This window comes from Puma concolor, chromosome A1, assembly GCF_028749965.1.
Source record: "Puma concolor isolate L17-30 chromosome A1, mPumCon1.1.hap2, whole genome shotgun sequence".
In the NCBI taxonomy this organism is placed as follows: Eukaryota; Metazoa; Chordata; class Mammalia; order Carnivora; family Felidae; genus Puma; species Puma concolor.
Window position 1 is genome coordinate 224,067,989 of NC_141667.1, and position 72,089 is coordinate 224,140,077.

General features: G+C 42.4%; 3 long non-coding RNA genes across 3 annotated transcripts; 1 reads left to right on the top strand and 2 right to left on the bottom strand.

The window, feature by feature from the left end:
* Nucleotides 1-17,465: 17,465 nt before the first annotated feature.
* On the bottom strand, nucleotides 17,466-20,068 carry LOC147584806 (uncharacterized). Its single transcript, XR_015255972.1, has 2 exons — nucleotides 19,661-20,068; nucleotides 17,466-17,942 (listed from the first exon to the last, which is right to left on the bottom strand). It is a non-coding gene; the product is annotated as an uncharacterized LOC147584806 (long non-coding RNA).
* A 13,224-nt stretch (nucleotides 20,069-33,292) lies between these two features.
* On the bottom strand, nucleotides 33,293-44,290 carry LOC147584807 (uncharacterized). The gene is made up of 2 exons (XR_015253543.1): nucleotides 43,455-44,290; nucleotides 33,293-34,458 (listed from the first exon to the last, which is right to left on the bottom strand). It is a non-coding gene; the product is annotated as an uncharacterized LOC147584807 (long non-coding RNA).
* Nucleotides 44,291-44,453: 163 nt separating this feature from the next.
* Nucleotides 44,454-50,261, top strand: LOC147584808 (uncharacterized). The gene is made up of 5 exons (XR_015253542.1): nucleotides 44,454-45,048; nucleotides 46,060-46,128; nucleotides 47,355-47,673; nucleotides 48,488-48,780; nucleotides 48,897-50,261. It is a non-coding gene; the product is annotated as an uncharacterized LOC147584808 (long non-coding RNA).
* Nucleotides 50,262-72,089: the final 21,828 nt, after the last annotated feature.

A 72,089-nucleotide genomic window follows, 5' to 3' on the forward strand; every position in this document is an offset into this window, starting at 1 on the left:
TTTCAACTCTCAGGAATTTATTAACTTCTAGGGCAGCAATTTTCATCCGGTCGTTATTGTTTAACCAATGCAACACTTAAAAAAAACAACAACCTTAATTGAAACCACAACATGTAAAAAGATAAAAAAAACAAAACATTTTTAGTTGAATGGAAAATCAGGAGCCTTGCAAACACACTGATAATAGGGACCTTTGCTTTTGACCAAGGCAATTCCAAGGATTTTCTGAAACCCTATGGCTTTGCAAAACACAATCTTTATTAGTTATGTGATCAACAGACGTGTGTCACGGGTCCTTGAAAAGAAGGAAAATTATCTTTCCTTACATATTGATACATTATTAATTGAAGGTTATCAATAATGATTCAAGTCATCTATGTACTTAGTTAACTGTCAGAATGCTTATATTAAATGTCAGAATCAGAAAGTTTTTCTGTGTCCTCTATGTTTGTTTTATTTGCCATCATTATTTTTTGTCTCTTTTCATTTCCCCAGAAACATTGGGAGAACTTTTCAAGCTTATCCTCTGTGTTATTGATTAGCTTTTCTGTCACGAATTCTGATTTTTTACCACTTCCAATGAAGATTTGAATTTTACTGTTGCATTTTAGTTTGATATGTGCTGAAGACTGTTGGAATTACTTTCATTTTGCAAAAAGTCAAGGAAACAGGTATTATTTTAATCCCCACTATCTAGACAGGAAACTAAGGCTCAACAAGGTCAAGTGACTTGCCCAAGCTCATGCAGCTAAGAAGCTAGGTTTTGAAGGATGTGGTTCCAGAGTTCTCATGAACTACACTTTCTCAGACATAGTTTATAAGAAATCTATCGTAAATCATTTTCACATTGCTCTATTATTTGCATTTCTTCAGGAGCTTATTCTCTTGTTGTTTTTATTGTTTATATTTCTTCTTTAAAAAATGTTTTTAACGTTTATTTATTTTTGCGAGACAGAGAGAGACAAAGCAGCGGATGGGCACAGAGAGAGAAACACAGAATCTGAAGCAGGCTGCAGGCTCTGAGCTGTCAGCACAGAGCCCGACGCGGGGCTTGAACCCATGAACCATGAGACCATGACCTGAGCTGAAGTCGGATGCTTAACCAACTGAGCCACCAGGCACCCCATATTGTTTATGTTTCTTAATAGCTGTTTTATCTCGTTCTCTCTCTCTCTCTCTCTCTCTCTGTCTCACACACACACACACACACACACACACACACTCATACACACACACACACACATACACACACGCACGCACACGCACACACACTCTCCCTTCCATATCTAGCAGTATAACCAGACCCAGGTTTTGGACTGGGCTTAGATTTCTTTCCATAATGAGATTGGGGAACATTGGAGATCCAGCCCCGGAGCCTGTGGCAACTGGCCCAATGCCTGGCTCCCTACTTACAGCCCTCGTAAGTAGATTTATGCAAGCCAACGCTCCCAGCAGCAGTTGTAACTTTTTCCACTTCCTTTTAGGGTTGGGGTGTACCCCCCCTGCTCCAACAAGCCAGGATTCAGGCAGGGGGCTAGCTCTGTACTGCTGACACATATGGGCACTCTGTGTTTCCAATATCCTAAAGGAATCAGCCCCCAGTGGCCTTGATCTATTCTAGCACGAGGCCTCAAGCATCTCCTGCCTGCTTCTTCATTTTCTGGTCCACAGAGATATGCATCTCTGTGTGGCAACAACCATGTCTTTTCAATTTTTTAAAATATTGTTTTTCTTTCCTGCTATGTTATTGTAACAGTGTGTGTAAAATGTGAAATCTTGTTACCACCTTCACCGAATGTCCAGGAAATCGTTTTGAGATGTTTTGAGAGATTTTCTCATATGCCTCCATTTTTTTTTTTTTTTTTTTATTCTGCAGTATTTTTTTTCTCATACGCTCCTTGGGCGATTGTGGTTTTTCCTATTTACTTATCTGAGAAGAAAATAAGATGGATGGAGCAAGTGTTTTCCAGCTGACAAGGTCTGTGACCTGTCCTTGGCCTTGTAGTGTGGTTCATTTACAACAGGAAATGATTTACAATTGGAGGGCGAATTGAGGTATGCAATTTCTAGCCTAATTCCTGGTGATTGGCCCATATCCCTCTAGTGCAATTGTCCTGAACTTAGACTTTCTCTTACACTCCATGCCTGGTTCCTTGTCCTGATAAACCAATCCCAGCATGCCCTTCCTGTATCTGATCTCATTCTAACTTTTTCTTGTTGTGACTGAAACTCCCAGAATGCAACATGCCCCTGGCAGGCCTTCTCTTTCCTTTGCTTCCATCTCTTTCCATCTCCTTCCATACACACTTCCTGAAGTTAAAATCTCCAAATAAATGAGGAAGAGAAATTGCCAATGGAGTCAGGGGTATGTGGAGGGATCAGCTCTGTGAACCAAGAAGTATCCAGACCACTGCACGGTGGCCACACTCTTTTCTCCTTATCCATGAGCCAGAATACAGCACTGAGACAAACTTCCCTACCTTAGCTAAAACAGTTCAGTTCCATGGAGGCTGGAAAAGCACGCCTAGCCCACTATTTGAATTTCTATTTGTACCTCACCTATGTCATCACTGGTGGAATTCCTTCCAGGATTCTAGCACTGTGTTGGTTGTCGGTTTTCATTTTTACGGTTATTTGAGTCGGAGGTAAGAAGAGATTGTGGCAGGATGTGTTGGCCAAGCGACTTTAAACCAGAAATCTGCCACTGACTTTATGGTTCAGTACAATTTTGTCTGTAACCATTAGCAGTCAGTGAGGTGTTATTTCACCACGTTGGTGAGGAGATTTTGCTTCAAATCTTGATCGGCCCACCTGTTGAAACTCTCCACTTGCCTGACATTGAGACTCTGCTCAGTCTGATTTTGGAAGTCAGTGTGGTCCATCTTAAACTGCAAGACTCAGAAATACCTTTGGAATCATAAGTCTCTGTTCAAATTCCTTATTCAGAAGTGGCATTACTACATATGACTCTTTGCATGAGTTTAGAAAAAGGTAACCCTTCTTGAAAAAACTTTACTTCTACCTATTAAATAATTGCAATATTATACTTAATTTTTGTGTGACAAGACACTTTACTATAATTTGCCAGAAACTTGTCAGAATAAATAGAGAACATACAGCGTTTATGACAGGGATGTTTCGCTTAGAGTTGTGCACTGTGCACCCCACACAACTGCACATGACAAGCCAGCTCTTGTGCTCATGCTCCTGAGAAAACTACTTTTGGAGATAACAGGAGAACTTACGGTTAAGCAACTGCTTACTCTCCTGAAGCCTCTGCCTGACTTATTTCACTTAGCGTGATGCCCTCAGGGTCCATCCATTCTGCTGCAAACAGCAAAATTTCATTCTTTTTTCTGGCTGAATAATATTCCAGTGTGTGTGTGTGTGTGTGTGTGTGTGTGTGTGTCACATTTTTCTTTATCTGTTCATCTGTGATGGACATTTCGATTGTTTCCTTATCTTGACTTGGCTGAATAATATTCCATTGTGTGTGGAGTGTGTGTGTGTGTGTCTCACATTTTTCTTTATCTGTTCATCTGTGATGGACACTTCGATTGTTTCCTTATCTTGACTATTGTAAATAACGCTGCAGTGAACATGGAGGTTCACATACTGTTTGAGTTAGCATGTTTGTTTTCTTTGGATAAATACCCAGAAGTAAAAATGCCGGATTGTAGGGCAGGTCTGTTTTTAATTTTTTGAGGAGACTTCATACTGTTTTCCACAGTGGCTGCACCCATTTACATATTCCCACCAACAGTGCGCAAGGGTTCCCTTTTCTCCACAATCTCACCAACACTTGTTATTTCTTGTCTTCATGATACTAACTTTCAGTTATAAAATAAATGAGCCGTGGGGATGTACTATACAGCACGGTGACGATGGTTAATGATACTGTATTGCATTTTTGAAAGTTGCTAAGAGAGTAGATCTTAAAAGTCCTCATCACAAGAAAAAAAGAACTCTGTAATTAAGTGTGGTGACAGATGTGAACCTAGACTCATTGTGGGGATCATTTTGCAAGTGTTGAATCACCATGTTGTACACCTGCAACTAATATAATGTTGTAGGTCAATTGCACCTCAATAAAAAAAGAATCATCGTGTATAGCTCTCTGCAACAAACTTATGTATATGGATCTAATTAAAATTACTTCCGACCATAAAAAAAAAAGTGAATACTATATTGTCAGTGGCAGAAGATAGGAAGGCCATGATCTATACCACGGAGTCCCCCCTTCCTTCATTTAGCTGGTGAATGTTGGGACTATAAATCATGTATTATCACTCAGTTTCCAGGCACTGGTAGCTAAGCACACACGCTATGGAGAAAAGGAGGCTCTTGTCCAAAGAGATTGACATTAGGAGATCACCCCCTCGTGGGCCCCAAAAGAGGGAGGTACCAGCCACACAAAGGGGGCTGCCTTTTATCCTTTTGAGGCCACTTTTTAAAATATAATCAGGCAGCTGAGGATCCCAGGTATCTGAAGAAAGTCTCAGACATGAATAACTGAGACTAACCCTTGCAAATAGAAAAAAGCAACTTGGGGAAAACAGAGCGGACGAGTTGAAATGCAGAGAGCTGAAAAAGAAAACCATCAGTATTCTCAGGAAAAATCAGGGGCACCTGGGCGGCTCAGTTGGTTAAGCATCTGACTGCAGCTCAGGACACGATCTCACGGTTCATTAGTTTGAGCCGTGCGTTGGGCTCTGTGTTGACAGCTCAGAGCCTGGACCCTGCTTTGGATTCTGTCTTCCTCTCTCTCTGCCCCTCCCCCAGTCCAACTCTGTCTCTGTCTCTCTCTCTCTCTCTCAAAAATAAATAAAAGTTAATTAAAAAAAAGAAATATCAGAGAAGATCTTAGTTGCATAATGCAATAAAAGGATATTGGTTTGTTTTTTTTTTTTTAAAGAAAACTCTTGGGGGAAATAAAAGAACTCCTATGGACTAAAAGCGTGCTGTAAGAAATGAAAAACACAACAGAGATACTGGCTAGCAAAGCTGAGGAATCTCTGAAAAGGAAGAGAGAAGAGTAAAGGGAAGAAAATTAGTGGATCGGTCTAGGATGGCCAATATGCAAGATTTAGGCAGAAAAACTGGAGGGGGTCTGGGGGTGAATGGGAACGAGGACATTAAAAAAAAAAACGAGGGAAGCAAAACCAAGGCAATTCTTGATCCCAAAGAGAATATACAGTTGCACACAGAAAGTTCTAACTCTCGCAGGACTCACTTCTGAGCAGCATTTGCAATAACGATAACTATGTAATCACTGGCTAGGTAAGATACACAAAGGGATGGGAGCCAGGCTGGCAGAAAGGGAGTAAATCCTCATCGAAACAGGAGGTCAAAATATGTCCCAAACTGAAAAAGTTCGGAGATGTCGATCGAAATACTTTCCAAGTCGAAAATAGTAAACTCTCAGAAATGGGGAAAAAAAAAAGTGGGGGGGGGGGAGTGCCTTTGTTTTTTTTGAAATAAGCCTTGGAAACTATTTTATTGTTCAAATTACGTAATTTCAATGTAAATTACGTAAGATAGAATCTTGATTTTTTTATTTGAGGATAGCTGACACACAGTGTTGCGTTAGTTTCAGGCACACAGCCTAGTGACCTGACGAGTCTGTATAGTATGTGACCCTCATCACAAGTGTAGCTGCCGTCTGTCACCATACAACCCAACTAAATACTGTATAATGTGTGTTATTTTATTCTAAGTTTATTTATTTATTTAGAGAGAATGCTCAAGTGGAGGTGGGGGGGGGGGGCGGCGCAGAAGTAGAGGAGCAAGAATCCCAAGCAGGTTCCGCACCAGCAGCCTGGAGCCCCACGCAGGGCTGCAACTCATGACCCGTGAGATCATGACCTGAGCTGAAATGAAGAGTCGGACGCCTGACCGACTGAGCTACCCAGGTGCCCCGATGTGTGCTAGTTTTTTTAATTGGATGGGAAAGGAGAAAGTGTACACACCATCTGGCGAGTGCCTATGTCTGAAGCCTCAGGAAAGGTGGTAACAACACATCGACCTGTGCCTGCCCAGCTCACCCTGGCTTCCTGCTCCCTACCCGGCTGGCCCCACCATCTCCTCGCTCACTGGCTCCCCTCCCATTCAGAGCTGCTTGTCTGCTGCTCCCTCGCACCTGGCAACAAAACCTAGAACGATTCTGGACGGTGGGGAAGTCCCCTTTCTCTTAGCTTCCATCCAGTTGAGGTTCGTTTTTCAAGAGTCCATGCGGAGTAAACACATTAAAAAGGCCAAAACGAACTCCCAAGGCCCACATGCTTTCCTCCCCTGTCTGGGCACAGGCTGACACCCTTCAGAAAGCACCGGTTGCCCCCTCCTCTTCGGTTTTAGCCCCATCTCACAGTCTACCCACATCACGCATTTAGTGAGATGACAAGAATGAGTATTGGGATTACATCCCAGGAAGGGAGCTGCTGGAATCGAATGAAAATGGAACCGAGAAGGCAAGTACAGGAATCCATTATTATTTAAGGAGTCCTGAATTGTTCAAGGAAAAGTTTAAATAAGTCATTCTTTTAAAAAGGCTGAATTATTTGGTCTCAGGCTGTAAGAAGAGTATTTTTCCCATGGCCTTCTTTCTTGAACTTCAGCAGAAGATGGGCTTAAGTGGAAAAGCTGACATTTAATAGCCACAGAGGAGTGGTCGGGGACAGACACGCACCTTTTCCCAGCACCTTGATGGGCAGAAAGGCCACCTCACTAAGTGTTCTTTCCGATCCCTCCCGATGCATGCCAGGATTATTTTCCCACAGCAGAACCCGTTGATTCCCATCACGGAGACATGACTGAGATATTCATTGCACAAGAGAAAAGAGTTGAGTAACTTCCAATTAACCATGAGAACATTATCTGTTATGTGAATTATTCATAAACACACAAGGCCTACTCCTTCCACTGACAAGATGGACTTGCAAAGATATGCTCGAGACAAGATGGAATTGTGCTAAATGCGTTAGGAAATAACATGAGTTTATGACTGTTTGTCTTATAGAATTTTTGATGCGATTCTAAAGACAGTCTCAGCATGTTAGTCATCTTTCTTTGCATCACTTACACTTCTTCTTCCCATCAGCATGAAAAATTTTTACATTGGTCACATTTATCTAACAATGACCTGATACAAGCAAACATGGAGTCTGGGCTGGCCTCACTTCAGTCCCCTTGCAAATAATATATGATGTATCAGGCTTGGCTACAAAGGATCCAAAATGCACAATTAGGCAGGCAAGCTATAGCACAGTGGGGTCCCAGACTTCTTTAAAGAATTTATTAAAAGCAATGGACCTTTGTCTCAGAAAAATGCAGAGAAGAAGTTATGCTTAAAATTTCACGGACTTATGGACTCCCTACAAACCATTCATTCATGGCCCCTTAAGTATTGAATGTGAACTCTGTGTTTCCAAAATAAAGAATAGGCAACTTTATGGTAATTTTCAAACTGGTGTCTGACTTGAAGAAATTTCTGAAGGCTTCTGCTCATGGGAACGTTCTGGGCAAGGAGGCAGTGTGGCATTTGACATGAAGCCCCAAGGTTTTGGCACAACAGCCATTGGTCAGTCCTGAGGCTTGATGCACTTACTGAGGAAAATCTTCATGCCTCAAATTATTTGCTTCAAAGATTGTAAAATCACAATAATGGGCAGAGAAGAGTTGCAAAGAGAGAAAAAAAAAAAAAAGGAGGATGTCCTTTAAATAGAAGAGTATGGCTGTCACTTAATTTTACAATTTATAGCTATGACAACAAACAGGATGTCAGGCTGTGTCCCTCTCAGAGGGCGTATAAATCAAGGTAAGTGCTATTGCTACACTGAGCCACAACCAAGAGAGACCAGCTTGCATCACTATTCATTGAACAACACTGGATGGCTATTATCCTTGAAACTTAACACATGCAAGATTACGTTCATCAAGGCCGAGAGGATTCTAATTCTCCATCCAATGACCAACATCAGACTGGAATTGATGGAGATCTTAGACAATGGGTAACACTTGACCGTTTTGCCCAATCTTTTCTCATTGTTTATACGTCCGTTGGTTTAGCTGTGTGTGCAACATAATCTGACTGGAGCATTTATACACTTTTGAAGTTCAAATTATTTGGTTTCCCTTAAAGTTATCATCCCTTGATTTATGATTCTCTTTATTCTCATCTTAGTTTGGATTCCTGTAGCTTCATTCTCTGGTGATGCTCTTGGGTCCAATTTTATAGGCACTTTTAGTTTAGAGGACAAGATGACAGGCACAAAAGGCTGATGTTTATAAAGGGAGCCAGGATACTACAGTGTCATTGTTCTTGCACTGATTTCGAAGAGCATATTAAAAAGAGCAAATTGCCTTTTCTATGCCAAGGACATCATCGGATAATAAGTTTTTAAAACATGATCAAATGAGTAATTAGCATTAAATGTTTCTGACTTCACACCCCAAGGGAATGGTCCTGGAAAAGAGCTTTATTCTTGCTTATAAACCTGGCCTTAAAAGAAAGTTATTTTTAAAAATCCTATTAGATAAATTAAACCTTAGTTATTATGTAGCCAGAGGCCATACGTTTGAAATTTAAAGTCTCTGACTTCTAATCACTATGCAACCTGTAGTTTGTTTTGTGACCTTATGCAAGTCGTTTAACCTCTTAGCTGTTCATGTTTCCTTACCGGCAAAATATACACATTGGCCTTAGCCGTCACAAAAATTATCATGAAACGCTTGCAGATACTGATGTAAAATAGTGCTGTCCTTCTTTCCTAAGTGTGGTTGCCGATCTAAAGTTTGGCATATAGTAGGCAACTCAGTGATGGTTATTATATGTATTAGTGAATGGATGGGTGATCCAAATGTGCTTTGCCATATATATTTTTTTTCGTCACACAGCCCTGGAACTCCTTAGAGCCAATCGATACCTTCCTACGATACTGTGCAATTATCCCAGCTGGGTGGCCTTTGGATTACTCTTCCCTCTCCACTCCTACTTGTCACTTGCGCTTCCAGTCATCTCTCTGGTTCCCATGTTCCTCTTCAGGACACCTCTTTCTTTTCAATCTGTTGTTCCCCAAACCAATCCCATCTACCACTCCTTCCTCAGTCCAACGCTAATCCAAACTAGTTTAGGGCTGGTCTGTAATGACAGGGTAGATTAAAGTAGATGGGCACTCAAATGTCCATCAACGGATGAATGGATAAAGAAGATGTGGTGTATATATACAATGGAGTATTACTCGGCCGTCAAAAAGAATGAAATCTTGCCATTTGCAACAAAGTGGATAGAACTAGAGTGTGTTATGCTAAGTGAAATTAGTCAGTCAGAGAAAGACAAATATCATATGACTTCACTCATACGTGGAGTTTAAGATACAAAACAAATGAACAGAAGGGAACAGAAGCAAAAACAAATATAAAAACAGGGAGGGGGACAAAACATAAGAGACTCTTAAATACAGAGAAAAAAACAAAGGTTGCTGCAGGGGTTTGTGGGTGGAGGAATGCGCTACGTGGGCAAGGGACATTAAGGAGGACACTTGTTGGGATGAGCACTGGGTGTTACACGTAGGGGATGAATCGCTGGATTCTACTCCTGAAATCATTATTGCACTATATGCTAACTAACTTGGATGTAAATTTAAAAAATACAAAAAAATAGGGGCACCCGGGTGGCTCAGTCAGTTAAGCGTCAGCCCAGATCGTGATCTTGCGCTTCATGAGTTCGAGCCCTGTGTCGGGCTCTGTGCTGACAGCTCGGAGCCTGGAACCTGCTTCGGATTCTGTCTCTCCCTCTCTCTCTGCTCCTCCCCTGCTCACACACACACTGTCTCTCTCTCTCAAAAAAAGAAAATAAATAAACATTAAGAAATAAAAATAAAATAAAATAAAATAAAATAAAATAGATGGGCACTGACGCAAAGAACAAGGGGAAGAATATAGCCTCAACCAATGGTGCTTCAACTGTCTGCCTATCTTTTAAATTTTTTTTTCAACGTTTATTTATTTTTTGGGACAGAGAGAGACAGAGCATGAACGGGGGAGGGGCAGAGAGAGAGGGAGACACAGAATCGGAAACAGGCTCCAGGCTCTGAGCCATCAGCCCAGAGCCTGACGTGGGGCTCGAACTCACGGACCGCGAGATCGTGACCTGGCTGAAGTCGGACGCTTAACCGACTGCGCCACCCAGGCGCCCCCTGCCTATCTTTTAATAATAACCCAATTACAGACAACTGACTCAGTGGAGAAGAAAGAATATTTCTCAGGCATACGACGCTCATGACCTCCAGGGATGCTTCTGGAATAGGCAATCACATGGACAATATAAAAGAGAAAAGTTCTCCTGGCTCCAGGGGACCTGTAATTTGCTGCCTCATAAAGCTTAACAAATGTTCCACGGCTCTGGCGTCTACAGAGCAAGTGAGCCTGTGGCAACGTGTGGACTCGTCCCCAAATTCTATATAGGCTCTGTAAAGTCTTCTCAAACCTAAGACTTCCAGATCAAAACAATAGGATGATTGTTATCTTAAAACAATTGGAACGTTTGTTTCTCTTTTTGTGGTTATTAATTCTTCCTCGAAAGTTTAAATATTCCCTGAGCCTCCTGGATACAGTAATAGATCCCATGGCCCACTGGAGTTTAAACAACAAATTCACATACACTTTATTTTTTTTTAAAATTTTTTTAATCTTTATTTTTGAGAGAGAGAGAGTGAATGGGGGAGGGCCGAGAGAGAGGGAGCCACAGAATCTGAAGCAGGCTCCAGGCTCTGAGCTGTCAGCACAGAGCCCCACGCGGGGCTCGAACCCACGAACTGTGAGATCATGACCTGAGAGAAAGTCAGACACTTAACTGACTGAGCCACCCAGGCGCCCCTCATGTGCACTTTGAAGAATAAAAACGATTGAACAGCATGGGCTGCACAGAGGTGGCTTTGTGGACAACATGACGTGACTACGTTTTTTAAACCACGCTCAGACAGAAAAGCCTACGATCTGCAGAAGCCTGTCCATTGCGCTCTTCGGCTCCAATGCAGCCGTGACTGGAATGTCTCATGGTAAGTGACAGGCTCCTGGTTCTTAGAGTTCCAACAAGGCAACCAGATGATGGGGTCAGGGCTGCAGGGCTGAAAGAAACTTTGAGATTCTCTGTGTGATGACACTCCGGCTTAAAGGGACAAAACTGAATGCTTTACTCGGGAATAAGAGAACACCCACACCTGGAGAGTAAAGTTTTCGTGCTTGGCACTCAGGTAACGGGGACATGGCTTGATGTGCCATTTCACTGCCATTGCCGTTAAGCAGATTTGATTATTTCTTTTCATTCAAAAAGGGCATAAGCATTTCAGCGCTGAGATTTAAAAACTGCTTCTTTCATACTAGTTTTGTTTTTTTATTTGTTTGGTTGGTTGGTTTTGGCTTTTAAAAATATTTATTTATTTTGAGAGAGACAGTGTGTGTGTGTGTGTGTGTGTGTGTGTGCATGGCAGAGAGGCGGAGAGAGAGAGAGAGAGAGAGAGAGAGAGAGAGAGAATTCCAAGCAGGGTCCATGCTGTCAGCCCAGAGCCCATCGTGGAACTCGTTCTCAGGTGCTTGATCTCACAAAACCTGAGACCAGGACCTGAGCCGAGATCAAGAGTCAGATGTTTAACTGACTGAGCCACTCAGGTGCCCCATCGTACTAGTTCAGTCTTAAATTCATTTGCATTTAAGACTGATGATCAGCAATCTACTCCCTTTTCTATTGATTTTAAATAAAAATGCCCGTTGGAGTCTAGCCAACAAAAGAGGGCAGGAGAGGGTGGAGAAGGAGCCTCCCGTTCTTAACTGCCTCGACTCCAAAGGGACATACTTCATTAAACTTGTAGGATGTCACATGTCAATGACACCTCAATAAACCTGGGCGCAAATTGCCATCAATATTAACAGGATGATTCATATGGAACCTCAAAAGGTCTACAAAAAGTCAAGTCTATTTATAGAAAATAAACACATAAAGGGACACACTTCATTCCCACCATCATCCCACTTGCAAACGCAAGTCACATGTCCCCATCTAGATGCCAGGGCCTGGGAAATAAATGTGCTCCTTGATGGACAGTCACTGCTCAGTGACAATTTCACCCCATGGAAGAAGTCAGAGCATTCATTTTTTAGGAACATCTAGCCATTTCTGTCACATTCCCATCCACGCATACTCTATCGCATCACATCGATCCCAGCCTAGTTTGTAGAACAATCTAAAGATGGGGGTAGTCCAAGGGCAGGCTGAGTCACAAGCACTCCAGAATCCAGGGGCTTAAACAGCTTCAGCAAGATTCTGTGTCTCCCTTTCGCTTCTTGCCTTCACTTTACTTTCTGCTTTTTTGGCTTCCTTCTCAGGCAGGCTGTCACCACACTCTGGCCAAGATGGCCATTAGAAACATAGGCTGTATTATCTTTAGAACCAGTAACCCCAGAAGAAAAAGGAAATAACAAAATCACCCCCCTCTCTCTGAAATCCACAGCAATCCATGAAAATAAATCAGATTGCCTTTACTTGAGATGTGTGCTCACCATTGAAGCAATGGCTGTATCTAGGAAGCAGAGGCGGGGGGCGGGGGGGTGGGGTACTCCAGTCAGCCTCTACCATGGGAGAAGAGGTGTGGTCATGGGATTTATTGCTCATCAAGACTCTGGGAAGGAGCAGTTTCTGAAAGGAAAAGCTATTGGCATACGAGGAATGACTCCCAAGAGTCATTGCGGTTAGCACTGAAAATGGGAGGTAAACAGATATGGAACTTGTGAATTTGCTTATTACTATTTCTTCCTGTCTTTGTTAGTTTTCTTTTAGTCCTTAAGAACACACATCTGCTCCTATATTTTTGATATCTGCTTACAAGAAAAAAACTGTAATTCTCCTTTTCTCTCATTAGACTATAGAATTTTCTAGGTTAAGGATCATGTTACTCCTTTAAAAACAGCTTTAAAGTAACTAAGGTGGCATTCCATAAAAAACAAATGTTGACAAATGTCTTGATGAAAGGATCCCTTAACCTACTTGTAAAATCAGATTACATTTTATTTCTTTTCATTTTAGGGAGTGGTATTCTTTGGGCTTTCAAAGTGGCTTGCCGGATGTAAGCATTTTGTCTACTAGAAATACTGCAAGTTTCTTAAGATACTGAGAAGGTCAGAACTATGGTGTTCATAGGGGCCAGACCTCCAATGTTTCTCAAATCTATACCATTTGGATAGTGCCTAGATTGAAACACTGGTTGATTGACTCTTCATTGAGGAAAAATTATTATTAGCAGTATTGGCTTTATTTTAGTTTAATTCCAGTGCAGTTAACATATAGTGTTGTATGTTAGCTTCAGGTATACAATAGAGTATTGTTTATATTAAATAGTAGTACTTACAATATGCCACTGGCACTGGGGATATTGAATTACATCTATAAAGATCTTCCTTCCAAATCAGGTAATTGTCACAGGTTCCATGGACCTGTCTTCTTGAGGGCCACATTCAGCCTTCTACAGAAGGGAGTCTACAAGCTAGACTTCCTGAATCTAGTCGACATTAAAGTTGAGGACCAGAAGATGAGTCAATGTCTGGGGAGTTGAGGTTGGAGAGTATTCCAGGCGGAGAACGGCATGTTCAAAGCCTAGAGGCAAGAGTGTGGTGCAATCAAGGAACCGAAGGAAGCTCCCCTTGGGCCCCCACTCAGAGCACTGGGAAAATAAAATAGGGGAGACAAGGCTGGAGCCCCGTCATGTGTAAGCCACATGAAGGAGTTTTAAGTTTGTCTTTAGGCAATGGGAAGCCATTGAACGTTGTACGAAGAGGAGAGATATAATCAAATGTGCACTTTGGGACGATCTCTGGCTGGTATTTGGAAAATGAATTAGGAGAGACTGGAATAGGAACAGGGCACCAGTGAGGATGTTACTACCATGGGCCAGAGAAAGAAAGATAATGTTGAGGTAAAGACAACAAAGAAATAGTTAGACAGCACATGTATTTAAGGTAGAATTAGAAGAACATTCTGACAGTTTGCACATGGAGAGGAGAGGGAGAGTGAGGTGTCAGGAATGACATCAAGGTTCCTGAGTGTCATGGATTGAATTGCGTACCCCGAAATTCATACGTTGACGTCCTAACCTCTAGCACCTCAGGGCTGTGATCTTATTTAGAGAGAGGGTCTTTCCAGAAGTTATCAAGGTAAAATGAATTCATGGGGGTGAACTCTAATCCAATATGATTGGTATCCTTATAAGAAGGGGAAATTTGGAGACAGACATCTCCACAAGAACACCATGGGAAGATGAAGGCGAAGATCGGGGTGGTGCTCCCCCCCCCCCACCAAGGGATGGCGAAGGTCAACAGCAAAACAACAGAGGCTAGGAGAAAGGATGGAACAGATTCTCCCTCAAAGTTCCCACAAGGAAGAAACCCTTCTGACACCTTGATCTCAGACTTCTGGTCTCCAGGAGTGTGAGACAAATTTCTATAGCTTAAGCCACTCAGTGTATAGTACTTCATTAAGGCAGCCTGGAAAACGAATTACCTGAGACACTGGTAGTGCCACCAATGAGCTAGAGAGCACTGGACAGAGAGCAAGCTGGTGGGAAATAATGCACTTAACCTACCAATGGAAGCAATTTTCCAGCCACACATCAAAAAAAAAAAAAAAAGAAAAGAAAAAAAATCCGTTTTCACCTGAAATTGAGATAAGATATAACTTAAAACAAAATCAGTTTCCAAATGATTTAGTTCCAATGAACTAAATAAAAAGTTGTTGCCGTCTCTGGAGAAGCTGAATGGCTGAGAAACAAGAACCTTTACAACACGCTGACATTTAAGGTTTCCTCAGCTCAGAGGCTTAACCCCCGCTCAGTCACCTTATGGCAGATTTCATGGAAGATTATATAAGAAAAAATTACATGAGAAAATTTCTCAAACTGAAGAATTCAGGTCTGCAGTCTGAAAGGGCTCTTCAAATGCGTAGCCAAAAACCCTCTGTTTCGAAAAGAGACCTACGTAAAGCTTCGTCAATTAGAAGTTTCAGACCTCTAAAGGTAAAGGAAAAAAAAACTAAAAGCTTCTAGGGATTAAAGAAAAAAAATTCAACTAAGGGATATAAAAGCCAAAGCCTTCAAAATCCAAAGAAAAAACATTTTTTAATTGAAATTCTAATACCCAGCCAAACAGTAAATCAAGTGTAAAGGTGAAATAAAGACATCTCAGATGACTAAAGATCTTTCCTTTTTTAATTTAATAATGGGATTAGCCTAGAAAACAAAAGCACAGCCATGTCTTGGTGCCCCCAGGCCTTGCTTTCCTCCCCAGTTCCAGCCCCAGCCCCAGCCACATCCTTCCTAAATCCGGGACTACACTCTTCTTTCCTTCAACACCCGAGGCGAAATGGCTGCAAGAGACCAGATTGCTCCAAAGGACCTCCACTGGAGTCCAAAAGCCAGCAGAATAGTGAAAATTGGCAAGAAGAAAAGAAAAGAGATCTTGAAAAGATACTATTAATTAGGTGATTCAAAACAACCAGAGATCACTTATTGACTCCGTTCCAAAGTGCTGTGGTTTCCTGTTACAGCCTTTAGATAAGTATGGTTTTACTGTATTTGGTTAGGAAATTTAAAATAATGCGATATTAAACTTCACGAGATAATGAGGAAGATGGTACTGGTGGTGATGATTATAGGTTTTAAAAGGAAAGAATGTGAAAGAAAAACAATGCACATAAGACGGTGAGTCCAGGTCGTCTAGTCAGTTGATAAACATACCAAGCAACTTATCTTGTTTTCTACATAACCCATAGTTTTCAGTAAAATCTTGAAAAAAGATGACACAACTCCCTTTGGACAGACATCTGTCCATAGCAAAGGTATAAATTAGCGATCCTATGTAATAATCAGAGGAATTGAGTCTATTTCTCTTCACGCCAAAGTTACCCCCTCCTAGAGCATACGAGCCGCACACAGAGATAAAAGTGTGGTGGAAATTTAGCAATACAAGTTGTATTCCCACAACACCAAACGTTGGCAAAGATGTGGAAAGACACGAATCCATTGCTGGTGGAAATGCAAAATGGTACAGCCACGCTGGAAGACATTTTGGTGGTTTCCTACAAAGCTATATGTACTCTTACCATATGATCCAGCAATCGTGTTCCTGGAGATTAACCCAAAGAAGGTGAAAATTTATGTTTACCCTAAAGCCGGCGACAGATGTTCACGGCAGCTTCCTTTGTAATTACCATAACTTGGACGCAGTCAAGATACCCTTCGGGCAGCGAACGGATAAATAAACTGTGGTACATCCACATAATGGAATATTACTTGACACGAAAAAGCTATCAATCCTTGAGAGACATGGAAAAACCTTAAATGAAGTAAAAGAAGTCAATCTGAAAAGGCTACATACTGTATGATTCCGGCTATAGGACATTCTGGAAAAGGCAAAACTATGGAGACGGTAAAAAGCTGAGGCGTTTTCAAGGATTGTGGAGGTTGGCAGAGAACAGCCAAAGCACAAAGAATTTTTAGGGTCAGGACACTGTTCTGCGTGGTATTATGACAGCTACAGGTCTTCAAACATTTGTCCAAACCCACAGCGTGTGCACCACCAAGAGTGAGCTCTACGATAAACTATGGATTTGGGACGTTGTATTTGTCAGTGTAGGTTCAACAATTGTGACAAGTGTGGTGAGGGGTGCTGATAGTAAGGAAGTCTGTGCATCCACAGCGACAGGAGCCATGTGGGAAATTCCTGTACCTTCCCCTCAGTTTTTCTGTGAACCTAAAAATGCTCTAAAAAAAAAAAAAGTCTCACAAAATTCTATTAGCTTGACACTGTGATCCTTGCTGAAATGTAATAACTCCAGGAAATAGGAGTGCATTAAACTGAAAAGTCACTGAAGGCTTTTGCTGAGCGAGTTTTAAGACCCTTGGGAAAAGCGGATTTTTACAGGGAAGGAACCACGGACTGGGAATTGAGTGCAAACAGAGGCACAGCAGAGGCAAGCGTCTCAGGCACTACAGCTGGCCTCCGCCCTGTCTGGCCGCTGCTTGTTCATTCATTCAGCAGATGTTACTTCCATGCCTAGAAAGTGCCGGGCACCCTTTGAAGCTCTTAGGACATCAGTAAATGAAACATGTCCTCCCAGAGCTTACTCTTTAGCAGGAAGGGATAGAAAATAGATAATAAACACATGAAGTTAAATCATATAGTATTTTAGAAGGTGATTAGTTGCTACAGGGGGTCGGGGGGGAAGCAGAGCTAGGGAAGGGGATTAGGAATGCCAAGGTGGTAGGGGCAGGTGCTAATTTTAAATATGGCGGGTGGTTTGCTTCTTCAAATACGTAATGCGGTTAAGAGTCCACTGAGTATATAATCAGATCCCAGGCTTGAAAACCGTAAAGTGCATCCATGACAACTGCTAGACACTGAAAATTCACTTAACACATGGGCTCAGGGGCAGCAAAGGTATTTATTATCCCCTGTGGCTATTGATAGACGTTCAAATCACATCACATTATCTCCTTTATTGTGTTGTAGGTCCAAGGGATGTGCCGAGTTTCACAATCAAAAGCAAAGGCAAAATGTCTGTTTTCAGGGAAGACACACCTTCGCCTCGTCTTCATCTGTAGGCTTCCACAGGTACAAATCACACTTAATTTGTCGGATGTTTCTTTCATCGACATATGCAAATGTTTACATATTTGAGTTAAATACGCTTCCCAAAGATGATGATTATTATGTGTTGAGAGTGAAAGAATAAAAGACCAGAGAAAGGATTGCCTCAGTATGCTGTCCTTTTCTCGTAGAAGGTAGCCCTTAATCACCAGGTTCTGTTCTCTGTCATTAGCATTCAGAGAGTTGAAAAAGCATTTCTTGGGAAATGAAGCTCATTGAAAATTGCAGGGGAGAAACGATCCTGAAAATCACACCTAAGAGCAAGGAGTCAAGTCAAGACGACTTTGTGTTAGATCGACAGAACGATGCCTGGCGATTTGCTTTGTGTTGCACTTAGTCCCTAAATCGCTCCTTCCGTAAATCAGTTCTTAACAAAAACCTATGGGCTGGGACTGGAAAGGAAAAGAAAGAAGTGATCAAAAAGTTAACAATCTGACCAACGTAATTACTGCCTGAAACGGTGAAGACTTGTGAAGCAAGAATCCGTAACTGGCGTACCTGTAGCAGATGTTTTAGGCATAAGTTACCCGGGTAACAGATGGGGTTCTGGTTTCAGTGTCTTGAGTGTGAGGTAGCTTTGAGAAATCTATGGGACACATTTCTTAGTGGGAGAGGGATTTGCTATCCCACATCCACTCCCCTTTGCTATTGGGTGGAAATCCCTTTGGGGGTTGGGTCAGCTAGATCCTTCCTCTGCCTGCTCCCAGAGCACAGGCAATACGATCGACGAGCAACCAGTGGGATGTCCCAAGTGGAGACTCTGAATTCTGTGTGGGATATCAGGATGGTGACCAGGTAGTTAGTCCACTACATATGGAGCATAGTTGTAATGGTGACGGCAGCAGTATCTGTGGTCATGTCCACAGAGGTAGCCTGTCGGCAAAGTCAAACTTTCCCTCTTGTGGGACTTGTCTCTAATTCTAGCTACGTAAACTCCTGGAGGTGTCCTGTTCCAGCCCTGAAGTCTGTCTTCCCAACCTTACTAGCAATTCTAACGTTCACAGGTAGGGTAAAATAAATTCGCTTTCTGTTCAAGTTTCCTTCTCCAACCAAGATCTCTGACTGATAATATCCATGTGTAACCTGAAAGATGAACTCCTTCGTCTCACAAAAGAGGAGAGGTTGTCTCAGAGAGGTTGTGACTTTTTCTGGGCTACTCAGCAACATGGTGTTCATAAGACCATGGCTTAAATGTCGAAAAGATTACGAAAATAAAGCATGAGACAGCGGAACTAAGTCAGAGATAGATTTCAAGTTCAAGCCTTGGGAATGAGTGAACTCCCCGTTTGAAAGAATGTGGTACATACACCAAAGGAGAGTGGGAACCGAACCACAGGAACATTTAGTTCTAAGCACTGATTAAAAAACAAAAACAAGGGGCGCCTGGGTGGCGCAGTCGGTTAAGCGTCCGACTTCAGCCAGGTCACGATCTCGCGGTCCGGGAGTTCGAGCCCCGCGTCGGGCTCTGGGCTGATGGCTCAGAGCCTGGAGCCTGTTTCCGATTCTGTGTCTCCCTCTCTCTCTGCCCCTCCCCCGTTCATGCTCTGTCTCTCTCTGTCCCAAAAATAAATAAACGTTGAAAAAAAAAAATTTAAAAAAAAAAATAAAAAAAATAAAAAAACAAAAACAAACACCAGAGTCCATACTAAGGCAGACTAGGAAGAGGTTGATAAAATACTAAGAGAAGGAACAGGAGTATAATGTCATTGAAAGCAAAGCGTGAGAAGTGATTCCAAAAAGAGTTAATTGATCCGTAGTTGATAACATTGTCAACAGACCAGTAACATTCTGGTCACCAAGTACAATATGCGGGGGCGCAGGGGGACTTACCAAGCAACTCGCTGACCCTGGCTACACTTCCACTCCATATGGACACTCTCTACCTGGAGCTGGCATCAGATCCCACAGGTTAAGGGTTCCATCCTACAAGACTGCCCCCGCTTCATACCCCATCACAAGCCCAGCTTGTTACCTGCGCCACTGACCGCCCGGCTACCCGTCAGAGGATCCAATGCCCCCTCCTTACGTTCACTTAATTTGCTAGAGCGGCTCACAGAACTCATAGGAATGTTTTGCTTGTTAGATTACTGGCTGATTACAAAAGGACAGAACTCAGGAGCGGTCCGATGGAAGAGGTGCATAGGGCAAGGTGTGGAAAAAGGGTGTGGAGCTTCCATGCTTTCTGAGCTCACCACCCAGCACCTCCGTGTGTTCACCAAGCCGGAAGCTGTCCAAACCCTGTCCTTTTGGGGCTTTTATAAAGGCTTCATGACGTAGACATGATTGATGAAATCATTGACCATTGGTGATTAAACTCAATCTTCAGACCCTCTCCCCTCCCCTGAGTGTGGAGAGTGGGACTGAAAGTTCCAACCCTCTGATCACAGGGTTGGTGCCCCTGGCAACCCCCCCTCCCATCTGTGAGGTCACCTCATTAACATAAAAAGTCACCTCATTAACATAAAAAAGACCTCTTTATTGCTCTGTGCCAGAAACCAGGAGGAAGATCACATGTATATATTTATTATTAATCACAATATCCCCAGTATGAATCGAGAACTTTGTAATTATGAGTTTATTTACAAATTAAGATATCTTTAAGACACAGGTCTTTAAAGAGACCAAAGACCACTTTGCAAAGGACACAGAGTAAGTGAGGATATGATAGTGAGAGTTACTTTTTCTTTTGGAACGTTTTGTGTAGGAAGAAAGGCGGAAATGAGATTGTGTGCTGAGCATCAGAGGAGATATTTTTGTACAGGACAGATGTTTCGAGCACCAAAGAGAAGGAACTAATTTAAAAGAATGCAAGAGATAAGGGTAGAGATGGAGATCCCGTTTCTCTCGACTGTCTCTCAAGACCTTGTGTGCAGCCAGGAGAATTATTTAATCAGTTCAGGTTACGAATTGTTAAATATTCAAATATTTGAATATTGGGATTTGTACCCGTTCTCTCTTCAGACCATTGATGGCTGGCTGAAGATTCTTTTTGTTTGGCTTCATGTAGCTGTGGCCATAGCCTGTTGTACGGCTAATCATATTTTCTACGTTTGACTCAATTGTTATAACTTGTTTTCAGTGTGCCCTACCACACAGCAAGGACTAGATGCTATGCATTTAGCAGGCAGATACATTCATCACCAGCGGGACTGTGCCACTCTTTCAAGACAATTACCTGGATAAGGCGAGCCAGAGAAGATTGGCTGCCTGGGATACCTGGCTGCTTCATGCCTGTGTGTGGAGTTTGGATGCACTCTGAGTGAGTGACACTATTGATTTCATGCTGTGTATTTCACACTGGGCTCACACGGTGAAAACCCAGCAGCCTCACCTGCCTTCCTTAGGTAACCTCTCTAGAGAAATTATGATGACATTATCTGGAAGGAAAGATCTTTCTGGAAAGTTCACAGACTTCAGAAAAGTCGCTCTTCCAGCTGGTGCACTTTGATGGACATAGCATCCAATTCTGAGTTGCTCTGGTGTAAGTGGTATTGATAAAATTTCCCCACCTGCCTTCTGGCTGTACCTTGTATATAATAATAGGCTGAATCAGGTTGAATCCTCAACCAGTCTCCAAATTATTAGCTCAGGTTATCGGTGTCAAAAATACTCTCCACTTAGGAGCTCCGTGATCTTGGCAAGTTACTTAACTTCTCAGAGACTCAATCTCCCTTTTTGCCACGATTAAGAGAGAAAAAAAAGGTGGTCATCCGTCTCAGAATAAAAGTCTAAATTCTTATTTGGACGTAAAGTCTCTATGTGATCTGATTCCACATTACTCCTTTGACCCGAGTTCCTTTGTTCTCATCCTTGATCCTTCCACTGCAGCCACATGACCTCCTTGTCATCCTCAAAACCCCAAGCCATGGCATCCCGTCAGGGGTTGCTGTTTTCTTTACCTGGGAAGCTGGTCTCCCAGATTTCCCACCAAGGGCTCACCACCCATCTCTTCCATCACATGTCTGCTCAGATGCTCAGGGAGCTTTCCTGGCCATCTTGGTTATAAAGAAAGCACCTTCCTCCCAACATCCTTCACCCCCTTCCCTGTTTTGCTTTCCTCTATATAACTTATTAGCATTTGATATGCTGTATAATTTACATATTTATTTGTTTCCCCTACTCTAACATAAGTTCCATGAAGGTATGATTTTCTCCTGTTTTGTCCACTTCTGCTTCCCCAGGGCTGAGAATAGTACCTGACACCTGGTAACCACCCCATAAATACTTGTTGATAAAAAGCCAAAAGGTGCAATTTCATAAAGCAATCTAAAAGGTGGAAAAATAAATTTGAAAGATCATAATCCTTCTCACTTAAATCCAAGTCTTTATATTCATCAATTAAATATTTCTCAGAAAATCCCTATAGATGAATAACTGATTGGGAATCAAATCATTTCAGCTTTAATCTCTTTTTTGCAAGTTTATTTATTTACTTGGAGAGAGAGGGAGAGAGTACACATGTAGGGGAGGGGCGGGGGGGCAAGTTTATTTACTTGGAGAGAGAGAGAGAGAGAGAGAGAGAGAGAGAATCCTAAGCAGGCTCCACACTGTCAGCACGGAGCCCAATGTGGGACTTGAACTCGTGAACCGTGAGATCATGACCTGAGCCAAAATCAAGAGTCAGACACTTAACTGACCAAACCACCCTGGTGTCCCTAAGCTTTAATTTTTAATTTTTCCTGAATAATATTTGGCTCTTATATTTTTGATATTTAATATTTGGTGGTATTTTGTATTTCCAAAATTTCTTGCATCACTTATATTCAGATTTAATTTAACAAACATTTACCAAAGGCCTTCTCTGTACTGGGCACCATTTGTCCAATTTGATCTTTGGCATCATTACTGTCACAGCTCTATAATCAGCTGGTAAATATTTTTGGTTTTTAAAATAGGCACTCTTTCAAATTTGAATAGAAGCACATTTTTATTATCTGGGAATACATGTGGAGATGTAGATTATTTTTCTCCCATAACCATGATTCCTTTTCTTTATGCCACATAGACTTTATTAATTAGTTAATTAATTAATTAATGCCATGTAGGCTTCAGCTGCTCAAAATTAGTAGCAGTGCCTCCCTGGGCACTGGAATCACAAACGCACAGAGATACCTGCACCATGATAATCCTTCTCACCCATCTGTCTGCTCCTGGCCAGAAATGATTTTACGCCATTTTTCCGAGAAAGAATATACTGTATTTGGGAGTCATTCTTCCAGGAATATACACTTCCACCATAATATTATAAGAATGAATCTTGTGTGATATCATAATTCTCATTTTATAGATGAAGAAATTAAGGCAGATGATTTAATAAATTTCCTAAGGTACCAAATCAAGTTTATGATAGAACCTGGATTGAACTTCACTCAAAGGTCAAATGGCCAACCTCTGAGTGGCTTTCTGAAGCTCACTGATATTTATTAGTGTGCAATTTCTCTCCTAAAGATAAATAACATTATTTTGCACAAATCAGTATCTTGTAAAGGAATAAAATTATACACCTTTTGACTACGGAAATGACTCCATTTGAACTTCTCTCTCAAAACTGGTGTTTAATTTATAAATGCAAGAGTACAATTTTCAGAGATGCAGTTAAAATCCCATTACAACTAACTCTCTGGGATGTGCTAATTAATAACTTGGAGTGGAATTTTGCTATAGTGAATATGAAATTTAGGCATCAAATTCCTAAACAGTAAGAATAGGAGAGGACACAAGCCTGGTGTGTGAATGCTCTAAAATAAATTTTAAAAAGATGAATGACAAAGTCTAAGAGGTCGTGATGTTAATGATGGTTACCATTTAGTAAACATCTTAAATGTATCAGACCCTGTACCAAGCTCTTGTCAATTATTTATTCTCACCCCTTTTCTTCTTCAAGGTCTTGCAACTTTGATTTATGAGAAATTCCTACTTAGGGTTAGTTTGGATAAATAATAAGGGGGTTAAACTGTTTCGGTTGCTGTACTCTTCTGAGTTGGTGATGAGAATCTTAAGTGGGAAAGAGTAGGAAAAGGTAAGTTCCAGTTCATATACATTACCCGAAAACCGATTAAAAGATTCTCTTTTGCCGTGTGGTTCCCAGACAGCTCTAAACACATTGGTATCAGTTTTAGTAAATCAAGATCCTATCCCCAGATGCTGGTGCTCACCGTTGAACAGGAGGAACACAGTCTAACTTGGGAGGAACAAATAGTCTTTACCGACGGCCGTCAAATATTGGAGGTGCGGCCAGCTCACTCGCCATGGTGCTTTCTCAGGTTGATGTGGAAAGGAAGGATACAAAGAAGAATCACCTGGGCTGCGAACCAATCTTTCCATATCTCACTCCATGCAAAGAAAATGCTCGTCCAATTTATATGTGAGGTTTTATGGAGAAATGCAGTTCATTTTTGTGATGGTGCTTGAACCGTCTTATTTTATACTTTTTTTACACTTATATTATAATCAATAACTATGTGGCTTTGCAAATAGGTTTTTCAAACTCAGTAGTCCACAGAGACCGTCGCACTCCTGTCCCACCAGAAGCAGTTTCGGTAGTTTTTTAACCTACAAAGCCGCAGTCATGACTCAAAGGTGTCATAGTCTGGCATCACAACCAGGAAGAATAATCACGTCCGTTGTTAATTACATCTAAGACAGTGATAAGGAGAAAATGGTCACATTAATCATGTATTCAGAGACTAAAAATAGCTCCCCCAAATAGGCTGCTGAAATTCACATCACAGCATAGCATGTCGGGCATCTTAAAGCCCTCACTACCCACTACCCAAGAAACAAAGGCTGAAAATCCGCTGAATGAGAGGAAAATTCCCTTATCTGACACAGAACGATAATGAGAAACTTGAACTGTTATGTTGCCAGCACCAAGGTCACTGTAAGTCAATTATTTCATAGGATCTTGCCAAGAGCGTGTGTTTATAACCATTAAGTACAAATCCAGCTATGTCAAGGTTATAATATTTAGTTGAAGAGAATGCTTCAAACACCAAAAAACTAAATATTTTTAACCGCAGGATCAAAAGGAGACGCTATTTGCTCCTTCTTGGGTACAAGTCAGGACCTAAACAGTTTGGGGCAAAAGAACCTGACAGAAGATAGAGTTCCTTATTAAGGCACAACACTGTTCTCTAGGCCAAGAGTAGAGTTAGAGTATTTCAGAAGAGGAGGGGACCGTGGAGGGGGTCTGACTCAACCCCTCATGTTCCAAGGGAGGAAACTGCAGCCTGCCCGGAGATGGGTAAGGAACTTCCACGGGCTTATAATCAGACCAGAACCCAGGCCTCCGGATTTCCTACTGCTTCCCTTTGCTGGGTAGATGTTCCCCCTTGTGGAAAGTGCAGAGTGCCCTCTGCCCCAGTGCCAGACCACGTGCAAACCACGTAAACCCCCTTTGTCAAGACGCTGTGTCATCCTTGCCCAGACACTAGAAATTCTGGAGCCCACTTCAGAAACCCCAAGTCCAGGACAAGTTGAATGTAGCCCGCGACATTTGGTCCGAGGAATTCCAGCTTCCTATTCAAGCACTAGCCTTTTTTCTTTCAATGTATTAGCTTCTTATCATTCATTCTCCTTACGTTTCTAGAAGGATTGACAAGTGTCTTTCTCCTGCCAATACTTTCATGGTTGTACAACATGTGGGAACCCTCCCCAAGGTTCTGCCTATAGTTACCTTAGTTTCATAACAAAAATCACAAAAAGGTTGGAGTTTTGTTTTTTAGGTTTGAAATACCCCAAATACTTCTTTCAATTATCATTCGAAACTTCATTTTCCAACTCTCCCATTTTCTATCACAATTTCTCTCTCTCTCTCTCTTTTTTTTTTTTTACTTTTTTTTTTAACGTTTATTTATTTTAGAGACAGAGAGAGACAGAGCATGAGCAGGGAATGGGCAGAGAGAGAGGGAGACACAGAATCCGAAGCAGGCCCCAGGCTCTGAGCTGTCAGCACAGAGCCCGATGTGGAACTCAAACCCTCGGATCTTGAGATCATGACCTGAGCTGAAGTTGGACGCTCAACAGACGGAGCCACCCAGGCGCCCCTCTATCACGATTTCTCAATACCCAAACCACTAATACTCAATTTTTGTTCTCCAATCTAGGTTCAGGAGTGAGCTTACCTGGTAGGCTGATACAGGTTTAAAAGTAAATATAATGCCTTTTGTAAATAAATTTCAAGATTATATATCTTCTGGCTGATAAAATTTGCTCTGGCCCTCTATTTCCCTCCGTTTCAAGAAAAAAAAGTATGAAAACATATCTTCTCTTTCTTTCTTCTTCCTTCCTTCCTTCCTTCCTTCCTTCCTTCCTTCCTTTTCTTTTCTATTTCCTTGGAAAGCATGTTTCATCACCTGCTGTTCACCAGGCACTTGACCAGTTGTTGGAGTCAGAGAGGAATAATTCATAGTTTATTACTTCAAGGAGGCTGGTGTCCAATGCGAGAGGAAAATGTGTTAAATTCTTTCTTTACAAGTATCCTTTTCACACTTTTGTCGCTGTTGTGAACATGAGGAACAAATCATACACCAAAAAGATACTTGAGTAGAAGAATACTTTAGAAACATCTTAAGACTGACACATTAGGGTTGGTGTTTTAATCTCTAATTTGCCAATTTTCTTTCTTTTTTTAAAATTTTTTTTTTCAACGTTTATTTATTTTTGGGACAGAGAGAGACAGAGCATGAACGGGGGAGGGGCAGAGAGAGAGGGAGACACAGAATCAGAAACAGGCTCCAGGCTCTGAGCCATCAGCCCAGAGCCCGACGCGGGGCTCGAACTCACGGACCGCGAGATCGTGACCTGGCTGAAGTCGGACGCTTAACCGACTGCGCCACCCAGGCGCCCCACCAATTTTCTTTCTTAAGCCATGTCCTCGGTTTCTTCTTTCCTGGAGTTTGAGTACCAAGCCCCATGCATTCTGGGGGTGGGCCACAGGCGTTGAGAGACATGAATCTCAGGAGCACCGCCCAGTAAGTAGGTTCCGATAACAATCCAAAAAACTAATGCTCCAAGCTTAGAGATTCTAGAGCCACAAACACACAAGAAAAAAATGCCCCCAAAATGACTGGAAGAAGACCTTGCTTAGCTCTGAACCACCTGTCCCTCTGCCAAAGTTACACACTAATCAAATGCCCTGCATGAGAAACATTCTAGAGAAAATCAGGTCTAATTAGATTGAGCACTTTACTCAATGTATTAGTTTCCTAATGTGCTATAAAAAATTACCATAGGGTGAGTGGCTTAAAACAACACAAGTCCATTTCCATATCAGCAGATCAGAAGTCAGAAATCAGTTTCACTTGGCTGAAGTCCAGGTGCCCTTGGGGCTGGTTCCTTCCGGAGGGTGTAGAGGAGAATCCTTTTCCTTGTCTTTTCTGGCGTCTAGAGTCTGCTGTGTTCCCTGGTTTGTGAACTGGTCCTTGCACCGTTGCAACTTCTTGCTTCCGTTGTCCTCGTCTCTCCTCATTCCTCCTTTTGACCTTCTTGCCTCCCTCTTCTAAAGACAGTTGTGATTACACTGAGCCCCCTGGATTTCCCTGTATTGAAACCTATGTTAATCATATCTGCAAAGTCCCTTTTGTCATATAAGGTGAACAGTCACAGGTTCCGAGGACCAGGACATAAATATTTTTGTGGGGCCCTTATTCAGCCAGAAGTCAGCTCAACCAAGGGAAAAATTCTGATTCACTCAAAGATGTGGGCTGGAAGCAAGGCTGAAATGTGGACATTACGACGACCCATTGCTCATTCTCCTAGACTGTTTTTTCATTGCTCAATATGAGAGTTTTTCTTTCTGGGTCAACAGAGACATAGACTCTGGTTATTTGTTTCACCATTTCCTGAGAAATGTTCCCAAGTCTGATGTAGTTTGGTTTACACTCTTACCCCAACGTTGCTTTTGGAACTTGATCCTGACCAATTTTCTCCTATCTATCATGGAGGTAATTGAGTCCCATTGGTATTGACATTCAACTTGAGAGATTTTTCCTATTCCTCCCCTTCCTTTTTAAAAAACTTTCTAGGGTTTTCACAAAATGTTGTCATTGGAGTGCCAGCTGCAAATTTCATTGTTGTGACAATTTCTTTAAATATTGTAATGAACCCATCTAATAAGATGACATCTAATTTTGATGTCCATCAGATAATTCCTATGAAATAAATAATCAGCCTTCAGTTTATAATCTATACATAGTTCAATATAGTCAATATAGTAGTTTCTTATTTCAACATTTTTCAACAATTTTTATGGGAAGAGAGGGTCAAAGTCACATTCTATTTAAGGTCATCTATGTTCACACTATTACATTCACATTATCACTTGTATACAGATAGCACTGAACAATGAACACATATTTGTTGGTCTTTTCTCCCCAACTAGATTATTAGTTCTTAATAGGAACAGAACCTTTGACTTTAGCACCCTCAATGATAACTGATAACAGATTGGCCACATAATTGGCAATCAAATTATTTTTGGTTGATTGGCTAGTCTTTTCTTAAAAGTCACATTTGGCTGTATGATCTCATTGCTTTTTTAAACAAATAGAATGTGTGGAAACTTGGATTTATTTTTAACAAGAAAAAGAGTGGTGATTTACTTTCAAATAAAATATAAGATTCTTATTAATTATAACTCTCCACGATAAAATTTAAAATAAATAAGTAAATGAAATTGTACAGAAATGTGTTGATTGCAAAAGTAAAATATGGTCGTACACTGATTGATTGTTATTTTTTTTCATCTTCAGCTCTCTAGTGATCTTTAAAAATATCAATATGTTGGGGCGCCTGGGTGGCGCAGTCGGTTAAGCGTCCGACTTCAGCCAGGTCACGATCTTGCGGTCCGTGAGTTCGAGCCCCGCGTCAGGCTCTGGGCTGATGGCTCAGAGCCTGGAGCCTGTTTCCGATTCTGTGTCTCCCTCTCTCTCTGCCCCTCCCCCGTTCATGCTCTGTCTCTCTCTGTCCCAAAAATAAATAAACGTTGAAAAAAAAAATTAAAAAAAAATAATAATAATAAAAAAAAATATCAATGTGTCACGGGGCACCTGGGTGGCTCCGTCGACTAACTGAGTCTTGAGTCTGAGTTAGACTTGAGACTCAGTCTGAGTCTGAGTCTTGATTTAGGCTCAGGTCATGATCTTTCGTTGGTTGAGTTCAAGCCCCATATTGGGCTCTGCGCTGGCAGTGTGGAGCCTGCTTGGGATTCTCTGTCTCTCTCTCTCTGTCCCTCCCCAGCTTGTGCTCTCTCTCTTTCTCTCTTAAAATAAATAAATGTGAAAAAAAATAATAGATAGATAGATAGATAGATAGATAAATCTATGCGTTGAGGCACCTAGGTGGCTCAGTTCGTTGAGCAACAGACTCTCGATTTCAGCTCAGGTCATGATCCCAGGGTTATGGGTCCCACGTTGGGCTCTGCACTAAGTGTAGACAAGCCTGCTTAAGATTCTCTCTCTCTTCCTCTGCACCTGTTACCCACTCGTGCTCTCTCTCTCTCTTTAAAAAAAAAAAAAAATCTATGTGCTGCTTTATAATTCCATTAGTTTACTACCCTACCCTTGATTCTGATTTATATATCACTGTAATCTTAATATTTACCTTATTTAAAGCTTCCATCTTATTTAATTTTCATTTTTAATTTTTATCCCTGTGTTAAGGATACATAAGAGTGCACGGGTCACAGCGTACAACCCAACAAATCTTCATAAAGTACACCCCCTCCCCATCATCTGATGCAGGGACAGAAAAAGGACATCACCAGCATCCCAGACGCCCCCACCTTTCCTCTCCAAGGTCTGCCCCCTCCCCACGTCTCAGGCCGTAGAGTAATTTTGTTTGCTTTTGAACTCATCTTATTTTAAATGAATCCTTACTAGTGGCCAACTTTTAAAAGATTCAGATTTCTACATACTCCCACCCCCCTCCCGAAAAAAATTCCTGGGGGATATATTTTCTTTCCTCTCTTTCAAAGATGAATTTAATGATGCAGTTCATTATCCCAATAATGTCATGTTCATAATTAAATCCACTTTTCTCTGACTTGCTAATAAGCTTCCTATGTTTCTTTCCTCTCCGATCCTTTCAGAAAAGCCTTAAAAGTTCCTCTACCCCTTCTGCCCACACATTCCTTCCAGGGACTACTGTCCTTTCCTGTCCCTTGCAGTTCTCGGGCTTGCTCTAGTCTGAATCTACCCTCTTTCATATTCTCAGACAGAGATCATTTTATAGCTTTCAAGATGAAACCCTTTATTTTCCTTTGTGAGTCCACAGCACAGCTGTATTCTTCCTTTCTTAAAAAAAAAAAAAAATCCCATATGTATTAATTATAGAGTGTTGCTTAAATTTCTAAAGATTCCTGGGGGCACTTTTAAGCATCTAATAATTCTCGTTTCACTTGGCCGATTAGCTTTATTCTTAAAATTTTAAATCTGGAATTAGGCTTTATGCTGTTTGGGGCTACACGTTCACCACATTTTACCAGGCCCAATTCAAGTGGTCACGGGGGCCTCATCCTTATCCACTTCCCTCCCCTTTGTTCGAGGCAGATTGAGACTGCGGCTGGGGCTCTGTTCTCTGCTTCTAACATCAATGCTTCTCTCTCTGACCAAAGAACCATTTGGATGATGGATATACCATGTGCTTGTTTCCCAGAAGATGACTGGAATAACTCTCCCCAAGGAAATATTTTGAGCACTTGAAGGAATTTGAAGAATTGAAAATTCCAAGTACATCTCATATTCTTGATACACTTGAACTCTAGGGACACAGAATGTTATGGAGGATAAAGCTCTTGACTAGAAGACAGGAAATGTGTTCTTATCTTGGGGAGGCAGCTAACCACCTATAGGGAGGCCGGGTCTTGACATTTTCTTCCTGTGTGGTATTGTGCTACAGGGATCCTCCGTGGATGTGACAAGGGAAGTACCCAGTCCCTCTGGGGGCACAAAAGAATCTGTAAGGGTGCATATTTTCATGATCCCAAATATAAGAGCAATGAGTCAAAATCTGGGGTTATAGAGATACATGGAGGCTTCACTGAAAAAGCATCATGGGAGAACATAGATTTAAAAATGTTGAAAACACTGAGCAAGAATAACCTCAGATTACTAAGAATCTGATATTTATGAAGAAGATCTTTAGGTTCCTTTCATTTCTGGAATTTTTGGTCGCATCAGTCATTCTCTTTTCCAGTGCCCTGCCCTCTGTGGAATTCTCTATAAATTATGCAGTCCCCACCCAGGGTTTCTGGGCTTTTACTCCTTCGGATTTCCTAATGAAAATAAATAATTCCTTCTATTCAGTAAGAAATGTAATAAAAAACCCAAGGACCAAGTCCTCTGAGCAAGAAGTTTTCTCACTGACCCTCTGCTGATGTTCCTACAGCTTGGTTTTACCAGGATTTGGATGCTGGAGAGAACACGGACTGAAAGCTCAGATCTGAGTCTTTTTGGTCCTGTGGGGTGCACTAACTGTGTGGATGGAGGACGTGCCATTTCATCTCACTGGTCTCCATCCTTGAACAAAGAGTCACCATCTTGCTTCTCATATAATGTAGAACCAGCCTAGAATCAGCTCTGGGATGAGGTTTTTTATTGCAGGGAGGCCAGGAGACTCTGAGGCTCTCAGTTGGCCCAAAGAACCTTCCAACTAGAGTAGCGTTTTTCCTTTGAGTAGATCCAGATTGGGGTGAGGGGCAGGAGCCCCCAGAGAAAACCCTTCAAGGAAGAACCAGAAGAGAAGAGTAGAACTCTGGGGACCAGGGGGCTTGAACAAGATGAGTCCCATTCCCATCTCAGACCTGCTGGGATATCAAAAAGGAGACTGGGGTGACAGAACTTGCCGGCAGTCGCCTGGTGGTGGGGGCACATGGGAAACAAACTATGGGGTCTCATTATTACCCTCATAGGAGTAATCAGGGAGGAAGGGAAGCAGGAGGAAAGAAGGTAGGTCAGAGGACTATTGGGAAGAAGTTTGAAGATGATCACCATGGAAACTTTTTTGAATAGTGTTTTAAAACACTAAATGACACCATATTATTTATGTGTTCTTTATCATTTGGCCTCATGAACAATGGATCTATAAGAATGAAAATCCAAAGACTGACCGGCAGCCGGCAGCCTCCCAGTGAATTTTTCCTGTCTCTGCACCCTGAATGCAAGGTTCTGGAGCCCTGCGGAAAAGGGCCTGGGGATAGAGGTCAGCTCCACGCTAGCAGAAGGCCTTTTCCTGTACAAGTTTGCTTGCGTTGGCATGGAAAAAGGAAACTTACAAGTACAACTGTACAGGAGTAACTTGCGTGAATAGTGAGTGACTGGAACGCAGGGAGCCAAAAGAAGGTTAAGCTCTCTTACGGTCATGCACAGGCACGTGTGCGCGCACGCAAACACACACACGCACACACGCACGCACACGCGGGAAAGAAAACACCTGAGAAATGGACCATACTTCCCCTAATGACTGCCGGGGACTGACCGTGGACTCCTTCCAGCAAATGGCAGGATGAGCAATGAGGTTCTTCCTCGGGCTTGGAAGCATTTTGGTCAAAGGAATGGAAGGGCTGAGCCTGTTGCGCTGACTCCCACAGGAAGTGGTGGGCCGAGAGCACAGCTACAGGCTTTCCTGTGCGGCGTAAATTGGCCCAGTTTGCGCAAAACATTCTTATCTGATGAAGGACTGGAAGTGTGAGTGTGTGCTCGAATGTTGGAAATACTGCCGGGTCTCTGCTTCGCTGCTCCCTTGGTTTTCTTTCTCTGCTGTCCCTTCTTTGTCTTTGGCCATCACGCTGCGCTCCTGGTACTTTTCTAGCTTCTCACATGGTTTTGATTAGGAAGGACAAATGTAACCGAGAACAGAAATGCTCCTAGTTTTTCTCATGTTCTTTCAGATGAATGTGCTTAAGTGTTAATCTTAAGTGTTGTAGGCTTGGGGATCAGGAATGTGTATGTATGTAGACACATATATATCTCAACCTAAAAGGGTCCCATTTTTATCCTCGCTGTCTTGGAAAAAGAAGTATTAATATGGCACAACCAAACGAGGCTTGGCTAAAAACTATTCTTGGGGCACTTGGGTGGCTCAGTCGGTTAAATGTCTGACTTTGGCTCAGGTCATGATCTCACGGTTTATGCATTTGAGCCCTGAGTCAGGCTCTGTGCTGACAGCTCAGAGACTGGAGCCTGCTTCAGATTCTGTGTCTCCTTCTCTCTCTCTGTGCCCCTTGCGCGCCCCCCCCATCTCTCTCCCTCTCTCTCAAAAATAAAATAAACATTAAAAAAAACGACTCATAAACTGAACTGGCAATCAGATGTTTTGATTTTCAGTCCTGGCTCAGCATCTAGGTAGCTGTGTGGCCTTGGAGAATTTATCTGAAGTTCCTGGTGTTGATTTTGTCTTCTCTAAACATGACAGGGTTGGATTAGGTACTCTCCCAGGTGCCTCCCCGGAGATTTTGATTATCTGTGTCAGGTGCATTGGTACTAACTTCATGAGATAAGCCAAAATGAGACTCCTTACCTACACAGGAAAATGAAGGGGGAAAAAAATCCAAGTCCTTGTATTTGTTTCCCTAATGAAATTAAAAATGATCAGAAAATAAAGTCCATTGCAATTTATCCACACCACTTTATTAATGACCTAGATGTAGCAGGAGCACAGAATTCAGAGCTATGCACAATCCAAGACATCTAGAAAGCATACAGTAAATGTTTCCTGGAGGATATCCTGCTCGAGGTGCCGACAAAGTGGCATAACCCAGTGGCAAGAGCCCCAAATTTATAAAACTGAGCCTCAAGTCTCTGCCCCACCTACCCGTCGTTCCATGCTTTAGAACTAGCCATTGGCCTTTTCCAAGCCTCGGTTTCCTCAACTGCAAAATGGGACAAACATTGGCAGTTCAAATTTGGGGGGAGAAACAAATGATATAACGTGTAGGAAAATGATTAACAATGTATAGAATACTTGGAAATATTCTGGCACCTAATCAAAGGTATGTTACATAGGCCTTAGGCCGTAAGTTAAGGAAGTCGGTCTCTGTGGTCTATGATGTGCCTTCCAGCTTTGAACATCCTTTACTCCGTGACTTGGCTGGGCTTCTGTCCCAGGCTGCAGATGTAACTGACACCTGCTGTGTCTGGAAATTTGGAGAGAGAGGCTGGGAGGTTCCTGTAACTTCACCCCTGGACCTGCCTTGCATGATGTGGCTCCTCCTTCAGAGACATCAATGGGCCTATCGATTCATCTTGTTAACCTTTAACTGCTGCTAAGACATTCCACCCTGGGGCTCCCTGTGCTGTTATCATCAAAAACACTCTAGACCCAAAAGGCAAGCCGCTTGCCCTTATATCAGTGTTTATGCTTGTAATCTAAAGGAGGAGAAAAACATGTCAGTAGTCAGTAGGAAAAGAAGTCAAGTAATGTACTTTTCCGCTTCAATTGAGTATTTCTTGCTTTGGTTTTCCCATTTACTGAAAATGAGTGAATGGCTAGTAGGAATATCCTAAACTCACAATGAAATGGTTGTGAGAAATGATTGTTGTAAGAGTCACCTGAAAATCTAAGCTACATATTGTGAAAGTGGGTTTATTGTTGTGAAGTGTAAGGGAAGTGTCTTTACCAGAAGGATGTGGGCTCACAGCTCTTTCACCTTCGGAAGACCTGGGCTCTCCTCCAGCCCGGCTGTCAAGACACCTCGGAGTGCTCCCTGGACTGTGAGCGTTCCCACGGAGCAGGTTGTTGCACAGAAGGTGTGAAAGAGGGCAATTCTCCAGGCTTTAAGAAATGAAGAATAAAAGCTCAGAGGAATTGATCAAGGAACAAAAACCTCAGTTTTACGATGAAAACATCTTTCGAGGTTTGTGATACTCATTTTTGTATTTTGGGATCAGTTTTTACTCACTGTTCTCTCTCGCTTATCCCAAAATGACTGTCAATGTGATTATTCATCACCCATGCGTCTGCATATCACCAGTGTGGCAAGGGGTGTCTTTGCTATTTTTAGACACGGTGGTTATACAAGCAAAAAGGGCACATTCCTCTTCCATTCTGCGGAATGCCGGCCACCCCCTGGCATGGGGACCGTTCTGAAGCAGCCTTTTCCTTCTGGCTATACAAAGGCTTTCTTTGACAGGGGAGTGTGCAGTGGGTTGAGGGAAAGTGGAGAATAAAGGAAAGATATTTCCAGATTTGAACTTGAACAAAAGTTACTGCTGACAGCCGAGTTCACTAATGGTCAGAACTGAGAAACGCAGGCAGCCATGGCATGACTGGGGGCTGGGGACCAGCACTCTCTGCAGACAGGGACAACGTCTCTGACCACTCACAAGGGTGGGACGTAGTTTGAAAAAATCCCAGAGGGCAGAATTGATCTTTGGGGATTTGCCAGCCTTTGGTTTAAAGGCTTAGTAAATATTTTGGTAGGGAAGGGATCATAACACGGGGTTCTAATTAGCACGAGCGAGCTTTTCCCTCGCCCTTGTTGCTGGTGATCAGGGATACCTGGCTTTGGGGGCTCCCTGCTAACCCGCTGCCTCCGCTTACCTTCCCGTCCCACCCCACCCCCCACCCCCCGCCCTCAGAAGTTATCTGAAGAACCTGAACTACCTCAACCTGGAGGCAGGGCTGAAAAGAGGTCACCAATGCCTTTGCCCGTGACCTACTTGCACCTTCGACCTTCAGAGATGAGAACCCGATAAGCCGCCCACACCCAGTGGCCTAGGATTCACTGGGCTGTCATTTTGGCTGGGAGACAGGACAGCTTCTGGCAAACTTAATAAGCAGATTTTCTCAGTGATAGGAAAATTCTTGCTTAATGCAGGCAGCTCTATTTCCCGTGGTTAAAGTATTCAACCTAGAGAAGATAGCAGAAGTCACCTGACCTGGCGTGAAATATAAACGAACGTTGTCTCTTTCTTTAGTTTCCCCCTCCCACCTTTTTTGAAGCTTCCATTTTCTTCTGGGAGGTGGGCTTTATCTTTACTAGGCCGGGCTCACGTAAGATAAGTTGGAATTAGGGAACTGGTATAATACTTAACCTGCTTCTAGACAGCAGCCAGCATCAGCATCAAGCAGAGCATTGAAGTGCTTTAATCGCTTGAACAACACTGAGTGCTTCTCCTGTTACTGTCACTCTTACGATCTCTATGCATGTCACCAGTGGCAGAGAAGGGACGTCGTCAAACTCTCAGAGGGCAGAGGGCAGAGGGCAGTAAATGGAACCTAAGTAAAAACTAGTTCACACGCTAGCATCTGCTCCCCAGACGTCTCCAATCTCGAAGTCTGAGGAAAACCCAGGCTGCCGGGCTAAGCGAATGCCCCTTCACCTCCGACTGTCACAAAAATCGGATCCTTCCGCTCTTCTACTCTCTTCCACTTCCCAGTCTGGAAATGTCACTTACAGAGGGGGGACTCCCGGGGTGCCTGGGTGGCTCAGTCGGTTGAGCGTCCGACTTCGGCTCAGGTCATGATCTCAAAGTTCGTGAGTTCGAGCCCTGCGTCGGGCTCTGTGCAGACAGCTCGGAGCCTGGAGCCTGCTTCGGATTCCGTGTCTCCCTTTCTCTCTCTGCCCCTGCCCAGCTTGCACTCTGTCTTTCCCTCGCTCAAAAATAAATAAACATTAAATCTTTTTTTTTTTTTTTTTTTTTTTTACAAAGAGGGTCTCCTGGCCCAACAGGTACACTGCCTCCCCAGCCACTGTGGTGCTAAAAGGTAACAGGTTGGAAAGTGATTGTCAAAGTTTAAGATGCACAAAGTCTGAAGTCTGCAGAAGCGTATTTTTCAGTTTTGCTACAAAAGGGATAAATCTCAAAAGAGCTCTTTTCTTGTAACAGTCCAAGTAAACAAATGTCGCAGGCATTTTTACAATTTAGCAAGTCTGCATTTCATCAATTTGCTGGGAAATTAAACAATATACCTATTAAAACTCATTAAAAAAAACTGGGAACTCTAATTCTGACTTTTATTTATAACTCAAGTTCAGTGAGTTGGCACCAATGTTTTAGAGAGACAGAGTATGACTCTGAGTCAAGACCAAATTGATCCCAGCTTTCTCAATTTGCGAACTTCCTTTTTGTTTTCTGTTGCTTCTACAGCCGCTGTGATGCTGTTCCATTATGAGGCGGCCGGTCCCATATGAACCATTCTTGCCCTGGACAGACTAGGAAAGGGAAGCGATAACATCCAGCCGTCCGAAATCAGTCTTGGAGTGAATTGGGCCAGGCCCCCGTTTCGGCAACGAATGTTAACACGCGATCAAAATCGTCGCACTTTGTTACCAGTGGGGATGGGGACAGTCATGAAGAGCCCAAAGGCCATTTTACTAAGCCCATCAGCTGGGTAGTGACTTTTGCAAATCAGCTCTTGGTACCTTCATTTTGATCCTCCTTAGATGCAGAAGCAAAAACCACAAACCACAGTAGAAATGCTTTACGCTTTGTAACATGAGAAGCTAGAACATACATACTGACTCTACTCCTTACTGTAAATATATGATTTTGACAAATTACTTCAGTTTTTGAAGAACAAACCTCAGTTTCTTTCTATGTAAGAGGGATGCAATAATATCATATTACATATGTTAGGGTGTTGCCTTGGGGATTCAAAACATTATTAAATGCCTAATGTAGAGCTTCACACATAGCACATCCCAAAGAAAGCGAGCCGCCATTGTTACTTTGTCAAGTGCTTTTTCTGTCTCAGTTGAGATGATCGTGTGGGCAGTTTTTCCTTCGTTTTATTGATGCGGTGTCCTACAGTGATTCATTCTTGTACGTAGAATCATCCTTGCGTTCCAGGAGTAAAACCCACTTGGCCATGGCGTATAGTCTTTTAATATACTACTGTTGAGTTCAGTTTCCTAGTGTTTTGTTGAGTATTTTTGCATCCATCTTCATAAAAGGATATTGATTCTATAGTTTCTTTTCTTGTAACCTCTTTGCTGGGTCTGCTATCAGGGTAATGATGGCTTTATAGCATGAATTAGGAAATGGTATCACCTTCAATTTTGGGGAAGAGTTGAAAATTCGTGTTATTTATTTATTTATTTTTAATGTTGGCAGTCTTCTTCGGTGAAAGCATCTAGCCCATGACTTCTCTTTGTTGGGAGGCTTTGAATATCGATTAGTCTCCTTAGGAGTTGTAAATCTATTCATATTTTCTATTTGGTAGATTCAGTTTGGGTAGATGTGCATTTCTAGGAATTTGTCCATTTTGTTCAGTTTATCCAGTTTGTTGGCATACAGATGTTCATAACATTCTCTTTGATGTCTGCTTTTAGTTATCGGAGTCTTTGCTCTTTTTCCTTCACTTATCTAGCTACAGGTTTGTCAATGTTGTTGATTGTTGCAAAGAACCAATTTCGGTTTTACTGTTTTTTTCTATATTGTTTTTCTATTCTCTATGTTGCTCTGCTTCAATTTTGCTTCCTTCCCTCCTTTTGTTAGCTTTGGGTTTAGTTTGCTTTCTCTTTTTCTAGTTCCATAAAGAGTAAGTCTAGGTTACTGATCTGAGATGTTTCTCTTTTTTAAATGCAGGCATTTAAGCTACAAATGTCCCTCTTAGCACTGCTTGTCTGTATCCCATCAGTTTTTGTGTGCTGTGTTTTTAGTTTCCTTTCTATTTGTCTCAAGGTATTTTCTAATCTCCCCGTGATTTCTTCTTTGATTCATTGGTTACTTAAGAGTATGTTGTTTAATTTCTGCATATTTGTGGGTTTTCCAGTTTTCCTTCTGTTACTGATTTCTGGTTTCATTCCATTGTGATCAGAAAAGAAACTTCATATGATTTCAATCTTCTACAATGCATTTACGATTTGTTTTGTGGTCTAACATACAGTCTACTCTGGGGAGTGTTTCACGTCCGATTGAGAAAACTGTGTATTCTGCTGTTGTTGGGTAGAGTGCTTTGTATATGTCTGATAGATCCAGTCGGTCTGTAGTGCTGTTCAAGTCCACAGTTGCCTTTTTTATTTTTCTGGCTGGTTGTTCTGGTCATCTTTGAAAGTCTCCTACTATTATCTTAGAGCTGTTCCCCTTTAAATTCTGCTAATGTTGCTTGATATATTTTAGAGCTCTGATAATATGTATATCATATATTTTTATAATTTTGATCTCTTCTTGGTGAAGTGACTCTTTCATCGATATATACCCTTGTCTCTTGTAATATTTTTTTACTCAAAGTCTGTCTGGTTAATATTAGGATAGCCACCTCAGCTCTCTTTTGGTTATTAATTGCATGTACTATCTTTTGCGTCATTTAACTTCCAACCTAAATCTGAATTTAGAGCTAAAGTAAGTCTCATGTCCACAGCATATTGTTCAGTTTTTAAAAATCTATCCTGCCAACCAGTGCCTTTTGATTGGAGTGTTTAGTCCATTTGCGTTTGAAGTAATCATTGCTAAGGAAGGACCTTCTTTTGCCACTTTGTTGTTTTCTGTATGTCTTATATCATTTTCTGTCCCTTATTTCCTCCATTACTGCCTCTTTTTGTGTTTACTTTTTGTAGTGATATGTTTTTTTTTTTTTTTTTTTTTTTTTTTTAATTTTTTTTTTTTCAACATTTATTTATTTTTTGGGACAGAGAGAGACAGAGCATGAACAGGGGAGGGGCAGAGAGAGAGGGAGACACAGAATCGGAAACAGGCTCCAGGCTCTGAGCCATCAGCCCAGAGCCCGACGCGGGGCTCGAACTCACGGACCGCGAGATGGTGACCTGGCTGAAGTCGGACGCTTAACCGACTGCGCCACCCAGGCGCCCCTGTAGTGATATGTTTTGATTCCCTTTTCATTTCCTTCCATGTATATTCTATAGATGTTTTCTTTATTGTTACCATGGTGATTACATATAATCTTTTAAAGTTATAACAATCTAATTTGAATTGAAACAAACTTAATTTCAGTTGCATAAAAAACCCTTCTCCTATAATAGTTCCATCACTCTTGTGTTATTGATGTCACAAATTACATCTTTACACATTATATACCCGTTTACATAGATTTATAATTATGTTCTATGCATTTGTCTCACACACCCTGAAGTAGAGTTAAATTCAAAGTAGAGTTAAATCCAAAATTATAGAGGATTAAAAATTTTTCAGTCTCACCCTTTGATTTCAGGAAAGGGAAATGGACTGGAGGTTGAATGAATGTCCAGTGATTTCATCAATCATGCCTATGTAAATGAAGCCTCCATAAAAACCCAAAGGATGGATTCAGAGAACTTCTGGGTTAGTGACGTTGTGGCGGTGTCTAGAGAGGATGGAATGGGTCCTATGCATCTTCCATCTGGCTGTTCTTGAGTTTTATCTTTTTATAATAAACCAGTAATCTAGAAAGTAAAATGTGTCTCTAAGTTCTTTTAGCCATAGTAACAACTTAATGAAACCCAAGGAGGGGATCATGGGAACATCTGATCTCTAGCCAGTCCATCAGAAGCATAGGTGACAACCTGGACTTGGGAATGACAGCTGAAGTAGGGGAGTCAAAAGGGGGGCAGTTTTGCAGGACTGAGCCTTTAACATATTGGACCTGACAGTCTTAGAATTGAATTCATTGCTTGGTAGCATTTGCAAAAAATAATCTTCCAAGAAAGACTTCTTTAACATTCTCTGTAGAACAAGTTTTGTAGTAATGAACTCTCTCAGCTTTTGTTTTTCTGGAAAGTCTTAATTTCTCTATCACTTTTGAAGGATAGTTTCTGGATAGAGAATTCTCATTTTAAGTTTTTTGTTTTTTTGGTTTTTGTTTTTTCCCCAGCATGTATTAAATATATCATCCCACTGCTTTCTGGTCTGCAAGAGTGCTGCTGAGAAACTGGAGAATAATCTATTAAGGATCATTTATCTATGATGAGTTGCTTCACTCTTGTTGATTTCAAGATTCCCTTTGACTTTGGCTTTTGACAGTTTGATTATGTGTCTTGATGTGAATCTCTTTTGGTTATCCTAAAGTACGTTGAGCTTCTTGGATTTGTATATTCATGTATTTCATGAAATTCAGGATGTTTTCAGCCGTTATTTCCTCAAATAAGTCTCTGCTACTTTCTTTCTCTTCTGGAATTCCCATAATTTATATACAGACATATTCTTTTTGCTTGTTTATTGCACTTCACTTTATTTTGCTTCGCAGATACTGCACTTTTTATAAATCAAAGGTTTGTGGCAACCCTGCATTGAGCAAGTCTATTGGCACCATTTTCCTAATAGTATTTACACACCTCGTGTCTCTGTCACATTTTGATGATTCTCACACTTTTGGTAATTCAAACTTTTTCATTATTATTATATTTGTTATGATGATCTGCAATCAGTAATCTGTGATGTTACTATTTGTGAGTTTTGACGTGCCACACCACACGTGTGTGTTCTGACTACAGATAAGGTAGAAACAGCAAGAGAACTAGAATTAGAAGTAGAACCTGAAGATGTGACTGCATTGCTGCAATCTCATAATAAAACTTTAGCAAATGAGGGGGTGCTTCTCATGGCCGCTCAAAGAAAATGGTTTCTTGGGATGGAATCTATTCCTGGTGAGATGCCGTGAAGACTGTTAAAATGACAACAAAAGCTTTAGAATTTTACACCAATTTATTTGGCAAAGCAGTGGCAGGACTTGAGGGGAATGACTCCAATTTTGAAAAAAGTTCTGATGTGAGCAAAATGCTATTAAACAACATTGCGTGCTACAGAGAAATCATTCATGAAGAGTCAATTAATGGCCAACTTCATTGTTGCTTGATTTTAAGAAGTTTTCACAGCCATTCTGACCTTCAGCAACCACCACCCTGATCAGCCAGCAGCCATGAACATCAAGGTAAGACCCCCTATCAGCAAAAATATTACTACTTGTTAAAAACTCAAGTGATGGTTTATTTGTAGAAATAAAGTATTTTTTAATTAATCTTTAAATTTTATTTATTTATTTATTTATTGAGAGAAAGAGAGAGAGAGCACATGCAGGGGAGGGTCAGAAGGAAGGAGAGACAGAATTCCAAGCAGTCTCCGCACCGTCAGCAGCAGAACCCGATGCAGGGCTTGAACTCATGAACTGCAAGATCGTGACCTGAGCCGAGATCAAGAGTCAGATGCTTAACCAAGTGCGTTACCCAGGTGTCCCATAAATAAAGTATTTTTTAACTTAGGTATGTATATTGTTTTTTGTAGACATAGTGCTATTGCATCCTTAATACGCTACAGTGTAGTGTAAACGTAACCTTTACATACATTGGGAAACCAAAAACATTCATTTGACTTGCTTTATTGGGATACCCATTTTATTGCTGTGATCTGGAGCTGAACCCACCATATCCTAGAGATATTGCCAATATTGGTCTTTTTTTTTTTTAATTTTTTTTAACGTTTATTTATTTTTGAGACAGAGACAGAGCATGAATGGGGGAGGGTCAGAGAGAGAGAGACACAGAATCTGAAACAGGCTCCAGGCTCTGAGCTGTCAGCACAGAGCCTGACACGGGGCTCGAACTCACGGACCGCGAGATCATGACCTGAGCTGAAGTCGGCCGCTCAACCGACTGAGCCACCCAGGCGCCCCACCGATATTGGTCTTCTTGATGGCATCCCGTAAGTTCCTTAGATTCAGTTCGCTTTCTTTATCTTTTTCTTCTGCACCCCAGACTTGAGAATTTCAGATGTCCTATTTTCAAATTCTGTTGTGTTTTTTTTCTCTCTTGCTTGCCCATCTCTGCTGTTGCAACCCACTGGTGGAATTTCCATTTCAGTTATTGCACTTTTTCACTTTAGCAATTCTGTTTATTTCCCTTTTATAAGTCTTATATCTTTGTCGATATTCTCATCATTTTTATATATTATGTTCCTGATTTCCTTTAGTTCTTTGTCCATGTTTTCCCCTAGCTTTTTGAGCATATTTTAAAAAGTTGTTTTAGGGGGCACTTGGGTAGCTCAGTCGATTAAGCATCTGACTCTTGATATAGGCTCAGGTCATGATCTCATCATTGTTCATGGGATCGAGCCACCTGTCAGACTCTGCACTGACAGCAGCGTCCCTCCTGCTCACACATGCTCTTCTCTAAATAAATAAATAAATAAGTTGTTTTAGTCTTTGTTTAGTAAGTCCATGGTCAGCTTTCTTGGGAACAGATTCTGTTAAATTAAAGGAATTTGTCTCTTCAATAAGCCATATTTTCCTGGGTTTGTTGTTGTCGTCCTCACTGAAAATTGGGCGTTACGTTATTATAACATGGTGATTCTGGAAATCAGATTTCTCCCCTTCCCCGGAGCTTGCTTTTTTTGATTATTAGAAACTGTGATCGCCACATTTGTTTTGTGACTTTTCCAGACTATTTTTGCAAAGTCTATTCCTTGCCGTATGTGTTCATTGAAGTCTCTGTTACTTTAGTTTGTGTTGAGCTAACACAGTTTGATAGAGATTTTCTTGAATACCAAGAGCTGAAAGAGACAAAAACACCGAGATAGAGATAGAGAGATGATAGAGAAAGAGAGAGATAGAGATAAAGATAGAGATGGAGATAGAAATAGAGGTAGAGATAGAAGTACCTGTGGGGGGTGGGGGGTTGAGGGGGCATTCCCCGCTCACAGCCTTGGCAGATGGGCTCTATGCAGCGTTACCGTTCCCTCGGTTAGTCTTGCTCTGAACCTAGGGTTCAGCTTAGGTGAAAGTTAAAGTCTTCTCAGACTTTTGTGAGCATACGTCTTACCTGGGTAGGCATGGGGCTTTCTAGATTCCCTTATAGAAATAACTGCTTTTGAATCTCTTGGTTTCCCAGAGAGTCTTACCCCACTCTGTCCTCCAGGCCTTAGATGGTCCCTTGTATGTCTCCGGTGGGAATCTGTTACGTCAGGTGTGTACAGGTGGGTTTTCCCTGGTTGCTTTTATGAGCAAAGCCTGCAGCTCTTCTGGCCTGTGTTCTGAGTTAGGCGAGAAAGAGAGAGCAAGTCAGTCCTTCAGGAATCCCCCAGCCGAGTTAGAACAGATGTACACAGTAATTTGCAGATAAGGTCTGCTCTCTCCCTCTGATTTAAAGAGTAGAACTGGGACCTGAATTTGCCACCACTTGAATCTAAGGCTGTTGCCATTTGGGCAAGGGTTTTTTGAGTGTTTTTTTCCCCCATGATTGTACGGAAGACTATGAGCTTGGAGCTTCGGAGTCCAACATCTCCCTGATGTCCCATCACTATAATTTTCTGCCGATTTACTGCATGCCAAAACTGCACTGAGAAGGTTATCTTCTCTCTGCCCTCCCGATACACGCCCCACCTTTCCCTGTCCTAGTCTGTGTCCGGCAGGCTGATCTGCACAAACCGTATCAATGAGCTCCCAGCCCCAGTGGGAGGAAAGGGAGGCGATGCATTTAATTCCCTTTCTGCAGTGGACACAATTTGGCCACATCTTTCCATCCAGTGTCACAGCTCTCTTCCAGTGACCCTCTCCCAATAAAAACCAACCCTGAGATCTGTAACTGGCACATTTCTCTTCAGACCTGGGCGTGATGAAGTGCTTACCAGTCGCCATCACCTTCTGCTCTCGTAGTCCCAAGGTCCTTCACCATCCCTTGTGTGTGTCCCTAGATCGTTCCACACCTTTGTAACTTATTCTTTTATGAACATTCCTCACTTACTCAGTTTGGGAGTGCCATCTGTTTCCTGCTGGAACTCCAAGGGACACACTGCACCATTGGCTGCTATTTCTCTTTTAGAGAAATGCTTCTGATTTTGGAGAAATGTGCTCAGATACCAGCAGATTCTGGAAGGTACTTTGGGTCAAAAGATAAGAATTCACTTTCCTGAACAAATGTGTAATATTCAGGAGAACGATACTCAGCTTGGGGTTCAGAAAATGTGTCTTATTAAACACACAGCCTTGGTCCTGTAATCTGAGATGTGAAGACAAACTTATGGTCCCATTTCTACAAGGCAAGGGCCCTAAAAGAAGACCGCCCTCCTTTGCGGGTGGGCGAAGCCATCTGCTGTCACGGAATCCTGTCCCAGGAGCCAGATCGCCCCACCTTCCCCCAAACTGACAAGTGCCGAGCTGCAAGTGCGAAGGGAGATATCGATTGTCTCCTGTGTCTAGAAAAGAGCTACGTATGAGGCAAGATCAATTACATTAATTGCTTCTTCTCTGACTCATTCTCCTCACTGTTGACAGGCCTTTCTTAAGCACAGACCCAGAGAAGCCATTTTCTCTGCCAGAAGGCTCCAGTGGGTCTTGGACCACGGGACAAAGAATGACAAATGCTCAGCATGTGGGTGGCCGCTCCCACTCCTGGCTTGCAGGGCACACTTGTTCAATAAAGCTGCTTTCAGCAGGGGAAACTTTCCAGCGTGGCTCTCCAGGTAGCCAATACTTAGGCTGCTTTTCATTTCTAAGGTAGATGTATTGTCCCGCCTTGTCCTGGAAGATAAAATATATTCTAAATTCAGAAGCACAGCACTGCACAAGCTGGCCCCAGTCTTCCATTCTAGAGCCTTAGCATTTTTCCTCTTACCCTTTTGTGCCAAACCATTAGCCTGTTCATAGCATATATGGGGTGTTGGAAATATCTGTCTGTCTAATATTGATATGGTCCTATAAATTGAGTTTTTCTTTAAACACACAAACATACACACAGAATTCGAGTCTGAGCCAAATACATTTAGAATATTGCAATAGCACCAGATAATGCTACAAAAATTAGTTTGTAGCATTTGCCCATACATTTATTTATGTATCTTTAAAGCATGGAAAAAGCTTATTAGATGAAAAATTGGGAAATACATTCCTTATGGAGCAAAAGCAACATGTGCCAGCCCAGTGTGCTTGTCACTGACTCTTTCAGGCAGGTGGCCTGATGGCCTTGGCCTCCTCCCTGTAGAGCGGTCAACACGTTCACACGTGAGGTCAAATCTTTTCTTAGCTGTACTTCAGCCGTCCAGACTGGAGCTCATTGTTTCTGAGACAAGCCCCAAAGCAAATAACAAATTCCTGCTGTTCTCCCAAGTTGTCTCAATTTTACCTCTCCTCGGAAAAGCCGATGACATCATTTATCTGCTGACTGTTTTAAGGCGTGAGCTTATTTAACACCCATTTACTGAATTCACATTAGAATTTCAGCTTCAGTTTCTTAAATAGAAGAGGAAAACAAAAACAGGATCTTTACAATTGGAGTTAAAATTTTTATTTGTGTTAAGCATAAGAGACTCTTAAAAACTGAGAACAAACTGAGGGTTGATGGGGGGGTGGGAGGGAGGGGAGGGTGGGTGATGGGTATTGAGGAGGGCACCTTTTGGGATGAGCACTGGGTGTTGTATGGAAACCAATTTGACAATAAATTTCATATATTGAAAAATAAAATAAATAAAAAAGCGCCTACAAAAAAATTTTTTTTATTTGTGTTTACAGAAAAGAAATCAATTCTAAAGATAGACAACGATGAGCAACTACTTATCCGTGCGATGGAGATCATGGCAGGTGGATGTTCAAATGATTTTCATGCTACCACTGTTCACTGGGAGACAGTGCTGTGTGTCAGGACCAGGCTGAAAGCTGGGGAAGAGGCAGAGGTCAGAGGAGGCCACGGCACATCCTCTCAGAGCACACAGGCCTGTGGGGACAGGCGACATGCGCACAAATTGCTGTCACCCGATTAATTTTAAACTTCACTCTTTAGATAATATTTTCAAGCTCCCTTTAGTGAGCACTTAGTGTGCGATGGGCAGTCATTGTTTTACCTATGTCACTCAATTCTCATGGCAATTCTATAGTGTAGGTATTATTCTTTCCACTTCAGAGGTGATGAAAACTAAGCTCATAAAATCTGGATAATGTGAAGTTCAATTAGCTAATAAACCCATGCCGATAAGGAGCCAGAAATTAATGATTGAAGTTATATATTTTTTTGACAAACTCTGAAAATGCTGAAACGTAGGAACACAGCCAAGGTTACAAATGATCCTAAAACCAAATTGTCAGCTCCTGGATAATTCGAGATATTCCAAATATGTGGTTGTCAGTAGTTGACCAAACTACCAAGACTATCTTTTGGATAGACCAAAAGATATCTATCTATATCTATATCTATCTATCTATCTATCTATCTATCTATATATATTTTGGTTCAGAGTAATGTCTTTACCCAAATCTTTTTTAAACAAATAAACCCCCTGGAAAATATTTTCGAAGTCTTTTTTTAAGGCAGCAAAAATAAATTTAGACGCGGCAAAAAATCATTGTCAATTTTGATCTCAGCAGAAGATTTATCTTCACAAATAACCCAGGGTGGTATGTGGATGTGTGGCCAAAAGTGATAAGATTATAAAATATCAGCGAGAAACAGTCACAATAGTGGAGTCTGGGAGTGCAGATATTTTAGATTTGGCATATTTGGAATAGCTTTATTGTTATTATTGTTGTAACATATTCTGAAAGTGGAAACAGTGGGCGAGGACAGGATAATCCCATCGCTATGATGGCCTTTGGTTTCTCCATCACTTCCACGATGGGCACAAACTGTTTTCCAGTTACTTGCATTAAGACATTACAACTGTTAGAATTTGGAGAAATACGCCTCTCTTTCCGCGAAACTTCTCTGGGTGCCATAGAATGGGTTTTCTTGAGATCCTTTCACATACTAGGGACTGGGGTTAGCTACGGAGTGGCACAGGGCTTGAGTCTTATACACAGTCTCGTTTGCATAGAGGCCAGAAGTGAGTAGAGTCGAAAAGAACTGGTGAACAAAACCTGAACTGGCTTCCAGCGGCTCCCTGCAGAGGCGCCCTGCACAAATGCCAAAAAGCAGAGTGGAGTCCGACTGGAAGATGGCTCGAGAGTTCCATGATTTTCTTCCATCAGGGAAACGGCAATAAAACTGGAAGCCACGGGCCAGAAGGCCCTGCAAAATGGGGAAAAGCAGATAATGAGGGGAACTTGACTTGCACATATTAATTCAATCAGCAGAAACTGGAGGTTTTAGTCCAGGGTTCCAGACCTACCGGAAAGAGCAATCTCTGTGAGCAGGTGTGTGCCTGTGCTTGTGAGCCTGGAGGGGCGGTGGGGGGGGGGGGGATGAATCTGGAAGGCGGGGACAGGGGTTCCAGTTTCTCCAGTGGCATAATGTAGTGTGTAAGCAAACTTGCTCCAGAAGTAGGTGTTGCAGATGCAAATACAAAAACTCTTAAACCAAGGGGGTGGGAGGGAGGGAAGCAATTGGTAGTTGTAATCTTGAAACAGGATTTATTTAACAGGATTTACCCAGTTTGTGTATGTATATATTTGGCCCATAGTGCAAAGAGACTAGAACATCAACTGGAAGCAAATTCAAAAATTCGAGTTCTACCACCAGCTGTGTGGCCAGGAGCATTTTGCTTCACTTTTGTCAGCCTCAGTTTCCTCATCTGTAAAACAGAGATAGTCAACAAATCTAGTTTAGGGGCGCCTGGTGGCTCGGTCGGCTAAATGTCTGGCTCTTGGTTTTGGCCCAGGTCATGATCTCTTGGTTTCGTGAGTTCAAGCCCGGGGTCAGTCTCTGTTGACAGCACAGAGCCTGCTTGGGATTTTCTCTCTCTTTGCCCCTCCCCTCATTGCGCTGCTCTCAGTCTCTCTCAAAATAAATAAACTTAAAAAAAAAAAAAAAGAATCCAGTTATAGATTTCTCGTAAGGACTGGAAGAAGAGATCAACATTGCCCAGTACTTGGTATTTCATCTCACTATATATTATAATGATCATCAAAGATCTACTTTGCGTATTTAAATAATAAAACTTGCCCTTAACTGTACATGATTTGCCAAAAAGTCATTGTCTCTCTGTCTTTTTCTCCATTCCCTCCCTAGCTATTTCCTGGCATTGAAGAATTCACGTGGAAAGTCAAGAGCGTCTCATTTCCTGGAACTAAAGTGAGTACGTCCCCTACTAGGTTCCTGCTCACACAGTCTCAGGAGACCCTCTCCCGAAATCCCACCAGACCTTCTCCCAGGATGACCTAAATGCAGACGGTCAGCTGGTACTCCAGGTTCCAATCAGGGAAAACAACCGTACAACCTTCTACGGTAGCTTCCAGAAGGCAGCCAGTCTCCTTATGAGCTTCTCTTTTCACGGCGCCTAGAACCCAGCTCTCGTGGCGAGTGTGAGTGTGGGTGAAGAGGGCCGGCAGCCGGGGAGGAAGGCGGGCTGGTGACAGCATTCTTCACCCGTGTGGTCAGAGTTCTTCCTGATCTGTGCAATCGCTTCTTGATGTTCCAGACACAGGCCAGGAAGGCAAAAAGGAAGTGCAAGACACCATCGCACCTAGATTCCAGAAAGCTTTCGCTCCGTTTGGATCAACTTGAGAGGATGCGCTAATAAACAGGGTTTCCAGAGATCCTGGGAAGCAGCCCGGAGACCGGAGCCGGGGCACCTGGCGGGAGCTTCAGCGCGCCTTCCTCCCTGGAACAGCGCTGTCACTTGGCACCGTTGTCCTGGCAAGTCAGCCCCGTTCACAGTCCCTCTGATTGGTCAGCCCTGTCCTTCCAGATACGCCTTTCTGACATCTTGCCTCCACGGTGCTGCCTTGCCGGAGGGGGGGTTCTCACCTGGGCCGTCACAGGGTCCAGCCTTCAATCAGGATGCTCCCCAGGTATTTCCAAATCACCAGGAGGAACGTGGGCTGTGCTCCAGGCTGATTCCTCCCACCCTCCCTCCCGTTCTTTCCTCTCTCCCTTCCTGTCTTCCTTCCTTTCCTCTGTCCTTTCTACCTTCCTGCCCCTTATTTATTGACTTCCTGCTATATGCGGGGCACTAAGAGTTTGTTAATTACCTGGGGGTTAGGCTGAGCTCTTAGATTTGAAGATGAGGGAAACAGTGTTGAAAGCACCTAAAGGAGAAGAAAATTTATGGGGTGTGTGTTGCATAAATGCCCTTCGCTAATCAGAAAGATTGTGAAATGATTTGGACTTGAATAAGTCGACGAAGGGGGCAGAGGGGCAAACGGCAAAGCTCGGAGACAGTAGGTGCAGAAAGAGTGATAGCGCAAAAATAAATCCGCAGTGCATATCAAATGAATTTGTGCAGTGCTCCTCCTATTCATCCCGACCTGGGCCGGCGGCAAGGGGAACAGAGAGAAAAGTGGAAAAGATGCTCTGGGGAGGCGTCTTGCTTCGGAGCTGCTGACCGATACACTACGTGTGGATTCCCCGGGGATTTCCAGGCGGGTGGCTGTGGAACAGGCAGAGGTTTAGTGGTTTCCCAGGAAGGAATAAATTTCCTGCAGTGAATCACCCTGTGTCAAGGAGGATTTTTGTGACATCAGCTCCAAGCAGATCATCGAGGCTTTCCCACTCAAGAGGGCATTGGAGCATAACACCACCATGGCCCACACTTTATTTTTTCTTTCTTGTATTTTCCAAAGGGCCATTTGGACCAAAAGTGGCCTGTGGCCCCTGGAAACTCTGAGTAACGGCTTGGCATCTTAGGAATCTGTGTGTTGTACTTTGTGGAAGAGTCTGGAAAGGTCTAGTTCTGTCTGGAAAACAAAACTCACGGTTGTTAACGTGAAAGTGTAACCCTGCTTCTTCCTTTTCTTCTAGTAAATGCTGCAAACTTGAAATAAAATGAATTAGACCCCTTGGATATCCAGACATATCTCTTAAAATCACTTTGCTTCTAGTGATCTAATTATATCAACTTTGGATTTTGGATGCACAGTTGCAACGCTTTGCAAGTATTTTCAAATCCTCAATATTTTCCTTTTTTATTCCCACTTTTATTTTTTTCAGTGAAGGCTAACGTCTTCCAGCCGCAGGCTTGTGGGCCCAAGTTCATCTCCGTGACTGACCCCATAATATTTACTTACATCGTTCACAAAAATACCCTGCATGCCAAAAGCCGCTAGCTGCAGGAAAATGATAAAATATAAAAATATTTAATCAGCCAGTGGGAATTCCCTTCCGCATTAATCAAAGGCTCTCTCAGAGGGCTCGCTGTGACCTTGGAAGGCCAGCAGCCCCAAGCCACACTGAAGGATACCAGCAGGAGGGAATGCCTGCTGGGAATCCACTCATCGGGGGCCCTTCATGTCTTCTGGAAAACACAGCCCGAAAAGAGGTTTTGGCTTCACTGTCAAGGAGCTCAGTGGCAGGTGTGTTGAGGCACCGTGTGGCTTTTCCATCGGGGTTTTTGTACCGTGTCGTGTCTCCTCCAGGGCCGTCCCACCTGTGACACCTAGCCTGTTCCTCTCTCTCCCTACCTGCGGGGCTCAATCTGTTTCTCTCAAAGGGGCACTTTGAAGGCTTTCTTTTTCCCTTTCGATTTTTTTCTAGCTTTACTGAGACAGAGTCGGCTATAATACTGTGTAAGTATACAGAGTGCCATGCGATGATGTGATACACATACGTGTTGTGGAATGTTTACCGCAATCAGGTTAAGTTAACACACCCTTCAGCTCAAGTATGTGGAGGGTTTTTTACTTTTGTTAAGTTTATTTATGTTGAGAGAGAGCGCGCAGGGGAGGGGCAGAGAGTGAGGGGGAGAGAGAGAGAGTCGCAAACGGGCTTCGTGCTGTCAGTGTGGAACCCGGTTGAGGCTCCGACTCCTGACCTGCCAGATCGTGGCCTGAGTCGAAACCAAGAGCGGGACGCTTCACCGACTGAACCACCCAGGCGCCCCTGTGCAGGTTTTCTAGGAAAGCGTTGCGAGGCAAGTGGCCCGGGCAATGACGACGTGGTGGGGAAAACACCCCCGGGGGGGGGGGGGGGGGGAGGAGTTCTGGATCCAGCCCTGGTTCCGCTGCTACGTGTCTGGACCAAGTCATCGCACATCTCTGGGAGTCAGACGCATCGGGGGTTTTCGGCTCCAGGTGTTCCAGAAAGTACCCCAAAGTTAGAGGGCGCGGGACTTGAGGCAGCTGGGCTCCTAGGCCCCTCCCGTATTCCCGTGCCAATCAACTCTGCCTTCTCAGTTTTATATTTGGGATTCTACATGCTGTTTAATTCACAAAAATATCCGTATTAAAAACGAAAGTTCAAAAACCAGCGGACCAGAAAGACTTTCCTATTCGGTATGCGTGTAATTTGGGGCTCAGTAATGTCTCAGACTCCAAGTTCCCTCTCCTTGGCGTTTCCTCCTAGAAGCTGGTCATAACTGGTTAGTTACAGCTGGTACCCAGTAGACAGATGGCCAGAGGGTCCACCTGGGAGGTGAGGTTGGGCCGATCGGTTCCAGGATGGTGCAGATCCACAAGCTGCAAGCCGAGCCAGATGGCACAATGCCTTTCTCCGCTTTGGGGTGATTTTCTACAAGAATGGTACCGACGCAGTGTGCCGTGTTTCGACTGCTTGCTAAAGTGTTTTTTTTTAAACTTGGAACTGGTCAAACTGTTCAGAAACTCAGAACAATCAGAAGTGGTAAGTCCACTTACGCCCTCGCAGTTAAAAAGTAAATAGATTTTTATTTATGTCACCAATTATAACATGATCGTTCACGATGCCCAGGCTAAATGTCCAAAATGTGACTGTCAGGTTTTAGGAAGCGGGGTTCCTCAGCTTAGTGTCTTCTTGGATCAGTATGTTATTTTTTCCTGATGCCTAGGGAAGCCCACCGTCCAGGCATCTCACCGCCACCTGTGCGTCTGCCTTCGAAATAAACCGCATGGCTATGACTTTGCCCGTCATCAACCGTCTTAGTCCCTTCAAACTGTTGTGAAAATCCTAATTTTCTCCATGAGGCTCCCATGGATTGCTTAGATGAGGACCCAAGGACATTCGTGTTATTCTACATGCACTTCTATAATACTTACCCTTGCAAATTCCACCAGATTGCAATCGCCTCTAACATGCATGGAATCTAAAGGCTTTTTAAAATTGCACTTTATTTTTAGATGAGTTTTAGATTAACAGAAAAGTGGAGAAGATTGTGCAGAGAACTCCCATCCCAGATTGGGTTTTGCGGTGAGAATTTCTATATTCCTTCTAGGCCAGTGTGTCCCTTACTTAAGTAGATGTGGGTGTGCCATTCATTTGCACAGACATTGCAGAGAGTGACTTACTTTTAAAACATCAGCTCCAGGGGCACCTGGGCGGCTTACTTGGTTAAACGTCTTAGTTTCAACTCAGCTCATGATCACACAGTTTCCTGGGTTCAAGCCCCACGCTGGGCTCCACACTGACAGCACAGAGCCTGCTTGGGATCTCTCTCTTTGTCTCTGTCTCTCTCTCTCTGTCTCTCTCTGCCCCTCCCACACTTGTGCTGTCTCTGTCTCTCTCAAAATAAGTAAATAAGCTTTAAAAATTTTTAATAAAAAAATAAAGATAAAACACTAGCTCCAAAAAATGATGAGATTGTCTTTTAATGATGCCTCGTTTTTCATTAACAACCAGAGAGCTCTTAATGATTTTTCTGCTGCTGTTGACTACCATATTTCTGCTTTTAAAGATACTCTTAAGGTAATGAGACAGCGATTTCATTTACTGCTCATCTGAAGAATTCTTTCTTTCCTACAGTTCTCTTCCTCCTTCAATATCAAGACATTCACATGGCCTTCCTTGGCCAGTTTCTTCTCCTGTTTATCTATTTCTGGGCACTGTGTTTAAAAAGATCCTGCTGCTACCACGGCATGTGTATTATCAATTCCCATAGGGGCCTAATATTTTTCCAAGTAATTCTCTCTTCTTAACACACACTGGCATTTTATTGGAACAAATGATTTACGCAGACACACTCATTTATGTGTCTGCTACGATACCTCCATGTGTCCCCAAGTTGGAAAGCAATTCAGAAACAATCCGCCTGTTTGTTTAATTCCAAGAGGCATAATTTGAAAATTCTGAGGTGTATGTTAATTTTAATTCTGCACCAGAATGCATAATTTCACCTATTTTGTTAAGCGTTTCCATAGATTTTAATTTTCATTTCAAGGTCACATTTTATTTATTTTTTTTTTTTTAAATTTTTTTTCAACGTTTATTTATTTTTGGGACAGAGAGAGACAGAGCATGAACGGGGGAGGGGCAGAGAGAGAGGGAGACACAGAATCGGAAACAGGCTCCAGGCTCCGAGCCATCAGCCCAGAGCCTGACGCGGGGCTCGAACTCACGGACTGCGAGATCGTGACCTGGCTGAAGTCGGACGCTCAACCGACTGCGCCACCCAGGCGCCCCACAAGGTCACATTTTAAACGAAAGTGCAGAGGAGTAGTTTTACCTGTTCCCTAGTTTTATGTGTTAGTTTTAAGATGAGTATTTTTTAGAGTGGCCAAAAAATAACAAAGCATGATAAATAAGCAACTGTCTTTTCCTTTGATGATTTTTTGTTTGCTATTGTAATTGTAGAAGTGTGATTTAAGGGAAAAAAAGAAAAATAGCTCAGCTAGCACTGTGACTACACATGTGACTGAAGCATTTGAGAAACATACTTCCTTTCAGAATGAGAGGTGACCTAAAGGACAAAGGTCATCAAAGAACCCATGAAAGGGGGTGGATAACACGGGTTAGGTGATATTTGATTCTTTATTGCAGTCCCCATCAACATTATGCTACAAAGATATAAGAATTGGAGGGGCACTGATAGGAAATAGTAACTCAGTGCATCCTGAAATGGATTGACTCACTTGGAAATATGAGTCTACAACGAATCGATTGTGGGGCATTGAATGAATTGAAGCAACGTGGCCAGGTTGCAGAGAACACGAGCACCTGTCTTCAAAGCCATGTATGTCTAGACACTGACTTAGAATTATAAGTAAAAGAATCCAGCACCACCTGATAGAATTAATATCCATGACATTAAAGTTATATGAACTGAAGTATCAAGTACATATCTGCTTGTTCACTGCCATCCTCTCATTCATTCACTCGATGAACTAATGTTCATTGGGCACTTACTGCATGCCAAGAACTATCCTAGGCACTGGACTACGGCAGTGAACCAAAGACCAAAAGTTGATTAGATCATGAGCCGTATTCAAACGGAAAATATTTACTTTAAGAAAACCAAACAAGGGACGCCTGGGTGGCTCAGTCGGTTAAGCATCCAACTTCAGCTCACGTCATGATCTCATGTCTCATGAGTTCAAGCCTGTATCTGGTTGCGTGCTAATAGCTCAGAGCCTGGAGCCTGGTTCAGATTCTGTGTCTCCCTCTCTCTCTGCCCCTCCCCGCTCGCGCTCTGTCTTTCTCTCTCTCAAAAATAAATAAACATTAAACTTTTTTAAACCAAAACATAGAAAGAAAAGAAAACCAAATAAGATGGAACAAAAGACCAGGGACAAAAGCTCTGAGAGCTAGCGAATGCCATAAAAAGTCTGGGTTGGTCTTCCATGAGGAAAATTCTCTGAGCTAGGTGAGAAGTATTTCTTACTCTAGGAGTCCAGGAACCATATGAAAAATATATATGAATGTGTGTGTGTTTGTGTAATATATATATATATATATATATATATATATATATATAAAATATGCCTGCCCCCCTCTCACTCCACACCAAAGATATCCAAATTCTAATCCTTACAACCTTAGAATGTAACCTGATATGGCAAAAATGAATTTTGCAGATGTGACCTAAATTCCGATTTTGAGATGGGGAGATTGACCTGGATTATCCAGGGGGGGCCCTAAATGCAATCATAGATCTCCTTGCAGGAGAGAGGCAGGAGAAGACTAGACCACAGAGGTAGGGACTGGCCACAAAGCCGTAATGCTGGACGTCAGACACTAGAAGAGGCAAGGAACAGATTCTTCTCTAGAGCTCCGAGAGGGAGCATGGCAGCTTGATTTCAACCTCCTGAAACTGATTTGAGGCTTCTGGCTTCCAGAACTGTGTGAGGATAGATGTGGGAATTTGTTAACAAGTATGTGTTAGCTTTTTGTGTCTGTTGTAACAAATTACCACAAATGTGTGTGTTTATCTCATATATCCATTTATGTACTAGACATCTCTATATAACTAGCTAATGACATATCATTCTTAAAGCAGTCTCTATCCTAATCTTTCTCATCTTCAGAAATGGCACAATCATTAACTACTTCCTCAGGTAGAAAACTGGGCATCATCTTGAGTTTCTCTATTTCCTTTATCCGTATGCCATTCTGAATTCCAAGCAATTATCAATATCTTTTGGTAATACCTCCAAAATATATCCCAAACGTGGCCACTTCCTTGTCACCATTACTGTTACCTTAGCCAAAGCACCGTCCTCTCCTGCCTGGAGCGCCAAAGCAGTCTCCAAACTCATCTCCCAGCTCCTCTGTGCCCCTGCAATCTGTTTTCCACAGAGTAGTTAGAAAGAACCTTTGCGAATATAAATCAGACTGAATCACTCCTTTATTAAGCTTGCACAGGTTTCCCATGGTCCTCTTTGTTAAGTCATAAGCTTTTGCAGGTCACAAGGCCCACGTGATCTGTCCTGCTCTTTGGCCCCTCCCTCACGATGTCCCAGCCCCACTGGCTTGCTTCTTATTCCGCCAACAAGCCCAGCTCATTCAGACTACAAAGCCCTTTTCTCTACCTGGATGAGATAAGTGCCCAGAGGTGGTATCGGTCTCATCTTTGCTCTTAAATAGAAAGAAAGAAAGAAAGAAAGAAAGAAAGAAAGAAAGAAAACAATGAGGAGAAGAAGGAAGGGAAGGATAGGGAGAAAGGGAGGAGGGAGAAGGAAAAAGACACTGTTTTTCTGTTTTATTAGTTTTCTATAAGGTTTCTTCTGAAAAATTCCAATCTTGCCTCTAAGCTGAATGGGGAGAAAGAGGATGTTCAACACAATGGATGATCAAGTAGGGAAAGCAGCAGGTAACCTAGTGGTCAGTTTTTTGGTGGCAATGAAACAGAAAGAACAGATGATCAGGAAAGAGTAGAGAGCCTGACGTTGACTATCCCAGTTGAACATGGATAAGGACGTTCAAATGTGCTCCCCTAAAAAATTCCACACTGCCAGTTTTCATACTGAAGTCACATATACCAGAAAACACCAACTCAACTACATTAAACAATAGGGCAAACTTGTGTCCTCTTAAGTTTTTAAAAAAAAGGTTTATTTATTTTTGAGAGAGAGGGATAGAGACAGAGCATGAGCAGGGGAAGGGCAGAGAAAGAGGGAGACACAGAATCCAAAGCAGGTTCCAGACTCTGAGCTGTCAGCAGAGAGCCCCACGTGGGGCTCGAACCCGCGAACTGCAAGATCATGATCTGAGCCGAAGTTGGTTGCTCAATCATCTGAGCCACCCAGGTGCCCCTCTTAACTGTAGAACAACTCCTGGGCTAGTTATTTCAAAGGTTGATATTATGAGGGACTCATTCCCTTCTCATCATTCTACTCAATATAGGGTTTGTCTTCAGGCACATTCTGGCTCTGTGCTGCTGGTGGACAGCAGGAGGTCTCGAAATCCCATCCAGCATGCCTACCCCAAAGTCCCTTGCGAGAAGAGTAGCCACCCCTTTCTGTGCACCTCTTTTTTGTCAAGGAAGCCCTTCTCAGAACTTCTCCATCATATTTTCTCCTCACATCTTATTGTTCAGAAACAACATCTCCCAAACAAAAGATTAGCAAGGGTACAGCTTCATTGATTAAGATTATACAGGATTTATCCTTGAGCTAGGTGTGGGAAAACTCTCCTGAAATAGGGATACCTGGACAAAATCAGAACAGTGACAGCAAGGAACAGATAAGAGAATGGATTTTGAGTAGACAACTAATAGAGTCTGCCACATATCCTTCCTGTTACATTTTTTTTCAGTTCTCACCTTCCTTCAATTTTACTTAACAAAAGATAGAGTTATACTCCCATTCCTTGAGTAGGCACTTATAAATGAGTCTAGTTGAGGAAGCACTAGGAGTTGGAGCTATAAATCCAAGAGCCATCTGCATAAAGGTGGCATTTAAAACGAGACTCAATGAGATGACCCATGAGTGTGGAAAAAGAAAGTGTCCCAAGGATTGAGACTTGGGACACTCCAATGTTTAGAGGTCAGAGATATACAGGGAAAGGGCAAAGGGGACTGAAAAGAAGTAACCGAAAGATAAACAGAAAACCAGGAGAGTGATGATGTGGAAGTCAAATGAAGAAACAGTTTCAAGGAGGAGGGAGTGATCAACAATGTCATGAATAGTTTAAATAATATGGTTAAGTTTTGATGATTGGATTTAGCAATAGAGAGGTCACTAGTGACCTTGACAAAAGCAGTGTAGGTGGAGAAGTGAGAACAAAAGCATAACTGGGGTAGATCTGAGACAGAATGGGAAGGGAGGGTTAGGGAATACCAAGTAGAGGCAACTCTAGTAAGGAGTTTTGTGATGAAAAGTAGAAGAAAAATGGCACAGAGATGGGACATATAATAGCTGATGGAAATTATTCAGTAGGTAGGGTCAGGGAAACTATTTAGGGAGAGGACAAGATTCCTGGATAATATCCTTGAGTGTTCCAGGGAATGGAATTTCAATTTCACATACAAGTGCAAGTGCTGCCCTTGGCAAGGAGCCAGGATGGCACATCCATAGTAGCAAAGAGGAAGGCGGACTGTAAGGTCTCAGATACAGAGTCACTCGGATGGGCAATGGACACTTGTGGAAGGTTTCCTGTGACTGCTTTGGTTTTCTCCATTAAATAGTAAGCGAGTCGTTAGCTGAGAGTATGGATGGGGGTGAAGTGATGAGAAGTTTGAGGAAAGTAACAAAATATGAAGCGATTGCTGAGGAATGTGGGAAACAGAATGGACTAAGGAATGACAAGATAGAAGATTCGTTTACTTGGACGTTGCTACATACAGAATTCCAGCTTAAAGACGAAGTCTCAAAGGAGCTCACCGGGCTTGTACTTGCAACGGTAGTTCAACTGAGTTATAAGGTTCCAGAAAAACATATTTCCATAGTAGCTCAGTAGTTGGGAAACCCTGTCTATTAGAGAGAGAGAAACTACTGTCCCCTTGATTCACAGCAGCCTCCCAGAGACATTTGTTTTCTTCCTAGACAATGGATGGTATGTATGCTAACGAAATAGGTCATGTTAGCACGAGGTATTTGCAACTCACTTCCTGGGGTTCTCTGGCCTTTAATTCTGTCAAGCATCTGTCACACCTCCATAACAGAACAAGCACCCCTGACCACAACTCTGGAGAGACCGGTTCACTGCAAACACACCTCAAAACACCCATAACTATGGGCTCAGGTGGAATCCTGACTCCACTTTTTTCAACGGTGTTGGTAGTTGAGCTAGTTGCCTAACTTCTCTGTGCCTATTTCCTCACCTGTGAATATGGATGAAAATAAGGTTGTTGTGAGCATCGTGGAATAAAATAATGAAGCAAAGCATTGAGAACAGTGCCGGCGCACAGTAAGGACTCATAAACATGAACTACTGTTGTGACCGTCGGTCATTGGTCAGGAACTGAGGGGTTCCTGAAACTGGTAACATGAAGAATATGTCAAGGACCGGCCCTGCCTAAACATGAAGGTCAAGACTGGAGTGGGAGTCATGTTGCTTGGGGCTGTCGACACCAAGTTATTGATTGAACAATAACGATATTGACACTGAGTTAATCATACATAAATACACATAATGGTTTTAGGCAGCTATGCTTACAAACGTTGATAGTAGTTAAGCTCCGTGTGAGAGCATCTCACTGGGTAGGAACTAGCATACTTCTAGCCGCGCTGCACCACAGGCCAAGTCTCAGCCTGAGTTGGCTTTGGGCGCCTTTGGTTTCCCCAAAGGGAGGCTGGGTTGGTTGACTTCTTGTTCCACTGTCTCTGGAAGCCTGCTGGCTGCCGGCACTCCTGACTTCCTTTCCACTTCAGATGGAATTCTCACTTCCAAGGCTTTTTGCAAGACCTGCTGCTTCTAGTCTGCCGCTACGTGTCTTTTCTCTTTTGTATTTCCTTCGTTTTGCAGTGCGTTTTGCTTCTCCTCAGTGAAAGTCACCTCTTCTCTCTTTCTAGGTCCAGGCAGGAGAACACCATTCCCATTTAATCTGTTACTCCGACTTCCACAAATTGGAGTATGTTCATCTCCAAGTGGTAAAAGGCGATATGATTAGGAGGAGAGCCTGCTAGATGTCCAGGGTACCCCGAGCTTACCAAAGGTACACCATCTAAACTACCTTAGTATAAAAGAGACACGGATGTGTTGTGCTAACTGTTCACAATTACGTAGGAAGACACACATGACACCATAAAATTCCACTCCATGAAGTCGGGTACTTCAAAGAATAGCCCACATGTTAGTTCACTAGTTTCTGCCATTAGGCAATGGGGAGGTGGATGGAAAGCCAGGGTTGGCCTCTGGGGACACCCAGATCACTTGGAAAATGCAATACAGCAGTGGCAATTAAATCAAGAGGAGGGAATGTTGGCATCACCATTCTGCCAGAAATACGCCAGGCTCGGCACGGAGACAGTTTCCCAGACCCTGGAATGGATGCCACGGAAGCAGCCGTGTCGTTGCTGCACGAGCCTGCTTGTGTGCAAATTGCTTGACAATTAACACTGGGGCAGCGATAGCTTTTACAGTGAGTAAGGTTACGTGTCTTAACTGAAGTTGTCAGCCTTTCAGACTTGGTTTCATATCTGTTAGCGATACTCATCAAACAGACAATGATCATATTAATGACAGTGATAAAAATAGCGCCTCACCTTTGTGCCCCACTTTAGAAGTTACACAACCTCTTTTCATTAGCTCGTTAACCTCACAACAACTCTTTGAGACAAATACTCTCACCTCCATTTTATAACTAAAAACAGTGGGGGGGTGGCATCCACCAAAGAACGTTCTTGATAGGAGCTGGGATTACATAGATGCACACATTTGTCAAAACTCAGCAAAAGTACACTTAAAACGTACGTATTTTAATGTATATGCATTTTTTATGTCAAAAGAAGAAATTGTAAACAAATACTCAATTCTTTTTTTTTTTTTAATGTTTATTTTTTGAGAGACAGAGCATAAGGGGGGGAGGGGCCGAGAGAGAGGGAGATAGAATCCAAAGCAGGGTCCAGGCTCTGAGCTATCAGCACGGAGCCCAATGCAGGGCTCGAACCCTTGAACTGTGACATCATGACCTGAGCCAAAGTTGGACGTTTAACCCACTGAGCCACCCAGGCACCCCAGCAAATATTCAATTCTAATCGATGATATACATGCTTAAGTATTTAAGGGGAAGTATACCAGTCTCTTCAAATTCACTTTGAAATCCATCAAAAAAGAAGATAGATTAATGGAGGGGTGGAGGGATGGAGGGATGGAGGGATGGAGGAATGGAGGGATGGCTATATGAATAGATGTGTGCTAGAGGAAGTAAAATGTTAATGATAAAGTCATCCATGGTGATGGGATTATGCGTGTTTACTGTAAAAGTCTTTTAGCTTTGCCTTTTGTTTGAAATTTTTCATGATAGAATGTTTGGGGGGAAAAAATAGAAGCTTGGAGACATGAAATCTGCCTGCAGGTTACAGCCTGAAGCTGGACTGAGACCCGAATCCAATTCATTTGGTCCCGGACCCCATGCCTAACAGGGATGTCTGAGAAAATCGTCACTGCTCAGTGTCTACAAGAAGGCACCAGTGCAGTTAAGTACTAACTTCTGGGTACTAAGAGCTATGCGAACCAAGGCATACTCTTCCATAAAAGGGATGCTTTTTAAACAGGGAGTCTGTGTTTTTAAATCCCGCATTGATTCAGCTCAGGGAGCATTGCCCCTTCATAGCAGTCCCTTTGGGGTATTTGACATTTATTGTAATGATGCTGCTTCACTCAGAGTCTTGTCGCCCCTCTTAAGGGAGCGCTTTCAGAACTTAAAGCACTTCACATATTCTCCACGATGACATACCTTTGTCCTCTTGAAAGATCCAGATGTCACCTGAAGCCCGGTCAGGTGGATACAACTCAGGGTTTCCAATATTGTCTCTTTGTAAGGCTACCCAGCAGTTACAGAGCATGAAAGGAGGTTTCTCATGTGTTTGCTTCTTGGTTTTCTTTGATAACATGAGCTGGACCTCTACACTGACAAAACTGTTCTTGTGTGACACAAAAATGATCCCTGGAACTACTCTGTCATCCCTGAGAGAGCCTACCGATCTTTGTAACAGCCACTCTTTAACATCCAGTCCTCCGACAGACGGGAAACTTCACAAGGGTGGGGCCCCAGAAGCGGTCTCACCTCCCTGACACAGGGCCCGTGTTTTTACTTGCAAAAATAACTAATAAAAGAATTAGTTAATGGATGGATAAGTGAATCAATGGACTGGTTATGTTAACTAATTTGAAAGCTAACAGGTTTTCTCTGAATGTCTTTTTCTGTCTTTTAATTACCATCAAGAAGCTTTGGTTACCATCCCTGAATTTTCTAAGTATACAGTGATATCTTTTGCAAAAAGGATTCTTGCATCTCTATATTGGCTTTTTTGTTTCTTTCCTACACTAGTAGTTATTAGCAGTATACGTCACACTAAGATAAGTGACACTGGTGGCCTGGGCCCCTGGGTCTTCTTGCTTTCAACTTTGCTACTAAATACGATTGTGACTCTTGTGTTAAGTATACAGTATAGTGTTCGTGGTATCCACAAATACATTTTTGAATTAATATGTGTTTAGAATTTTATTCGTAAATGGATTTTGAATATTACTGAATTCCTTCTCACTGTCTTTCAAGCTAGTCCTATGCACTGGCCCGTGCTGTTGGCTACCATTATGAAGCGATATAATGGGGATGCTAACACCTACCATCCAGACTGCTGTGAGGGTTGGAGAAAATAGATGTGCAGAGCTCCTGGCTGTGCAGGTTACATGATAGATGCCAGTAAATGACTCCCATCGCCTTCCTCGGATTCTGCTCAGCTCCAGACCACTGAGCTCTCTCTTCCCCACGTGTCTCTGTTCATTCTGTTCCCAGTTCCTGCCGCTGTTTAGGTGTTGTGCTTTGCTTTCCAATTCCTGGTTTGGCAAACCTCTGGATCCTCGGGTGCCTCATCTCCCTTCGTCCCTGACTCACAGTTGGCTCTTTTTTAGACTGTGGCTATTGCTCTGGCCATTCTCAGATTCAGTTCCTGCCCTCCTCATGCACCCAGGCTTCCCTCCAGACAGCACTATGCTGCTGTCACTTGACCCCAGGGGCCAATAATAGCTTCTTGTTAGACGCGCCAACTGCTTTAACTAACTGGTTAAACTCATAGGTTTAACGGTAAGAAACAGAGTCATTGTTTACATCAACGGATCAAAGTGCTTTCTGAAAAAAATGAATAATTTCTCAAGAACAATTATAGGTTAACTCCCAAAGTACACAGCTTAACTGGAGACCATTTTCCAAGAACCAGCTTAGACCTGAGTGAGAGCTGTCTGAAGGTTTAATTCTATTGGCAAATCATCTGTGGCGCTTTAGCAAATTTCTACAGAGTCCCATGTTCTATTGAAACACATACACGTCCTTGTTTCTCTAGCAAATGTAGCCTATTAATATTGTGCAGATAAGTGTTCACTCACTCTTTTTAGTCAAGAGCTTGACCAACTTTATTTATTATCATAGCTGCTGAGAAGCTTAGATAAGAAGCTTAGATAAGCTAGTGAAAACAAAGAAAACCACTTTATTCACTTAGGTTTTTAAAATAATCATTTTACATCCCTCCTTCCTTTATTATTTAGATCTTGTCATTTTATTCTTGTGTTTTAACATAAAAGCAATAGCTTGGGGTCTTGATTGTATTGCTGCGATAGATACAGTTAAATAAAGAAAAAAACGGGACTAATTTCTCCTTTTTCTTTCTTTGTAGAAAGCACAGCAAAGCCTTTGGGGTCTGAATCCTTCCCCTTGGGAGAGTTTGCTTGGTGTTTCCCCCCCCTCCCAAGGACTAATGCTCTAAATAATCCCTCCCCCGCGTCTTTGTTTGGAAATGCTCAGCACTTTGGGAGAAGCAAACGGGGAGAAAAGCTTTAAATAGGAGAATGACAGGGACACGTGCCTTTTCCCCCCCATTTATTTATCTATTTATTTATTTATTGTTTTGAGCGAGAAAAAGAGAATACACACACACACACACACACACACACACACACACACACACACACGTGAGTGGGGGAGGGGCAGAGACAGAGGGAGACAGAAAATCCCAAACAGGCTCCACACAGCCGCGCAGAGCCGGACATGGGGATCCGTCCCACGAGCCACGAGATCATGACCTGGGCTGAAATCAAGAGTCGGACGCTTACATGATGAGCCACCCAGGCGCCCCCCGGGGGACGTGTGCTTAAACAAGAGACTGAGGGTAAAGGCCAGAGTGAGAGACCAAGGCCTCGGCCCTGTGAGGGGCAGGCACCTGCAGACACCCGTAGACACCAGCGACCCCTCCTTCACGCCATCCCCAAGGTGGCAGGACCTTGGAGAAGGGGAAACTGTGCCTACCAAGCGGTTTGGTGTTCGCGACAGCCGTGAGACTTTCCCTGCTGGGATCAGACACAGTTGCAGGTCTGATCACTTCCGATGCTACTTGTCAGAGTTACAAATTCCACCCGCTAAGAGCTGGTCTCCTCCGTGTGTTGCTGGGGCAATGTTCTGTGTAATTTAATGAAGGCAGGGAAGGTACCCAAATTATTGTTTGATTTTGTATGGCTTACAAAATCGTGCTCAAAGACAGACGTTGTTTGATGTTTGGGGGAAAAACAGCTAAGATTTCTTTCATTCAAGCGGCTAAGCAATTTACACATAACTGGATTTTTACCTCTTGTTATACCCATACCATATATTGTAAACTACTACACAATCCTTTTAGGAGGTACACAAATTATAAATAACCGAAGGAGAGGCATGTTTAAATTTCTAAGGCATATTCAGCTTACGAGGCTTTAACTTATAACCTATAGTTCAGCCAACTGATTTGATGGACAAAATTTTACTCAGACTTAAAATTTACTTTGTCACCTGAGGGATAACAAAGCCTTATATTTCCATTTATATCATTACCTTTTTACTCCTTATTATTTTCCAATTACCCCAGGGCTTTTCAGAACTCAGTCTTAATTTCTTTACCGGAGCTTCAGAGTTTATATCTGAGTTAAAACATACATAATTTCTTTCCCCAAAAAGTAGTAGCTGTTCCCCAAAAAGAAAAGACAGAATACAACTTTATCCTTTTTTAGATCTGGTCTTTGTTCTTAACTGATTTGTATGAAGATTTTGTGTTGAGCAATATCTTAAACGTGGCAATTTCTAGAATTTGTGTTGGATCAAGGCTCAAGCAAGCAAGTCTAACTATGTGAAGTGTACAAATTACGTACCAGGGCATCATTATCAGACCTCCTGTTGTGATTTGAATGGAAAAGCTAACTTAGCAAAGACTACCCAGTAAAGTCCCCTGAGGGTGCCACAGCCTTGATGAATTCAATGAACTCATCACTACGTAGGGGGCTAGTCCTGGGCCCTACAGGTTTAGGAACCTGATCAATCAGAACATGAAGAGTATATCCTTCTCTCTGGAAAAGACTCACATTAACTCAATCTCCAGTTGCCGATAAGTAGAATGGCAGTATATTAGCTTACAATGAAACATACAGCAACAAACAGACCAGATCTCCCTACTTGCTGACTTGCTCACAAGTCAACAAAAGAAGCCAAATTATTATCAGAAAGAGGCTTGATAGATGGAAGCTGGCGAGGGGAGCAAGCTGAGCAAGCTTAATGGCTGCTGCAATCAAGCCATCTACATCTACCGGAGAGTGTCCCTGCCATTGTACTAGGCACCCCACTCTGGCCACCCCCCCACCCTGGTCTGTGCTAGAAACATTAGCTGGTGTTCAAGTGACGTTCTTTTCTCTGAACTCATAGCTGACTAGCCTCTTTCTTTTTTTTTCCTTCCATTTAAAAATTTTTGATTTTTATGCACCGTTTAAGCAAGAAATTTTTACATTAGTAAGGGAAACACATTTTCGTTCAAACATATAATGAAAACTATTGTGGATATCTCACAAATTAAAACATTTTTCTAAAAAGCACCGAGCCAGGGGCACCTGGGTAGCTCAGTCGGTTAAGCGCCCGACTTTGGATCAGGTCATGATCTCGTTGTTCGTGAGTTCAAGCCCCTGGCAGGACTCTGTGCTGACAGCTCAGAGCCTGGAGCCTACTTCAGATTCTGTGTCTTCCGCTCTCTCTGCCCCTTCCCCACTCACACTCTGTCACTCTCTCTCTCTCAAAAATGAATAAACATTAAAAAAAATAATAAGTAAATACATTTAAAAAAAAAAAGCACTGAGCCAGAACACATATTAGGGCAACGAAGTACCATGGGGTCCAAGTACCACAGTGTCCAAGTATCACGGGGTCAAAGTATCACAGGGTCCAAGTATCATGGGGTCTAAGTATCATGGAGTCCAAGTACCATGGGGTCCAAGTATCATGGGGTCTAAGTATCATGCGATCCTAGTACCATGGGGTCCAAGTATCATGAGGTCCAAGTATCATGGGGTCCAGGTACATGGGACCCACATGTCATGGGGTCCAATATCATGATGTCCAATTACCATGGGGTCCAAGTACCAAGGGGTCCAAGTGCCATGGGGTCCAAGTATCATGGGGTCTAAGTATCATGGGATCCTAGTACCATGGGGTCCAAGTATCATGGGATCCAGGTACATGGGACCCACATACCATGGGATTCACATATCATGGGGCCCAATATCATGACATCCAATTACCATGGGGTCCAAGTACCAAGGGGTCCAAGTACCATGGGATCCAATTACCATGGGATCCAAGTATCATGGGGTCCAAGTACCATGGGTTCTGAGTACCATGGGACCCCCATACCATGGGGTCCACATATAACGGGATTCAATATCATGGGGTCCAAGTGCCATGGGAACCTGGATGAGACACAGAAGTAACCCTACAGTTTAATGCACACAGTCTATCATGTCTGTGGCACACCATGTCCTCTGACTTATAGAGATCTATGATTTTTTTATACACTCATTATCACCTTGGGCAATATTTCTTCTACTCCCTACTTCGCATATGCTCAGAAAGTCTTTTTGTTGTCCAGCTTCCCAGTGAGCCTGCTTACTGCGGGATATTGATTGATTTTTGTCCCTTTCCATTTCTTTTGATCGATCACGACCTTGACACATCTTATACACTTCCCAAGCTTCATCTCCATGTCACTATCCCTGTGGAGGCCAACACCTCCATCCTGCTTTGCCTACCTGCCATTGCAGAATTTTACATAAACCTAGTGATGACAATGTTTTTTATTGAACATCTTTGTGTTGTACTGTTATTTCAATGGTAAAATTTATACTCCATCATATAATAGCAATTTTCAACTACTAAATGAATAGCTTTTGCTTGTCTTAAAGCCTTAGCAATTTCTACTATAATTTTTCACAGGCTTACCCCTTAAAATAAATGATAAAATAATAGCAGTATATTAATGAAATATGACTTTTCTGGGAAGTGAAGTTCTTTTAAATTTCTACTTAATTCATTCATTAATCAAATACATCTAATAAATTAATGTTGAGACCTACTAGATATAACTGTTGGTGGGACAGAAGACAAAAGAAGCTGACAGTTATTGCACAAGGGGCATACCATTGTAGAACGATACATTTTCGTCTGCTTGTTTTGTCAATAATCCCACCATAGAGACAAAAATAAAAGCCAAATCTATACCATCCTGCCTGAAAAATGCCAAACGTTGCCCCTGTGCATCTATATGGCATATTTAAAATAATCGTTAGCAAATAACCATATATATCCCTTGCTTGTTTATATGCTGGAGTAAACTATATGTTTTAAAAGTATGTGAGCCCTAGTGATTTTATCATAAAATGACTCAGTGTCTTGAAATTCTGCAGTGGAAGTAAGCAATGTCTGTCGATATCTGGAGTAAGTCACTTATCTGATATTTTTTGTGCGTGTTTCAAAGTAAAGTAACAGTTGGAATTCAGGGGGAATTTTGGAAAGAAAATCGCTGTCTAATTAGAATGCAGCAGCTTTGATCAGCCTCTTTCTGATGCACATGTTCTTTCTTTGGATATGTAAATATCTTAAATAAAGTCACCTTCAGATTTTAAGTTTTTATTCATTTATTTTTTTGACAGAGAGAGAGAGAGAGAGAGAGCATGTGTGTGCACACACGCACAAGAGGGAGAGGGGCAGAGAGAGCTGGAGAGAGGGAATCTAATGCAGGCTCCACACTGTGAGTGCAGAGCCCAATGCGGGGCTAGAACCCACAAACCGTGAGATCGTGACCTGAGCTGAAACCAAGAGTCGGAAACATAACCGACTGAGCCACCCAGGTGCCACAAGTCACCTTCAGATTTTAACCCAAGAGTCATGTATCTGTGAAGGCGACACATGAAGTGGGCCTGTTGCTTATGTCATTTAAACTTTGGAAGAGCAATCTTATTTCTCTCTCCCCATCATGACGGGATCAAAGAAGGGGAGAAAAGAGAACAACTTCATCGTGGGTCCCATGTTTATTGCCCACACACCTGTCCTGGATTTGTTCCATTTGCCCAGCAGATGCACTCTCCACCCTTTGGCTTCTGGTCTCCGAGTCAAGACATTGAACAGAATGCCCCCACACTCCCCATGCTAGGGACATCAGAATGGGGGGGGGGCGTGAAATTCTTACTGTTCCCGCAGCTCCTTGCCTGTGGGGTGACCACCCACAGGCCACCTTCCCAGGCCTGGCAGGACTGCTGTCTCCCCAGGCCTGGGGAGATAGAGGCTCAGGACGCTGCTAGCCCCCATAGCCCAGATTCACCACTCCCTGGCAACATCTTGGCATAGAGTCGTTTTCTCTTTTTTCAAATTACCCGGTTTGAGTGTGTGTCTCATCCATTTCGCCGGGAACCCTGACCGATAAAAACATTCTCTTCATGGGTCTGTACAGACTCTATCATTACCTGGTCTCTTTCAAACTAATGAAACCAGAGTTCCATTATTGGACTCAACTAAAATCATGGGTCCTCTAATGAAGAGTTAATGCCTCATTTTTTTAAGTGTAGGAATTTAGAGAAAAATGCCAATTGCCTAAAGTAATTCAATTACCTTCTTTTTCCAAAGTGTAATTAAACTTTGAATAATCCTCTTCTTTGACATATGAAATCATATCTTTTTAACAGAAAAGAAAAGTCTTAGATTGAGTGCTTTAGACCTGAATGGAAGTATGGATGCATTCCAAATTAAGATTTGAAACCTTAAAAAACAGATGGAGGAAAGAGCTTGCATTGTCTTTCTGTTATCAGTTTTTTGTAATATTATTTCCAATAATAATATTAACAATAATAATAATGGATAATAATCATTGAACGCTTAGTATGCTAGGGATTGTTTCAGGTGTATTAGGTCATTAAACACTCTCAACAAATCGGTGAGGTAAGGACTGATATTATTCTTATTCTACAAGTGAAGAAATAAAATGTAGAGGGTTGAAGAGCTTGCCCAGAATAGTGCTGAACATTGCCGCCTTCAGTGGGCTTTAGGATATACTGAACAGTGATTCCTGCTCAGAAAAATCATACGTACTAGTACTTTTTAAAAAAAAAAAACCCGGGGCACCTGGGTGGTGCTCAGTCAATTAAGTGTCCAACTTCGGCTCAGGTCATGATCTCGCGGTTCATGAGTTCGAGCCCCCCGTAGGACTCCGTGCTGACAGCTCAGAGCGTGGAGCCTGCTTTGGAGTGACTCTCTTTCTGCCCCTCCCCCACTTGCACTCTGTCTCTCTGTCTCTCTCTCAAAATAAATAAAAACCTTTTTTTAAGTTTAAAAATTAAAAACCCTTTTTATTTTCACTTCCATAGTGCTAACTGAATTCCAAATGTCTGTAGACCCAGCTGAAATAATCAACAAAACTAACTAGCAATTTGTAGAATAGGAGAAGATATCTGCAAATGACATATGTCATAAATGGTTAGTATCCAGAATATATAAAGAACTTATAAAACTCAACACCCACGAGATGATTAATCTAATTAAGAGCTGGGCAGAAGACATGAATGGACATGTTTCCAAAGAAGACATCCAGATGGCCAACAGACACATGAAAAGATGCTCAACATCGCTGATCATCAGGGAAATACGAATTAAACCTACAATGAGGTATCACCTCATACCTGTCAGGGTGGCTAAAATTAACAACACAAGAAACAAGCGTTGGGGAGGAGGTGGAGAAGGGGAGCCCTCGTGCACTGTTCCTACTAACCCTCGTGCCCTGTTGGTGGCAAAGCAAAGTGGCACAGCCACTGTGGAAAAAGGTATGGAGCATCCACAAAAAGTATAACTACCCTACCATCCAGCAGTTGTACTTCTAGGTATTTATGCAAAGGATGCAAAAATACTAACTCACAGGGATCCATGGACCCCAATGTTTATAGCAGCATTATCTACAATAGCCAGATTATGGAAACAGCCCAAGTGTCCATCACTCATCCATCAAAAAGAATGAAATCTTGGGGCGCCTGGGTGGCGCAGTCGGTTGAGCGTCCGACTTCAGCCAGGTCACGATCTCGCGGTCCGGGAGTTCGAGCCCCGCGTCAGGCTCTGGGCTGATGGCTCGGAGCCTGGAGCCTGTTTCCGATTCTGTGTCTCCCTCTCTCTCTGCCCCTCCCCCGTTCATGCTCTGTCTCTCTCTGTCCCAAAAATAAATAAACGTTGAAAAAAAAAAATTAAAAAAAAAAAAAAAAGAATGAAATCTTGCCATTCGCAGTGATATGAATGGAGCTGGAGAGTACTATGCTAAGTGAAGTAAGTCAGCCAGAGAAAAACAAATATGATTTCACTCATATGTGAAATTTAAGAAATAGAACAAATGAGCAATGGGAAAAAGAGAGAGAGAGAGAGAGGCAAACCAAGAAACAGACTTCCAACTAGAGAGAAGAAACTGATGGTTACCAGCGAGAACATGTGTGTATGTGTGTGTGTGTGTGGGGGGGGTGTTAAATAGGTGATGGGGATTAAGGAGTGCACTTGTGATGAGCGCTGGGTGTTGTATGTAAGTGTTGAATCACTATATTGTGCACTTGAAACTATTACCACACTGTATGTTAACTAACTGGAATGCAAAAAAAAAAAACTTTTTTTTTTTTTTTAAATTTTTTTTTTTTCAACGTTTATTTATTTTTGGGACAGAGAGAGACAGAGCATGAACGGGGGAGGAGCAGAGAGAGAGGGAGACACAGAATCGGAATCAGGCTCCAGGCTCTGAGCCATCAGCCCAGAGCCTGATGCGGGGCTCGAACTCACGGACCGCGAGATCGTGACCTGAGCTGAAGTCGGACGCTTAACCGACTGCGCCACCCAGGCGCCCCAAAAAAAACTTTTAAAATATTAAAAATATTAAAAATATTTAAAAAAATGTAAAAGCTTTAAAAAAAAAAAACTGCAAAGCTGATAAAGCCAATGCTTCAGGGCTGATAAAGTTAAGGCCACAAAGCCCCTTCCAAAACCCTGGTAGGGGACAGGGTTATGTGTTTACATGTCCTATGTTTATATAAAATTTGTAAAAGGCATTTTTGTATCCATTTTCTTCAAAAGGAACCCCAAAACTTGTATGAGTTCCAGGCCCCACGAAACTTGGATTTGCTGTGTAATAGGTTATTCAAGGAGACTGTCAAATCTGCTTTAGGAAGTTTAAAGAAGAAAATTGTGCAAAATAATTCCAGAAGCCCTTCCTATGAAGTCCTGCCTGAGTATGAGGGGTGGTTAGAAAATTAAGTAAATTCTCAAGAACTCTCCCAGATCCTTGAGACTAGGACTGTTTTTAGAAGGTCTTCTAATCCAAAAGTTTATTTGTTATGAAGCAGTTGTTTAAAACAACATCTCCTACATTTTGAAAATAAATAGACAGATACAGATCTCCAAGCGTTTTCAAATGTCCCATGTTTTTTATATTAACTGTGCAATGCTTCGATCTTTGAGATCACATTATAAAACCCCAACCAACGAAAGCCTACAATCCTGTAAGGCTATATCAGGTACCACTGTATTATGTGAATGATAACCTAATCCCAAAACTACTATAATCCCAGATGCCTATGCACAATGAGTGGGTTATGATGAATAATGTAGAAGGTTGAATACCTCCATTTACTTGAATGCTAAATATAGTATAATAAGCAAGTGAACTTAATATACCTACAATAACTCTCAAACAATATACTCACTGGTTACACCTTAGGCTTAAAATAATTCACATACCTTTGGTTGGCATTGTTTTCAACATGAGGAAAGTAATGCCTAAGGAAGCTGAATTTTAGACCTGCGATGGTCAGCAAATGACATTAATGGAACTACTCTTATATCCTGTCCTGTGGCAGACATCAGTCTTCAATCATCAGATTCTCTCCCTATATTCCAGGCAGCCATTACCCATGGATCCAGGTGGGCACATCAAATAAAACCTAGTTAATAAACCAGGTCAACACCCAGAACACATAACAGCCAGGAGATAACGAGGAAGCGGGATCAACAGCCCCCCCTTACCATGCC